This window comes from Nelumbo nucifera, chromosome 1, assembly GCF_055504915.1.
Source record: "Nelumbo nucifera cultivar China Antique chromosome 1, China Antique-T2T, whole genome shotgun sequence".
In the NCBI taxonomy this organism is placed as follows: Eukaryota; Viridiplantae; Streptophyta; class Magnoliopsida; order Proteales; family Nelumbonaceae; genus Nelumbo; species Nelumbo nucifera.
Genome location: NC_142649.1, coordinates 164,256,882 through 164,328,353, shown reverse-complemented (window position 1 = coordinate 164,328,353; position 71,472 = coordinate 164,256,882). Strand labels below are relative to the sequence as shown.

The 71,472-nt window shown below is 38.7% G+C and overlaps 4 protein-coding genes and 1 pseudogene across 18 annotated transcripts; 2 read left to right on the top strand and 3 right to left on the bottom strand.

The window, feature by feature from the left end:
- Positions 1–8,513: 8,513 nt before the first annotated feature.
- Positions 8,514–11,482, top strand: WRKY21 (WRKY DNA-binding protein 21). 2 transcript variants are annotated; one of them, XM_010279826.3, is made up of 4 exons: positions 8,517–8,707; positions 8,861–9,882; positions 9,966–10,091; positions 10,902–11,482. In XM_010279826.3, the coding sequence occupies exons 2-4, from the start codon at positions 9,071–9,073 to the stop codon at positions 11,044–11,046; spliced, it is 1,083 nt and encodes a 360-aa protein (XP_010278128.1). In that variant the 5' UTR covers positions 8,517–8,707; positions 8,861–9,070; the 3' UTR covers positions 11,047–11,482. The 2 variants fall into 2 exon arrangements, with proteins under 2 accessions (XP_010278127.1, XP_010278128.1); XM_010279825.3 differs by having other exon boundaries at positions 8,514–9,882.
- Positions 11,483–19,830: 8,348 nt separating this feature from the next.
- LOC109115838 (uncharacterized) lies at positions 19,831–30,553 on the bottom strand. 5 transcript variants are annotated; one of them, XM_019200272.2, is made up of 4 exons: positions 26,354–30,553; positions 26,125–26,221; positions 24,312–24,600; positions 19,831–24,181 (listed from the first exon to the last, which is right to left on the bottom strand). In XM_019200272.2, exons 3-4 carry the CDS (start codon positions 24,391–24,393, stop codon positions 23,040–23,042), a joined length of 1,224 nt encoding a protein of 407 aa, XP_019055817.2. In that variant the 5' UTR covers positions 24,394–24,600; positions 26,125–26,221; positions 26,354–30,553; the 3' UTR covers positions 19,831–23,039. The 5 variants fall into 5 exon arrangements, 4 of the variants coding, with proteins under 4 accessions (XP_019055817.2, XP_088751202.1, XP_019055818.2 ...); XM_088895076.1 differs by having other exon boundaries at positions 19,831–24,142; XM_019200273.2 differs by having other exon boundaries at positions 24,312–24,596.
- Positions 30,554–30,968: 415 nt separating this feature from the next.
- Positions 30,969–31,852, bottom strand: LOC104612420 (ethylene-responsive transcription factor 9 pseudogene; annotated as a pseudogene).
- Positions 31,853–46,048: 14,196 nt separating this feature from the next.
- On the top strand, positions 46,049–63,020 carry LOC104612461 (uncharacterized). 10 transcript variants are annotated; one of them, XR_002023514.2, is made up of 8 exons: positions 46,053–46,571; positions 51,937–52,138; positions 53,834–53,962; positions 54,089–54,204; positions 54,284–54,381; positions 57,386–57,438; positions 58,675–58,757; positions 62,690–63,020. XR_002023514.2 is itself a non-coding variant. In XM_088895075.1 (8 exons), exons 3-8 carry the CDS (start codon positions 49,531–49,533, stop codon positions 62,754–62,756), a joined length of 753 nt encoding a protein of 250 aa, XP_088751201.1. In that variant the 5' UTR covers positions 46,433–46,571; positions 46,735–46,795; positions 49,390–49,530; the 3' UTR covers positions 62,757–63,020. The 10 variants fall into 10 exon arrangements, 7 of the variants coding, with proteins under 7 accessions (XP_019055833.1, XP_019055834.1, XP_019055830.1 ...); XR_002023516.2 differs by having other exon boundaries at positions 57,386–57,492; XM_088895075.1 differs by lacking the exons at positions 57,386–57,438; positions 58,675–58,757 and adding exons at positions 46,735–46,795; positions 49,390–49,671 and having other exon boundaries at positions 46,433–46,571.
- Positions 63,021–65,019: 1,999 nt separating this feature from the next.
- Positions 65,020–70,235, bottom strand: LOC104612419 (small ribosomal subunit protein uS19-like). Its single transcript, XM_010279823.3, has 4 exons — positions 70,094–70,235; positions 69,844–69,989; positions 69,647–69,704; positions 65,020–65,483 (listed from the first exon to the last, which is right to left on the bottom strand). Exons 1-4 carry the CDS (start codon positions 70,094–70,096, stop codon positions 65,235–65,237), a joined length of 456 nt encoding a protein of 151 aa, XP_010278125.1. The 5' UTR covers positions 70,097–70,235; the 3' UTR covers positions 65,020–65,234.
- Between the last annotated feature and the right edge of the window lie 1,237 nt (positions 70,236–71,472).

Here is a 71,472-nt window from a genome sequence, read left to right as displayed (position 1 = left end):
TTTTTCGGTCTTCATAGAATACAGCATCTTTCAGACCCATCTTTTGAGATGGATTGGTTTGGAATATGTTACCTCACCAGAATCCATAATTCATTAACTTTGTCTTGCCTTGATTTAGAGGGACGATTTTTTTTTTCTTTTTTTATGAGGCGAAAGACCAACAGGGGATTGGAACAAGTGGTGGGACTCATTGGATCCTATCAATTGGACTGATGTTGATGTTGATGTTGAGACCCATGAGCTCAGAACCTTGGATATGGATGTTTGTCACTGCTGTTGCCACTGGTTCTATGTCCGGCTTGTGATGATAGTTTTGGCTGCCAGGTCTTAATACTGCCCAGGCCGCAATTATATTGAAGATTGTAGTTCTTCTTGACGGACCAATCATCAGAGGTGCCCCGGAGTATTTGTCATCTGGCCGTTGTCGTTATCATTTCACCTTTGGACCACCACCACCCACCACCCACCACCACCACCCCACCGCCTATTCTGTTAAACCCTAAGATTCTTGGTATTTCAGAGTCGCCTTGTTATACGGCTCATCTAGCAGATGAGTCCATTTAATCTCCTTTTGACGATATTTGACAGGATTCTTGGACTAGACCCCACTTGTACTAAACTGTTTTATGTAGGCTGGCTCACCTCACTGCAGAATTCCAAGTTTTGCCTAGAATTAAGATGCCCTATTCCTTTTTCCAATGCCCCATGTCACCTACTCACTTCCACTACCTCACTGCACCTCTGCTCCCTTATCCACTAATCTACATTGCCTGAAATCAGTACTGTGGGGGGGTGGAAAATTATCTTTAGTAATCCTTCTGTCTGCCTTAGCAAAACCACTCAAAGAGTGGTTCAACCGAGTTGCAAGAACCCTTTTGTTCTCTCCATTTACTTTGCCACTGGTTTCAGGGACATTCTGAGTAATATGCTCATCCTATGAACTATTTGTTTGGAAGCTTTTGAAAAATCGACATTGATATATTAGGGTCCATTTGGTTTATACTTGGAATCAGAATGGGAACCGCAAACCTTTGGAATTGGATAGAAATGATTTATTTCCATAATTCATTTGATTCAGACAGAAATTAAATGGGGGAATACTATTCCACCAGAATGAGAATGGGATTTCATTCCCAAGGGAGGAAGAGGGAATGGTCATGCTTAAATGGGGGAATACTATTCCATCAGAATGAGAATGGGATTCTAATTCTGTCCAATCAAACAGTTAGAATTGGAATGGTCCATCTAATTTCAATTCCAGACCCCTATTCCGATGAATCAAACGGGCCCTTAGTTACTGGTGAAACAGACTAGAAGAAGAAGAATCATCTTCCGATGAGTCCTGTTCTTGGTAAAGCCCTCAGGTCTGTTTGATGGGTTCAAGGTTCAAAGTATCGATACGTATCAGCCTGTATCAGTCAATACATATCGTGTCGATGGCTTCTCGATACGCCCCTCCAGGGGTTGTATTGGGTTAGACACTGGTTCAGATGGTAGCTGGGGCCTTAAACCAACCCCTCTGAATCGGTTTCGAAAAAAAAATAAATAAAACCTAAAAAAATATCAATCGCCAACTGTTAATCTGTTATGAAAATTAGATATAACTTTTTTTTTTTTCTGTTGGCATTGCTTTAAGTGAGCTCCTAGGGACCTCTCAGGGTATATCCAAATGAGAACTAGGATATTAGAACCCATGGTTCATTCTCATCCACAGCAGTTACAATTTGAACCGGTTCCCCTAACCCGGGACAGGTTTCAGAATTCAAAGTTATGACCTGGATCCAAACACCATGAAAGTAGAAAGTAGAAACCCCATGTCACTATTCGTGGATCTGGGTCTTACACATGAGCCATAGAGACAGTGGGCCGTATTGGGCCCACCATTACCGGCAACCTAGACTTTCAACCATTAAATGTTTCTCTGACCTGGAATGATGACGTGGCGGCCCACTTTCTCTATCCCAGAGAGGAGAGAGAGCTTCTCGTTGAAGGAGGGAAGAGGGAAAAAAAGAGAAAAGGACAGGAAGAAACGGACACCCACTCACTCTGTCTCTGTCCTTCCCTATCTTTCTTTGACTTTTTATTCACGCCCTTGTAGCACAATATTCCTTCCTTCTCCTTCTCTCCACTATTTTATTGCAGTTAAAAATTATTTAAAAATGAAAAAAAAAAAGATCCTGCAAGTGCAACATGAGCTTTTTCCAAATTTTTTAAAGGATTTTTCAATTATTTTAATTATTTTTGGGAACCCCATAAAGCCATCGTTCATTCATGTTGATTTGGCAAAGAGTAAAAGCGTCATCATTTGACGCCAATTAACATTTGCAGATAAGAATGAAATCTTTAATGGCAAAACTGCCCTTAAGTCTTATTCAAATTTACTATCTAGAGGGTCCATACGCCATCTTTCCATAATTCCATCTTCACTTGGAATTCAGTTCAGTGGATTTTGTGCCACGTGGCAAAAAAAAATTCAAAATATGTTTCCTTTTTTATTTTGTAATGCTTAATTACTGAAATGAAAAAAAAAATCATACAGAAAAGAAAAACATTTGGGTCCAAGATAAATAAATGAAATGTGTTCAATCCACTGTTAAGGCAAAGCATGCATTTTTTTTAAAAAACAGAATAACTTTGTAAACTCTTGGTTTACTGTAAATTAATTTTCTAAATGTAAATTGGTTGCAAAATCGTCAGCAAAAGGACCACTTGAGCTCTTAAATATTTGTGGATTTAATCTTTTAAGAATAATCTAAGGAATTGGTGCTGATTTGTTGCACCTGATTGGATTCCTGCCTGTAAAATAATTGTCATGACTCATTTGAGATCACAAGTGACTTAGCTAGTTGTTGAATTCTATCCAAACTCTTTGGAAAGTTCTTAATTTGGAAACTATTTTAATGGTTCAATTAGTGTCATGCATGTTTCTTTGCTACCATCAGCGATCACAATGGGTAGGGGTGCAATTTGAACAGGTTTTGGTTTGAACATTTGGTTGAGTTTGGAAAGAGTATAAATGCAAATATTTGTATTTGTACTCCTTCCAAAGTCCAAACTCAGTCATTATAAAAATTTTAAGCAAGGTAATGTATATTATTGGGTACTTGAATTGCACTCTAATAACATTGGATTGGATTAATTGGGTAATTTACTTCACCCTTCTCGAGTTTGGATAGACTCCACAGAGAGAGCATCCCACATACGTCCCATGCCCAATTCATTCTTCTCGTGGTTATGGTTAATCTATAAGTATTTATATGCTTGGTAGTGAAAAAATCATGTATCAATCAACTCAAAGCATTCATAATACTTATTTTTTATTAATTTTCAGTGAATGCCCATTAGACTGCCATTGTTCTACACCTATTGTCATTGTTTAAGCTTCTAATGGCGGCCCGACATGACTCATATATATTATTTACATATAATATAATATATTTTATAAATTATAATTATATAATAATATATAATATATAATATATTAATAAAATAAATAATTCTTTTTTATTTTATTATACTAATTTATTTAATTATTGTATATATAAGCAATTGTATAAATCAAAATTCATATAAAAATAAAATTTTAGGTTTTTTCAAATTTTTAAATAAATATCTTTAGCCTGGTCCATGGCCCGACCTGGTCCAAGGCTTGGGCTGTGGGCCGTGCCGGGCCGACCTCCCAATATACCAGGAGAGGGCAGCACAGCCCAAGATGGCCCACGGGCTGGCATGGCATGACCCACGCTTTGCACGGGCCACCTGGCATGGTACGGCCTGTTTTACATCTTTAGATTAGGGTTTGTTATAGTAAGGCCATGATAAGAATCCATAATTTTTCTCCTTTTATTTTTTAAGTTTTATTTACTTTGTCTTCTATCCATATCCAACTTTTTCTCATATTCTGCCCTATCTATTCCTATTAAGCTCTTGATGACTTCAGATCTCCTTACTACAAGAACTGTATCTATGCCTATCCACAACACACTACCTCTGTATATTGAGAATATCTATCCATGCATTATATTATGTAGAAAGATGAGATGTTCCTCATGTGTGATTGCGATGTTATATGGGTAGACATGAACATAATTCTTTAGAGAGGATATCCGAGCTCTGGCATGGATATGCCTAAGCATCAACCAAGTCATGAGTTGACTCATCTGAATTTATATAGTTTTGTTTAAACTTGGGGACCCACTTTGATGATATGATTGATGAATTGATTAACGATTAAAGAAACATTTGAAATAGTCTTCTGCAATTTGTAGGCTTGCTTGAAATGGTGGGATTCAAGCAACTGAACCAATTGTTGTTGCGTGAAATTGGCAATTCGAAGTTAGAACCCTTACCCAATGTCTAGAAGATGATCATTTCGCTATCTACAGCCAAAACTGGCCAAGCGTAGGCCTAAACGTCATCTTTTTCATGAAATGGTTCTTGGTTATTTTATCAAGCTATTGGGACCCATTTTGGTGTTGTGGGTTAGGCAAACAAACCCCTTTATTAGGGGAATTGGTTCGATTGTCGCAAAAACTAAACCCACATCTAATCCTATAAATTAGGGTTTAGGAGATATTCAGGAATGATCTAATAACAAGGACTACTGAAGTAAGAACAAATAAGTTGTCCTTTTAGCTTGTTTTATACATAAAGACTGTAATGAATTATTAGAACAATTATAGTATATTATGATAAAATCAATGTCAAGAGAATTTGCTGATTGCTGCCCTCCAAGCTAAGAGGACTGGTGCTGACTAGCCAAATTCTTCTTTGTGAGTGTTATTGTTATAAAATAAACTTATATGCATAATATTATTTAGTGTAAAATATTATATATGTAATATTTAATACATATAAAAGTATAGGCCTGGAATGAGGTCCAGACTAATCTGCCTTGACAAGAAATATTCCTAATTATGGGTGTTAAAATACGACGTGCAATCCACTTGAATTAAGTGTCCGTGTTGCTAGCATTATATATGTGCAATCTTTTAAGGATTGACACCAATGTTGTAAGACTCAAATCGGATTAAAAACTGGAATGCTCCATAGGTTTCAGTTTTAACAATCAATTAGGCAATGAACCCCCTATTCAACCCATAAAAACATGTAAAAACCATCATTTAACCAGGGCTTAGAAAGGCAACCGATTGCCTGTTTTATGGTCCAACTGTCCGGTCTGGATCGAGTCTTACAACATTGATCAGTACATCTTAACCAACCACGTGTGATACGCATGTGGGTCTACCTCATTGATTATAATATAGTTGACAAAACAGAAATTAAAAAAAAAAAAAAAGCTTCATTTATAACTTGGATTAAAAGCAATGCTATCAACATGGGTTGAGTATGAGTAGTATGACGTTTGGTGAGTAGAAAAAAAAGAAAGAAGGAAGGAAGAGGGTTCAACGTCATGTCCTTATATTCCAAACAGCTAGTTAGTCCACTCAAGATTATCAATTGGGATGAATTTTGGTTTGGTGAAGTGGGAGGAGATATGCCAGACGAACGCGTGTATGGTGTCATTCTCTCTCTTTCTCTCTGTTCTTTGTTCTGTTCACACAGCGACAATATGGCTTATCCAAGCCCTTCAGGGCTGATGTGTCAACGCCAGTCTTAGACCGTAGGCTAGCCCAGTCGCTATCAGGACAGCAAATTCATTTGGAATTTCCCAACAATTATTATTGTGGGACAAGTGGCTAAGTTCTTCTTAACTTCCATCTTTGTTTCCTAAGAGACACCATCAGAGAGATATATATATATAGAGAGAGAGAGAGAGAAGTCTAATCTTTTTGACCAATGAGATTCAAATTCAAGTGTTAATGCACTCGATTTAATTCTAGGTATCTCTAATTTGAATCTGATTCGTTTGCAGTCGGACCGGGTTAGGAACAACCCTAGCCCAACTAATGACATGGTTGGGTTGGTCCATTTTTTTTTAGACGTTTTAACTTTCTTAGACTTAGGAACATATATATTTAATGTTACACTAAAAAAACGTTAGCCTAAATTTAATATTGTTGACGTGTACAATCACATACATGTAAGTACCAATATACGTATTGGTTCAGGTTAGGTCGGGTTCCCTTCAATCCTAACCCAACAGATCTTTTTTCGGGTTGGATTTGAGCGAACCCGGCCTAATTTGCATTCTTATATGGGCTTCTTGAAACAAGTTGGTTTTGTTTTAAAAAGAAAATTGATGTTTTTGAAATTATCAAGATGGTTTTTAAAGCAAAATCAAATATGGAAACACAATAATTCAAGAACATGTGCATTTATAACCAAGAACAGAGGTGATCTTCGATATGAATTGTTTTCCTTTTCATTTCCATGAATAAATAAAAAATTATATGGTTTGAAAATAGATTGTTTCTCAAAATAAAAACACAGAAGGTGGAAACATGTTCATCGTTGTATATGTCTTTTGTTTTCATATGTTTCAAGAGTGAAATTTTGGTTTTGTTTTAGAAAACACAACTTTGATGGATTCAAAAACACCAGTTGTTTTTGGAAACAAATCCATCTTGTTTTCACTTCTCAAAACAAAATCAGATTTAGAAGACACGTTTTTATCTGTTTTTTAATGGCATAATAACTTTGAAAACAGATGAAAATAAAAATATTTGCATCATCTCAAAAACCCCATTATTTTTCACATTTTTGTTTTAAGAAACAATTTAATTTCAAACCAGATAGTTTTAATTCGTTTTTAGCAAGGTTTATAAAACCGGATTGGACAGGAAGCCGTTCTGGATCTGGTTCCCAAGTCAAACTATCCGACCGTCTGGTCCGAATGAGACAACCTGTTTTGACAAAAAATAATAAATTAAAAAAAAAAAACAAAAACAAGACCAAAAACCGTTGCTCGAGTCAATAATTCGACCGCTTGGATCTGTGATTTTCTGGCCAAATCAACGGCTTTTGGCTAAAAGAGATTTTGGAGTGAAATGGAACCGATCAAATGACCATTCTCGGTTTTTTCTGATCCAATCATCTGATCCGGTCCAATTTAAAAACACTGGTTTTTATAGCTCACACAAGAAAAAACAATTCACATGGAACAACCCCCCTAATGGCCTAGAATATAACTTGTACTACCAGCTTTGGTTTAGTTGATGGATTGGTGATTTCTTCTCCTTAACAAGGTAACAATATATGGGCTTTATATATATCATTGGGAGATGAGTGAAAGTAGAGTTTGAAAACTTTAACGCTAGAAAAAGAGAAAGAGCTAGGAGTAAAGAGTTCATCATTGCTTTTAGAACTTAAGAATATGACGAATGGTGTAGAGGAATGTTATCACATGAAATTTCAACACTCAATAAAAGTTAAAAGATGAAGATGAACACGCTGGCTGTTGTCATTAGCCTATCTACAGAGTCAGTCTCCATTGAGCATGAATCCTAATAGCCCACATGAGATTGGCAAATTTCCTTGATGCAGATGGCTCAGAGATGGAGCAGTAGTCAAATTATTTATGAGGTTGGAGAAGGAAAGTTTGGCAATGCTTGTTTGAATCCATGGTTTATTTCAAAGGGTAGAAGTCAAATAACAAGGAAAAAAAAAAAAGGAACGAGGACCAAGACCAACTCTGTGATGTGATGGGGATTCAGTGCAGTGGGACCACACATGAGAATGAACTTTTAACCACTGGATGGGTATTATAAGATAGAGGTAGGTCATGATCGGCTGGTAGCAAAAATGTGGGGTATGGATGTTAACTATTAGATTCCAATCTGGTGGCGGAAGAGTGTTAATCAAATAGAAGAGGTAGCGGTCGGGTTGGGGGTTTGGTCCGTTTGGATGTACTCATGTAGAGGTAGGTCATACTCAGGTGTTGCGGAAACTGAACGGATTATGGAAAGAGGGTATTTTGGTAATTTGCTACTATACGAAGTGGAGTAGTGGACTGCAGAAGAGAGAGAGAGAGAGAGAGAGAGGAGAGGGGTCTCTATCAAGTCAACGATTTTGTCAGACTCCAGAGGAAGCGGGGCCCACACACCGTCGGTCACCGCGCGAACAGCGTTTGCTGCCTTGCTGGGCGCGAAATCATCGGGCCACAAAAGCTGCCTAGTCAACAAATCTCGGGTGTGGTTAAAAGAAAAAATCTCGGGACAGGTGTTCAACTGGCTTAACGTGCACGGACGCGTGTCATAACATCACTCGCCCTCATAGGTGCAACGGCTACTTGAGAATTGAGATTACCTGACAGAGTCATTGTGGGCCCCACCATTTGGCGGACATTTTGACGATGACGAGCACTAGAGCAATAAGATAAAAATTAAAAAAAAAAAGAGAGAGAGAAATTGGAGAACAGAAAAGCAGATTTAGAATAATAAAATAATAAAGTTGGGAGAAAAAAAGAATAACGAAGTCTAGTTGGTAGGACCCACCGTCGGATCTGTGCCAGAGGGGGAGAGAGAGAGAGAGACGGCAGTTTCGTTTCTGGGCTTCTCTGGTGTGTTGTGGTGCGTAGGTTATTTAAATGCGCACACTCTCCTCCCTTATTTCTCTCTCTATCTTTTTTTTTTTCCTTCTTTAATTATTGTTTTTAATTAATTGAATATTAGAAGAATGGGAATTTCTTTTCCTTTTCTTGCTCGCTGTGTAAATTCTCTTGGGGGCAAGATCTTCCGTTTCACACCTGCCAATCTCAAAGCCATGGTTGAAGAGTCTAGGGCTTCACAACCTAAAATCCAACCAGGTCTGTTTCTGACTTCTTGTTTCCCTCTGGTTTCTTCGCTGTTGTAGCAAAATATCAAGTTTGGATGTCTAATCTGCATATGGGTTTTCATTTTCTTGCTTAATTTTCCATGTACCCGGTTCCATTTCGCCTCCCTGTGTAACTGTCTTGCAGCCTTCAAATGGAAATTTAATCCTTCCATGAATCGAGATTTTTGAAGGAATTTATGGTTACAACTCACGGCCCACCTGGGTTTTTGTTTTTTCTTAAAATGGGTTTCTGTTTATCTGTCTATCGGAGGTAGGTTATGGAGTTTGTAATGACTTCCCTTCTGGGTTTCTAGGGTTTTAAGCGTTAGGTTTTGGTTTTGGGGGTTGGGGAAGGATGGAGGAGGTTGAGGAAGCCAACAGAACAGCTGTAGAGAGCTGCCATAGGGTCCTGAGTCTTATATCTCAGTCCCAAGATCCGGTTCAGTACAGAAATTTAATGGTGGAAACAGGTGAGGCTGTGTCCAAATTCAAGAGAGTTGTGTCCCTCCTTAGTGCCGGTACTGGTTTGGGTCATGCAAGAGTCAGAAGGCTGAGGAAATGTCAATCCTCTTTCCCCTTGAAGATCTTCTTAGATAACTCAAGTTCTTCAGCAAAGCCTCTGCAACTTCTCCAACCTAGTTTTCTTGAAAGCCCAGTTCAGGAGATGGTTACTGTGGCTTCAGCACCTAAGAATCCCATGCAACTTCCCCCTAGAATATTTATGGAAAATCCAGCACTTGAAACTGGTTCTGCTGCTAAGAATCCTCTCCAGCTTGCCCAACAAACACCACCAACACACTATCAATTCCTCCAACACCAGCAGCAGCAACAACAACAACAGCATCAGCAGCAGCAAAGATTTCAGCTTCAGCAGCAACAGATGAAATTCCAAGCTGATATGATGTATCGTAGGAGCAACAGCGGCATAAATCTTACGTTTGATAACTCTAGTTGTACGCCCACTATGTCCTCAAACAGATCTTTCATCTCATCTCTGAGCATGGATGGCAGTGTAGCCAACTTGGATGGAAAGGCCTTCCATTTGATTGGGGCTCCGCAATCCTCTGATCGCAACTCACAACCGATTACGAAGAGGAGGTGCTCTAGTAGAGATGATGGTAGTGTGAAATGTGGAAGCAGTGGCAGATGCCATTGCTCAAAGAGGAGGTCAGATTTAATCTTGTACCTTGTATTTCCAATTGATTTTTACTTGATCGAGTTTTATTACAAACTGCTGGACATGATTTCAGGAAACATAGGGTGAAGAGATCTATCAAGGTTCCCGCCATTAGTAACAAGCTTGCAGATATCCCTCCTGATGAGTATTCATGGAGGAAGTACGGCCAGAAGCCAATCAAGGGTTCTCCACACCCTAGGTATGTCCGCATTTTCTTTTCCTCCCTGTGAATGACATGGTTAATGATATGAACTCTTGTGTTTGTTGGGATGATTGTGACTTTTCATGTTTGATGAGTTTCCATTTCAAGCTGTAGTTGTCTAGTTGGTTTAGATGGATATGTTGGATCTGGTTTTTAGGTGAAGATGATAGGTATGTCTCATTAAATTTCATGTTCATCATATGTGTGTGTTTTTAGTGTTACCTTTTGATCTTGACAACTCTTTACAGATTTTGATGGAATTACTACCAGAAACAATAGGGAAAAGATGTTCATCTTGAATCTTGATTGAGGGAAAATGCCATGCTATGAAATGAAGAAAATTAGTTCCTATAAGGGCCATTAATAATGTTGGTCCTAGCTATCCAGGGTCTTGGGATGACTGGACTGGATACAAACCTAACCTTCTGTCCACAATCTCATGCTTGTTGGCACAAAGTGGCAAATATTGTCTTTTTGGGAATTGGTTCAGTTGGGTGTTGTTGGATGACAAATTGAATTGCCAGTTCTTACAAACTAGTTTTGCATAAACTAATTCACGGAGGTCCTGATGTAATTCTTAGAGAAGCAGTCAACTATGAGACTGTTCAGTAGTCATGGTGATACTTTTGGAACTGTTTTCTGTTGTCACATAATAATGAAGCCCGATGCATTAACAGTTGCTTTTCTCAAGAAGAAAAGAAAAATGAAACCTGAGGGATTTCAAATCTTGGCGTTGTTGCACATTGTATGTGTTTCAGGTTTGCGGTGGAATCATTCAACTCACATGGGCTGTTTGATCTTATGCAGGGGATATTATAAATGTAGCAGCATGAGAGGTTGCCCGGCAAGGAAGCATGTAGAGAGATGCTTGGAAGATCCTTCAATGCTTATTGTTACTTATGAAGGTGAGCATAACCACTCCAGAGTTCTATCCCAATCTGCTCACACATAGACTTGAAGCAGAGTTTTCTGAAGATCACCATCTCAAGAACCTGCCAATCATATCCATCCAGACCTGGTTTTGTGATTGGTTTTGACTTGCTCCTGTATATAATATGTGTGGTTCAAAATTGAGATTATAGATACTGGAGGCTTTTTGCTGGAATCAAAAGTAAGCTTCCCATGCCTTTTGGACCTCTCTGGGTAAGCAGGTAAAAAATTCTGGACAAAGGGGTTGGAAATTCTGTGAACTTCTTCTGTGACAGCATAAATTCTGTTGAGGGTCTCTAAATCAAATGCAATACCTTTAGAGTGGCGCTCTCAAAAAAAATTTTGAGCATGTATTCATTTTTTTAGCTGTTACAATAGGTCTAGCATGGTAGCTATGTAGTAGTTAAGAATTTTAATCTTTAGATTCTTTACTTTTGAGGAGGGGATCACTCAACCAACACCAATTTGCATCTCATTTAAAGCTTACCATTAGTCAAGAATTAATGCTCGGTCCCATCATCTTTACAAGTTGGTACTGGTGATTCTGAGCTGCTGGCTTGCTGCCACACTTGTGCATTTGGAAGTTGTCTGAGAATCTGAGCAATCAGATAAAAATTATGGGAGCGGTCAATGAATCTCTGTGTATATGTTGGTTGGATCGTGCCGTAGTCTGGCACTCAGTATGCGTACGTTATGGGCGCTGTGCCTGTGTGGCTCATATCATGTCCTTGTTGCCTTTTGATTGAAAGCTTCTGTGTATCTTGGATCATGCACCAACTGCAACTTGTTGACTTAATTGCAGTTCACAGTTGAATGAATCTGTAAGAGACGGGCTGTTTTACTTTGTTCCAAAGTGATGGACCTGAGCCCCTTCGAGTCTTGAGTTCGACTCGTTTAAGCTCTTTTTTCACTGAATGGGCATTTTCAACGTAGTTTCCTTCCAGATCATCCAGGACTTCAAGGTCCAATTATCTAAATCCCAAAAGAGGATGATTATCAGGGTTGCAAATGAATTCATCTTCATCCTATTTGAATTCGAAACCAATCCATTTAATTTGAGCTAGTTTTTGATATCGAGTTAAACCTACACAAATATAAACTCTGATGTATTTACTAATCGGATTGAGTTCAGATTTACCCCAATTTGATCCATTCCATTATGATCTGCTTCAATTGGATTAAATGTATGACGTATTCATTTACCCCGTATCGAAATTTTTTCTTGTGTTTATTACCTAGGCCTAAGTTCAGAAATTTGTGAGTCAAGCTATTGAGTTGGGCTAGGAATGCCATCCCTACTGCTCAAAATCCCTTGAATCAGAATTGGAACTGTCTATTATCTCTCTCATGTTTGTTTCAAATGGGAATTAAATTGGATTCCATAACATATACGTGACTCTCAAGGATATTTTCATTCCAAGTGGGGAGGTTAGAGGGGAATGCCATTCTACCAGAAATGGGAATCATAATCCCACTCTGCCCAACCAAATTTGGAATGGGTCGTCATTTTCGACTTTAATTTGAGACCCCTATTTCCATGAACCAAATGGACCCTTACAGGCAAAAGTGCTCCATATGTATCTTCTACAAGTCGAGGGTTAAAAGAAGAATGTGCATCTATTACTGCGTAAAGAGAACACCCCGTTTCCAAATATGCGTATTGAAAATCTAAGTAAAGTTTGCAATCCACCAATGACCTGCCCACACTTAGACTATTGGTCAAAAGTATATTGACTCTGATGGCCAAACTGGTGAGCTCTTGATGCTGACCCATTGTTATCACGGTTGATGGCTTGATGCCACTATTGCAACTGCAGGATAGTTGCTGTTGCTGTGCCACTACTCTCGGATCCTAGTATGGTCGTTTCAGATGGCATTATGGGTTTAATTGTTGACCCAGATGGTTTAAACATTGACCTGTCAATTGGAGGAAAAATCAACCCCATTTTCACTTCACTTTTTCTTTTTAACATTGACATGAACTAAGTTTCCCATCTTGTTCGTCCATTGTTCAATAAATAACAATAAAACCTCTAGCTGACAAGTATAAGAACGTGTTGAAGTCTGAGAGTGGCCACTTTGTACGTGATAATTTTTTATGATGATAGTAAATGATATGTTTCTAGAATTTTTTATATATTTTTATGTCTATATAAATTATTTTTGTTTTCCACACTTGTTTTTGTTTAATATGATGAAATATATAATATTAGATATGTGCTCAAATATTTTTTTATATTTTTTGTATTTTCTATACCTTTGTGTATTTTCATATTTTTTAATTTTCAAATTTATTATTTAATAAAAAGGTTGAATTGTTGACTTGCCATCAAACAAGAAAACAACTGCATTTTTTGATTGGTTTTAAATTAATATTTTATTTCTGTTATCAATAAAAACAAATATTCTTTGACACACTTATTTTCCTTTGATATGACTAATTAATACATGAGTCTATAAAATAATTGGAGTTAATACTCTAAATAGGAGACTTAATGATAGAGAATTGAATAAGGAGAAATGTAGTAAATTACATTTTGTGACCTCACAATTAGATATGGACCAAATTCATAAATAGAGGCGTTTTAGTCAAAATAGGATTCAATGAATGTTAATGGGAATTAATACCTTAAATATTAAGACTTGATGAAAGGGGTTTGAATGAGGAGAAAAATGGTTGTTCAAATTACATTTAATGTTCTTACCATTAAAGAGGGATCAAATTAAAATATTAGGGTATTTTGCATTCACACTTTACTATAACCATAGCATCACAAAAATTTGTAATAGCTTTGATGTTACTAGAAAATCTATTTATTCTTTTACTTTTCTTTTCATTTTTAATCTTTTTATTTGACATGTAAATACTAAGTGCCCTTCCCATATGTTTTAGGCTTGAAACAAAAGAGGAAAAAAAACAATCAATCTTTTTTCTTTTTTTTTTGTATTCTATAACTCAATTGTCATAAATTTGTAGGTTGTATTTTATCTGATTAATGAATATGCCACAGTGGAAGTATGGAATCAATGGGAACCAGCATTCTTTATGTATATCTTTGGCATCGGTACTGCAGATGCAGCACCACTTTTCTGAGAAAATGGTGTCTTTTTTTTTTGTTTGGAAACGTTGCTGCCAGGTAGGATGTTTCCTGGAGCAACAGCAACGTTTTCTATTTGGTACCAATGCTCCAGGAAACATTTTCAGCATTGGTACCTGTTATCCAGTGCCACATCATTAGACCTGTTCATGGGTCGGGTGGCTCGACGGGCTGGCCCACCCCGGCCCGGCCCCTGGACGGGCTTGAACATGTTTATAGGCCCACGGGTTTAAATTCGAGCCAAGCTCGGGTTTTGTCAAAATAGCCCGGCCCGGCCCGACCTAAAATTAGACTTAAAATGGGTTATGTGATTATGTCCATTTGAATAAATTTTTTTATTTAAGAATGTAAAACTGTGTTTTAAAACGTAAAAGAAATGGAGAAAAACCATCTTGTAGGCCCATTGTTCATTTAAATAGGAAAAAAAACCATTTGAATTTTTAATTCTAATTTGAATAGGAAAAATTGTAATTTTTTTTATTAGGTCGGGCTTCGGGCTCGGGCTCGGGCTTGGGGCTTTTTATCAGGGCCGGGCTCGGGCCCAAGTTATAGGCCCGTTGGTCGGGCCGAGCTTGGGCTCGGGCCTAGCGTATTTTCATTAATGGTGAGTAAAAGCCCGGCCCGGCCCATGAACAGGTCTACACGTCATGTCCCTGTTGACAGCAACAAGCTGCAACTCAAGGAAACGTCAAATTCGGCATTGCTCCAGGCCACGCCTTCCCAATTTCCAAGATGTGGCTTAGAGCACCGTTTTTTATGAAAAAATGGCTCCAAACAAATAGACATTTTCTGGAACACCATTTTTTCCAACGTGGCACTGATGTATTGCCATTTTCTGGACTAACAGCATCTATGTCAAACAGACGCTATAACAGTTGCTAGTTCTAGAACCAACAATACATGGTTCCGAAACCAGGAAAATATAACACGGTCTTTATAGCTTTCTCAACCAAACAACATAGTTTGCTGATGTAAGCATGACATGGCAAATTACTCTGCAACTCTTCAGGAGTTGCCTTAAAAGAATACCACCACCACCGGGTCACCGGGAGCACCGTATAGTAATTTTCTATATATCCATATGTGTGTTATTATTGTTTTTTTTTTTTTTTTTTGGTAAAACATATATCCATATGTGTTAACTCACCCACTATTGTGTTGTTGTGTGACCTATTTGTTACTTTGCAATCTCAGTCCAGATATCAGAAGTCCAAGTTGATAGACCCAACCTAATCTAAAAAAAAGTGTTTATGTATCTATTTAGGGTCCATTTGGGAGGACTGAGTTGAAGATTCAGCTAAATTGGTTCAGCTGCTTTCAAATGTCTCAGACAAATCATTTAAAGAGGCGGAAGCAGATAGCCCATCAAATGACTGATTCACAGCCCGATTAGGGACCTCTGGATTTTTCATCACATACAAACAACCGATAGGCTATCTGTGTAAGACCTGCATTGGAAAGCCAAAAGCTGCTGCAATTCAGCACTCCCAAACGGATACTTAATTTATTTCTGTGGGGTGAAGAGGATATGAGAAGGGGTCAAGGAATTATTCACTTGCTTTGACTTGAACTCAGACCTAATGCATTGGGAATGCGTACTGCAAAGGTGGATTGCCGGGCCGAGTGAGTTCAACAGTTGAAGTTGAACCCCAAGGTCCAAACAATCCTACAGTCTAGCTCTGGCCCTGGATTTTGAGTGGCATCACATAAACTAGTTAAAATATTTTCAAATTTGGACTACCAAAGTGAACAACTGAATGTGAACCGTAGTGGGTGTACCCAACTCGGCCCAATGCATGCATCCATTTGTTAGTCCAGCTAAAGCCCAAGACATTATCTTCAACTCCCATCAGTTCCAATAAGCTTTTGGAGGCGTTCTAAATAGTTTTTATTGTTTTGCGGTCCTAAAACAAATCAAAAGCACTCTTGGTTTATATATGTTTATTCCTCTGAGCCCTTCAAGTCTCCATAGTAAGGCTTACGGTTCAAACAGTTGCCTATGCTGAAGGACTTAGAGGAATACTACTTTTTCAGTTTGATTTTCAGACGGATGTTCTCAGACACTGACACCACATTCATTTCTTTGAGACCAAATCAAAATCACTATGGTTTTGAGAATTATGTCATTATTTGATTGACTTAATCTGCAATTCTGAGTTCCACCCCCATCTCACAATGGCGAGAAAAGTAGAAAAAATATGTTTGGATGACCTCTGCATTCTCCTGGGTTTGTGCAAGCTATTATAAGATCATTTCCTAATACATTTGTGTACATATTTTTCATATCACATGCTGTGTAATCTGTATATCTCCATGAACTGTTTTTTGTAATCACTGATGTTTCCCTACCTTCTCCTACTTGTGAACTAGAAATGCATATCTGTGTCCAAATATGCTTCCTGGGTGGGTGACATGTACATTTGAATTGGAATAATCTTAATTATTCTCATGTAAATTACTAAATGTGAATTAAAAGGGACAATATTAGGCTCTCCCACTTTACAAGCTCAAATCCATTGTGCAGAGTAGAACTTTTGGAACCACTTTTTTTTCGTTTTTTTTCGATGGGTCGTTCCTTTTTCTAGATTTTGAGAGGGGTGGAAACTTAGTCAATGAGATTTTGGTTCCCATTGACCAAGATATCCATTTTATTTTTGTAGGTACATAATGGTTACTAAGACCATTAGAGTACAGAGGGTGTCAAACCAACACTATACGGATGTATGCGATGAATCCATAACCCATCGCACGTTTGCAATGAGTTCATAAGGCATCGCAAATCTGCATTGAACTCATACTCAAAACAGCTCGCGATGAACCTTAGACATGCATAAACTTGTGATAAAGCTTAGACACGTGTGAATCTGCGATGATCCATATGACACACGCGGATTTGCGATGAACTTTGGACGCGTGTAGAGTTGCAATAAACCCGAGATCATTACAGAACCACAGAATCACAAAGTACTAGGAATAAATGTCGGTTACATGTCCATCTTTAAATTACGCGTGTGATAAGACGCCACGTGGGTTTAATAAAAGCACGCCCGCCGAATGATGACATCATACGTGCCACGACAGTATAAAAGGGTCACATACAGAGAGAATTCGAAAGGAAAATGATTCTCTAATAATGCTCCCTTAATAGTCAAACAAAAGGAAATATCTCCTTTCCTAACAAAAGATCTTATTTCCTAATAGGAAAGAACTACTTTCTTTATAGCCTTGACTTTCTCTCTATAAAAGGGAGAGCAATTCTTCCTTAGGGGGGACAACACAATAATAATTTTGGCCTAGGGTTTCTCACAAGGAAGCAACTCCCTTCTCTCCTCTCTTCTCCCACTATCCTCAACAGCCGTCATCCTCTCTCTCTTCTCCCACTATGTACCTACACTTTTTTTTTTACATTTATGTGTGGTCATTGAAAAATTTATTTCCCTTTTAATAATGTATCACTTAGAAAGTTGCTAACACCTGGATGAGACAAAATTGTTCCTTTTAATAATGGATTTTTATGGCCAAAATGATCATTATCTTATTTAACTGGAAAATAAAAGAACATGAATAGATTTACTTACCCAGGTGAAAACACTTACCCAGGTTACTGCATTTACTTGGATAAGTAACTAACTTCCTGAAAAATGAATGAGTCCTAAAGAATTTTGTTGCAACATTTTTTTCCTTCGCAATGAGGTTTTGATTGCCAATGCATCTATCGTGATAAAAAGGAGAGAACCAGAGATGCTGGAAATAAATGCAAAGTGGACTTGGAAAAAACCTATGAGATGGGTGACTGAACCAGAAAGATCATGACATGGAAGAAGGAAACCTGTTGCCCACAGTTACGGGTGGTATCTCTTCATCCCTAAAAATATTTCATTAATCTGTCTTCTTCTTCATTCATCTTTCACTGGGTTTGATATGGGTGCAGGATGAGTGTGGTGAGGAGGAGCATCTCTAGATGAATTTTATCGAGTGTAACTGATGAGGCTGATTTTTTGAATTCTTCAAATACCATTTCTTGGGAATTTCAACTTCTGCAGCAAAATTTGCAACAATCTGATAAAAGTGCATTCCATATTGAACCAAACAGATCTCTTATTCAAGATCATTCTTTATGGTCATCTCTGTGTCTTATTAGCTTCAGGCTGTGTTTTGATAAAAAATGAGAGAAACAGAAAGTTGAGTTAAGAAATTTTTTTTTTTCCTCAACTTTCTGTTTGTCTCTTATTTTCTATCAAACCAAACATAACCTTCAAGTCTTCCAAGGATTAGGGGTTTAAGGTCATCTCTCTAAACATCCGGCTTCTTTTCTTCAGGAATAACCATCCAATTAATCACTTGTTTATGGTTACAATTAATTTAGATAAGTTTCTAGTTTGGATAAGGCTTAGATGACGATGATGATGTTTTCTGTGAGGATGCTAGTTGAATACTTTATTTGAAAAGTTTACACTGCATCAGGCCCAGGCTTTCTAGCCACATCCGTCATTGATACAAGAGAGTAGAATGCTCTCTAATTTGAGCAAACCCAAAAAACACGCACTCAAGACCTACCAAACCTCTAAGGCTGCAGACAATTGAATCAAATCGAATACACCTATATCCAAATTTGATTTGAATCTCATATTCAAGTCTTGTCCACTTGAAATTGATTATAATCAAAGCGGGTTTGAGCATTAGATCTCCAGGCAATGAAGAAAGCATGGTTTTTTAATTGACCTGGATGGTTGGACTGTTCGGCCCGGTAACTGTTTAGGCAATTAGTTTTGTTTTACCCTAATCCCGGTCCCTGTCCAAAAACTATTGAATCAGTCAATGATCTATTGATCCGGGCAGTCGATCCATTGATCCGTTCAACGGTTTTTGGCTGGTTTTTATTTTTAATTATTTTTATTTTTTTATTAGAATGGACCATCCATTTGAACCGGACAGTCGAACCATCAACCCAAAAACTGGTGGCCAAAACGATTCCGTTTTCGAATCATTTTTTAAAACCTTGAAAGAAAGTCATGTTTATTTGCAATTTTTTTCTTGTAATCCTTCATGTTTCAAAAGATTACTTGTTTGGGTGCTTAAAGTGCAAGAATACACTGATCTCTTATCAAAACTATCAAGACTTTACATGTATATCTATTGATTTTCCCAAACAAGAAAAAACATAGAGAAGACCAAAAATTGTAAAAATAATTAATTTTTCGTATATTCCATATGCCATCAATGGCAGGAAAAAACTGCAAATAGGCAGGCTCTCTACATTGTTCTAGTAGGTCTCTTGTGCACCTTTTCACTAACCCCACTTAACTCATTCCTCTAGAAAAAAAAAATGGCAATTTAAGGCTCAGTCTGATAGGAGTATAAATAGAAATATGTAGAGTGTAACACCTTATATTTTGTATTATTTTGTATACGTTTGTATTGTATATATTTGTATTCATGTTCTTACCAAATTAAGTCTTGTGTTTGGAAACGATGCAAATGGAGTGTAAATCCTAGTTCAGGATAAATTTGCACTCTGGTTCACTTTTGCCTGTATTTGGCTGTTACGAGCCGCTGTAACTGAATGTGTGACTAGTCTCTGCAGGAGAGTAGATTGTCCGGAATAGGTTACCAGAGAGTCTACAAGAGAATGCTCTCGGTTCGTCTTCCCTATCTTGGCAAGAAAATAAACAATATTTTCTGGGTTAGTTCGAGGCAACTCAGAAAAGCCTCACAAATTAAGATAAGTTAAATGTTGGATAATGATGATGTTCATTCAAAGAAAATAAGGGTATTTAACAAGTTACACCCCCACAACTGAAAACAGCTCCACAGATAAACACTAGCTCCTACTAACAAGAGATAATGGTGAGAAAGTCGCCTTAGGCATCTACAATTTGAAAGTTAACGTAAAAAAGATAACAATGGGCCTAACAGCTTTGACTGGTCTTCCCTTGGAGCCGTTAGAATGTTCGTGGGCCCATGCAAGGCTTGCATGTTATCCACGTTCATAGTAGGCTCGTAACAACTCTCCCCTCCTAAGGATTATTTCCCTTGTTCTCAAGGGAAAATTTAGGAAATTGCTGCTTCATGTGATCAACTGGTTCCCAAGTAGCCTCAGTCGGTGATAATCCATGCCAATGAATAAGAACTTCTTGATTGCCTCGCCTGACCCTTCGATAATCATTGTTTGAGGGTATGGATGATATTCCTCTTCCAGTGGTAGATTATGGGGTAATTTCGACTAGGGAGAACTATGGGACCCTAGATGCTTCTTGAGTAGGGACACATGAAATATATTATGGATTCTTGACCCTTAAGGCAGTAGTAATTTGTATGCGACTGGGCCCACTCGGCCTATGATTTGAAGAGGCCCATATAATTTTGATGCCAATTTCATATTCCTTCTTGTAGCCACTGATTTTTGTTTGTATGGTTGTAACTTCAAGTACATCCACTCTCCCACTTGAAATTGTATATCTCTATGTTTACTACCATAGACTTTCTTCATCCTGTCATGGGCCTTACGGAGGTGAGTTTTAAGCTCTAGCAACGTCTGATCACGTTGGAGCAGGGCCTCTTCAACTGAAGCATGTGCAATTGTTCCTGGTACATATGGGATCAGTGAGGGAGCTGGCTTACCATATACAACTTCAAATGGTGTGCGCCGAATAGATGAATGATAGCTTTTGTTGTAACAAAACTCAGCCCAAGCTGACCATTTAGCCCATGTGTTAGGTTGAGAGTCTACAAAACACCTTAAGTACATCTCCAAAGTTCTATTGGTTACCTCTGTTTGACCGTCTGACTGGGGATGGTACGCTGAAGTGAAGTTGAAGCTTGTTCCCTGCAATTCAAACAACTCCTTCCAGAATGAACTCATGAATGTGGGATTCCGATCACATACTATGGTTTTGGGCATACCATGAAGTTTGAAAATATGATCAAAATAAAGTTGTGCCACTTTATAGGCTGTGTAAGGATGGCCTAGTGAGACAAAGTGGGCATATTTGGATACGCGGTCCACTACAACCAGGATAGTACTTTTCCCATTGGACCTGGGTAGACCCTCTACAAAGTCCATAGGGACATCGACCCATATATGCTTCGGAATTGGTAGGGGTTGGAGAAGCCCCGCTGGTCTGACTTACTCTTGCTTATTACATTGATAGATAGTACATTCTCTGATGATGAACTTTTTCACGTGGGCCTTCATTACTTTCCAGAAGAAAGTTGTTTTGAGTCTATTAATGGTTTTGAGGTACCCTTCATGAGTAGCATTGTGGAATTGGCCCACTATGAGTGTAATCAGCTCAGAGTCTTCAGCCAAGTAAATTCGGTCTTTGAAATATAATACTCCTCCTCTGTAAGCCTGTGGCCGAACAGCTTCTCTTGCTCACATAGCCGTATGTATTAGGCATTATGTTTGAGCATGCTCAAGCTGGTCAGATTTGACAGCTTAAATCCAATGGGGAATGGGCTGTGTTAGTGCCATTAGAGCAGGCCCATTTAGATTTTTTTGACTGTCGCTTTCATATCTTCTGGATAATGCATCTGCCACCTTGTTCTCAGCTCCTTTTTTATATTCAATACAAAAATCAAACCCCGTAAGCTTATATAACCAACGTTGCTGGGCAGGTGTGGTTATATGTTGGTTCCACAGGTATTTGATACTCTTCTGATCTGTACGGACAGTGAAGCGGTGCCCTAACAAATAATGTCGCCACTTTTGTACAGCTAGTACTAGGGCCAATACCTCCTTTTCATAAGTAGAGAGCAAGAGGTTCTTTTCTTGGAGAGCTTGACTAATCTAAGAGATTGGTCGTCCATGTTGCATCAGAACCGCTCCTATGCCTACTCCTGAGGCGTCACATTCCACCACAAAGGGTTGAGAAAAATCTGGGAGGGCCAATATCGGAGAGTGTGTCATTGCTTCTTTGAGTTTGACAAAATGCATCCTCAGCTGCTATAGTCCATGTAAAGGAGTTCTTTTTAAGCATCTGAGTCAATGGTCTTGCAATTTTCCCATAGCCTTCCACAAACTTACGGTAGTATCCTGTAAGTCTTAGAAGTCCACGAAGGGCTTTTGCAGATTTGAGCTTGGGCCAGTTTAACATAGCATTCACCTTTTCGGGGTCAACCTCCACTCCTTTAGCGCTAATAATGTGCCCCAAATACTTCACCTGCATCTGTCCAAACAAATACTTTTCTTTTTTGACAGATAGCTAGTGAGCTCTTAATATAGAGAATACATGCTTCAGAAGTCTCATATGTTTGCCCCAATCAGAGCTATAAACCAAAATATCATCAAAAAATACAACAAATTTTCGTAAACAATTCTAGAATATTTCATTCATAAGGGACTGAAATGTGGAGGGTGCGTTAGTCAGCCCAAAAGGCATAACTAAAAATTCATAATGCCCCTGATGTGTTCTGAAGGCAATCTTAGCCATATCAGTGGGGTGCATTCTAATTTGATGATATCCAGAGCGAAGGTCTAGCTTAGAAAAATAACATGCACCATGTAACTCATCTAGTAATTCATCAACAGTAGGAATAGGGAACTTATCTTTAATGGTGATCTGACCGAGTGCCCGGTAATCTACACACATCCTCCAAGACCCATCATGCTTCTTGACGAGAAGTAGTACAAGAGATGAATATGGGTTGTTGTTAGGCCGAACCATGCCTGTAGCTAGCAGTTCAGCTACTATTTTTTCAATTTCAAATCTTATACAGTGGGGGTAGTGGTAGGGTCTCACGCGGATTGGCCCCATGCTAGAAAGAAGGCTGATTTTGTGATTGTGGGCTCTAAGTGGGAGCAAGCTTCTAGGCTCTTCAAATAAGTCTTAAAGGTAGCTAGTAGCTCTTGCATCTGAGGAGAGTCGGGCTCAGCTGAAAGGCCTAATGGGCCTTCTAAGGAATGCAGCAAGATGCCTTAATGATTTTTCTTGATAACCCGATTATGTGTGGAATTTCTAACTAGGGGTGGTATCCCTTGTAATAATACTTCACGTCCATTAACCCAGAATTTCATGCAAAAGTGAAAGAAATCCCACATGATGATACCAAGAATAGAGAGCCATTGGGTCCCTAAAATCACCTCATATCCATCGATGGGTAACAAATAAAAGTCAATCTGTAAGGGAACATCTTGTAACATCAAAGAAACAGCAAAACATTTACCCGGGCTGACCAAGGTTTGGCCATTTACTACTGCAACCTTGAACTGACCATCCTTAGTGGGTTTTAGGCCCACTCGTTGTGCTAACTTGGTGCTGAGAAAATTATGGGTGCTCCCCGAGTCCACCAACGCAGTTACTTCTTCACCTCCCACCTTCCCTTTTACCTTCATGATGCGCCCTGGTGTGTGGCCCGTAATAGCATGGAGCGAGACTTCTAGTTCATCATGGGTAGATTCTCTCTCCCCTTCAATTTCCATCTCAATATCACCATCTCCTTGCCAGCAACTCTCTATCACAAAAAACTTCTTGCATCTGTGACCGGGACTGAATTTCTCATTGCAGTTGAAACAAAGTCCCTTGTCATGCCGCTCCTTTAACTCAGTAGGGGTCAATCTTCGAACAGGGAGAGTAGAGGGGGTTGATGCTGAACTTTTGAAGGAATGAGATGACTTGGACTCTGGAATCATGGACCACCTCCATGAGTTATTTCTAGCTTCATAGAGACGAGCCAAACCAATTGCTTCTAACAGGGTAGTGGGCCTAGCTGCAAGAACATCAAATCTAATAGAGTCTTTCAATCCACTAATGAAACAACTTACTTGTTGCTCCGGTGTCACTCTCCCCACACCAGTGAGAAGCCTTTCAAATTGTGCCTGGTAATCTCGTACTGAAACCATTTGTCGCAGCTTGGTGAGGTCTCCGAAGAAATTTGGTTGGACCATATCGTAGATGGAGTTGTTCCATGAACTGGGGCCATCCCATATCAGCATGATCTTGTTGTAGTAACTGAAACCACAACCGGGCATCACCTTCAAGATGGACTGATGCAGTAAGTACCTTCTCCACTTCGGGTACCCTTTGCCATAAGAAGATTTGTTCAGCCCTACAAAGCCAACTAGTTGGGTCTTAACTACCATTGAACCTTGGGAATTCAAGCTTCAAGTTTCAAGCAAGAGGGGCGGGGATAACCCCCACTCCATTATTCCTATCAGTAACAGATCGGCATGGAGAATTGGAAGCCTCACCAACTTCTAGCGCCTTTGAGTTCTCAAGCTTGTCAAATCTTGTGGCGATTGAAGCAAACATTCCCCGTACCTCCTCCATCATCCGTTCTTAGGTAGCCATCAGGGACCCCATCTCACCTTCAATCTGTGAGAGGCGTCGCTCATGATTAGGATCCATCGTCGGCTCTGATACCACCTTGTTACGAGCCGTTGTAACTGAACATGTGATTGGTCTTTGCAGGAGAGAAGACTGTCCGGAATAGGTTACTGGAGAGTCTACAAGAGGATGCTCTTGGTTCATTTTCCCTATCTTGACAAAAAGATAACCAATATTTTCTAGGTTAGTTCGAGGCAACTCAGAAAAGCCTCCCAAATTAAGATAAGTTAAATGCTGGATAATGATGATGTTCATTCAAAGAAAATAAGGGTATTTAACGAGTTACACCCCCACAACTGAAAACAACTCCACAGATAAAAACTAGCTCCTACTAACAAGAGATAATGGCGAGAAAGTCACCTTAGGCATCTACAATTTGAAAGTTAACGTAAAAAAGATAACAATGGGTCTAATAGCTTTGACTGGCCTTCCCTTGGAGCCGTTAGAATGTTCGTGGGCCCATGCAAGGCTTGCATGTTATCCACGTTCATAATAGGCTCGTAACATTGGCAACATTACATGTATGCATTGACAAATGACAAACCAATGCATATTTACATTGATAATAAGCACCAATAAAAAAAGAAGTAAATTTGCATTCAAGTAGGCTTTTGATTAAAAAAAAGAACATATGTTTTATTAAACTTCATGTTTGCTTCCATTACAGCTAAAAGCCTATTTGGTAAGAAGGTAAATTTATCACTGCAAAACTAATCCAATTTTACAATTTATATGAACTGTTTTACACTCTACATATTTGTATTCACACTTATTTGCGTTGTTTCCAAACACAACCTTAGGGAAAAAAATCTAAAGCTGTTTGAAAGATTTATAAAAGCATTTTTGCATCCAATCTTTCTTTTGGTGAAAAGGACAAATAAGTGACTGAACAGAGTAATGTGTGATGGGGATTGGGGAGGAAGCTCCCAGCCCCAGATATCCAAGATTGTTTTTCCCAAACAGCTAAAAAGTTTCCTCCCGGCCTCCGGTCCCTGTGGGGTCTCTCAAGCCGTTCAAGAATATCAAATATACAGCCCAATACATGTAATAATTTGTGAGAAGTTATTACATTAGTATTATCATCGGGACCAACCACAAATGGGACCTTATAAAATACACATTCTTTTGTCCTATAATGCGACTCTAACCCCACAGGCTAGCCCGTTTACAATAACAAGAGACTAAATCAGCGTCATACAAGATTGACCCTACAATTATGGTTTTCAAAATCAGATCGGACCGGATGGTTAGATAAAAAAATCAGGAATCAGTTATCTCCCAAAACTGTTAATTTTGATCTGTTGAACCGACTCGTTAATTGTTCAAATGGTTTTGACCGTTTTTCAATTTTTTTATTTTTTGTCAGAACAGGCCAGTCGTTTGAGTCGAACGGTTAAACCGTTCAAACCAGTAATCAGACAACGTTCCACAGCACATCCATGCCACATATTAGGAACATCTTCCCATAATGATATCATCACGGTAAATTACAAAGACCCCCCTGTACTATGGGGTTTGTGACAAAAACCCCTTGTACTTTTTTTTTGCGACAAAAGCCCCCTTATACTATGATCGTAAGATAAAGAACCCTTTCCGTTAGCCTTCTGTCTAAAAACTCCGTTACAATATTTTTTTATCCCCATATTACTATTATAGATACTGTTCATCTTCCCTCACCTTCCTTTGTTTCTCTTTCTCCCTCTCTGCTTTCTCTCTCTCCCTATCTCTCTTTTCATCCTTCTCTGCCAATCGGTCGGGGTATCAAGCCGTCGAGCTGCAACAAACATCATAATATAACGATCAGTATCGATTAGATATGTAATCTCTTGTAGAGAGTCAAAGAGAACCTTCCCCTCCCCCTTTCAGTTGGGAAGGGAACCATCTACAGTGATTTGAATCACCTTACCATAAAAGAAGGCAGCAAGACTCCCTTTAGACATGAAATCAAAGACGAGAAGCTTTTCTCCTTTAGGTCCCAAATAATATATATGCCCTCAGTGCCAAGAGATTGGGGTGACAAATCTTGCCCAGGGTGTTAACCTCGACCTCGAACTCCCTCTAAGTCTTCTTGGCAATCTTCTCCCTCAACCTCTTTACCGCTACTTGAACGGTGCAAGGAAGTACAGCCCTCGGATTGAAGGTGAATAAAAGTGACACCGTTACAGAGTCTGTGTCTTGTCAATCTTCTACTCCTTAATTCTTATATATTTACAGAGGAAAAAACAAAAAGAAGAAAAATTCCTTCAACGTGTCTTATAATAATGTCTGGGAAATTTCAGATAACCATCTTAAAAAAGGGGATGGGATGAGGGAGGGGGGAAATACGGAGCTTGCGTTGCACCGACTCTCCACTTTATTCTTCCATTCCATGGCCCCCACCTCAACAGTCTCTGTTTTCATTTTTCCTTAGACTACTCTTCTTCCACTATTTCTAACCCTTCATCTCTTCTTTCTCTCTGAGCATTGTTCCGTTGTTCCGACAACAACTTGTTGATGGCCCTTTCAGAGCTCCAGCTCCCTGCGTAGCAATGGCCACTATTTGTTCGTTCCTTCTTTAGCAAATTCGTCGCTCTGGATCTCCTTTTTGTCCATTTGGGTTGCTTCATTTTCACCACCGTAGACGGTCCCTCATCGAAAAAGCGAAAGGGGGGAGATTTTCATCACCAGTCGATACTGATCGTTATATTATGATCTCGAGGGCCTGATACCTCCACAAGGATGAAAAGCGATATCAAGGGAGGGAGAGAGAGAGAGCAGAAAGAAGGAGAGAGAAAGAAATGTGAAAGAAGGTCGGAAAGATGAACAGTATTTATAAGGATAAAATAAGGATTAAAAAATATTGTAAGGGTCTTTTTGAATAGAAGGAGATCCTTGTCTTACGATCATAGTTGAGGGGTATCTTTGTCACAAAACAAAGTATAGGGGGTCTTTGTCAAGTACAAGAGATTATCCTTTCTAGTATTATCATTAGGAGGGGGGTGATTTGAACTCTATTAATAACATGGTGACGCTGTCTTCCTCTTTTTGGACCCGTTAATCATACAAACGTATATAACGGGTTCTATAATGAATTATAAATACACATAACACATCAGTGTTTCGTACATATAAAGGTCCCTTACAGGCCACGACACTTCCAACAGAAGCCAATTGACAACCCAACACTGTCATTGGCCAAAGTACACATTGAATCTAGTTGGTGCCGGGCTCGTCTCAGCCTGGATATTAGATAAGTTAGATGTTTCTACTGTATGGACCTGTACCACCAACAAGAGCTCGAAACGGGAGAAAGCCCAAGGTTTTGATCCGGAGAGTGGTTGAGGAACAGGGACCAACTCGACTATCATACTTTGTTGGGGCAGAGCCGATCCAACTCGATTGAACTCGAACTCTTATGGAGCAAACAACATTTCAATGCCATTTCTGACTTTTGATTTCTGACAAGGAAAATCAAGTCATGTCTAGCTTTTTATTGCCAGAATCAACCAAAAACATTTACTAATATGTTGCACCAATTCCATAAATACACCAGTTTGGTACTATCGACACTCTGCACGATCTGAACCGTTGGATATTTTTCTCTCTCCCTTTGTTGGATCAGATCAAAAGAACGGAGTTGGACTTTCGTTTTCTCTTTCCCTCTCTCAGGAATCAAGCTCTCGCCGATCTTCGCCCCGTACATAACTACATTTGGGTAGTATAGATGTCCATAAGGAGGCGATCATGACATCACATCACATCACATATTCACATCCCCATCCACATACCATCCTGAATCCTCCACCCATTCCGTTTCCATTCCATCCATGCATTTATTCGCTGTGGGGATTACTGACGAGGGTGCGCAATGTGCATACACGAGACGAGACAGTGATCGCACGTGAGTGACTGGTCCCACGGAAAGTGATGGTTGGGCAGTGCAACTGTGCAACTGCTCACAGACGAAAACGAGATGAGATGAGAGATCAAAGAGAATAGTCGGACGGCCGAAAGTAAAGAAAAAGAAATAAAGAAGGCGCTCTCTTACTTATACTTTACACGTGCAGATTCAACGTGGCTTACCATCGCATGATCTCATCTACAGATCTACTACAAAAACTGACCGCATCTGCTATTGTACGCTTGTAGTATATTATTAAAAGATTAGAGAGAGGAGGAGGAGAGTGTTTGTTCCGACTCCCGAGGCCACTCACCACGTCAACTTCAATGGGGCGTGACCGCCAACCAATCAGGATTCCCACATACTCCGTTGTCGGCAATTTTCCGACGAGTAATTTTCTCGCTATGTCCTTGGGTGGAAATTTCTTGTCAAAATATTTTCCCTTTCTTTTTAATTTTTTTAGTTTATAAAAGACTCACTGTACGTACCCTCCCTGCAACTGCAACACACACAATGGAGTCCGGACCCAGCAGGTCCGTGGTCCCTGCAACCGGGCTCATACACGTGCATATCCCCTGATCCACAATCTGTACAATCACACTACCATTCAACGGTTGCTATTATTCTATCAGACTGCGTTGGCTCTTGTGGGACCCAACACTTATTTTTTTACATTTACTGGGCGGCATCTAAACCATTGGATGATCTTTGAGATTTGCGAGTGAAAAGACCGAGGAGGAGGATGACGACGACGACGACGACCTCTGATGTAGAACAGAAGGCGTACCTACCGTCGTCGGAAGGCCGCTAGCTCGCACACAGCTCATAATTTGCCTCAGATAAAAATAACTTGAGTATGCTTGTGCTGTTCAGCAGTTCAGGGTTCCAGCTGTAGAGTATCCTCTTCATTAACCCTCGGACTTCAAACCGACCAAAGGTGAAGGCGCTGCTGGTTTGGTTTGGCTCGGTTTGGGTAGACCGAACACCAACCCAGCGGTGGATAGTTTCTGTGGGACCTTCAACACAATCTATAAGCAAATATAAACAAAGTGGGGTTAGCGTGATGGTTGGGCAATTGGACTGGATTCATGTCTGCAACCCCACCATAGCTTATCTCTCTCTCTCTTGTTGATTCTATCCTGTCGTACCAAAATCAGTCAGAGGATCCTTGTCATATTTGCGGCAGCCGGCAGGAGATCGTTTGGGCCGCTTCGTTTTTCCGTTCTTCGTTTGGACTCACAAAAATGAAAGTAGCTTTCTTTTACCCTGTGGATAGATGCAAAAACCAACAATTCAGCCTGCGTCTTAAGGCCCCCGATCACTTTATCTAGAGGTTAGTCCGGCCCACCTAACCTAAGGGTCTGACCGCACAACAGCCAGCTAGCCATGTGATCTCTGCATTACATTCGGAGCTTTCTAAAAGTTGTAATTGAACTTGTTTTCCACCCTCTAAATGAATGCGGCAAAAATACACTACTCCTTTTCATCATTTCGACTTGATTTTTCTTTCCTCTCCATATTAGGACCCATTTATCAGTGTCTCTGGGCAACCGGATTGTATCTGAAACCGACCCGAGAAGAACTTCCCGCCATGCCACACGCCCACGCCATCCCCTGAGCTCACACACGAGTGCATCGTATCTGGCTTGCGTCTTCGCGTCGTGTAAAAATTGAGAAGGGTAAGTAAGGAGACATCAGCAGAGAGAGAGAGAGAAAGAGGGCGGAGGTGGGGGAGTAAGTAAGACGTTACAGTCAAAGGGTAAACACAAAAAGGAGCGGAGCATGGGCTTTGACCGTGTGGTCTTGGAGGTGGGACCCAAATGCGCCGGTAAAGCGAATGGCCGAAACCTTACGGCTGGTGGGCGCCGCATGTCAGAAACTCACCTCCTCGATTCCTTCTGCCACTTTATGCCGCCACGTTTGGTTCTTTCTCTCACCAACTGTGGGCCCCGCTTTCACCCGGATCTGCTATCACAATGCACGCCTCACATGTCCTGGCCGCACATCGGAATCTTCCGTCCCTGAATTTATTTTTATGGGAGATGTTCCCATTAATATTGGGATGTGGCTGTGCGGTCGATGTGAGGCGCGCTTTGTAAGGAGCAGATCCCAATTCCCCCCTAATCTTTCTGCTGCCCCACCTTTTCTATTTTTCCGTCCGCGTACGGCGCTTTTGCCGCTCGGCTTTTCTTTTTAGACACTGGGTTGCCTGCCTGCCTCCCTCCCTCCCTCCCCCCCCTCCTGCCTCGGATAAGTTTGGCATTTTCTGTCATTCTTGAAAATCTCGGGGCTATTACTGTCATTTGAACCAAACATTCAGATTTAAGAATTAAGACTGCTCTTGAGACAGTTTCTTTCATGAGCAATTAGTACTCTTAAATATTGAACGAAATTTAAATTGATGCTTTGAGACCTTGATAAAGCATGCTAATATTCTAAAGAAAAGAAGCTATTTCGACTCGTCCATGACCGAACCGACGAGGGATCGTTCAGACCAACCATCAGTGAAGGTACTACTACAATTAGACGCCACTGTACATGACTTTCGTGGACAAACGAGTCAGAGAACATCGATCGAGTGTGGTTAGAGACGTTAGAAAGTAACAAGTAGCAGAAATGCACAACTACAAACGCAAAGATCTTCGGTTAAAATTTTTCTTGCTTCCTCTGATCGCATATCAAGATTCCTTCATCTGTACATAAAAAGGAAATTAGATCCAAATCCCGGAGGGCGAAAGATGAAACAACAAAGGTCAAAAGCTGTAAAAAAGACGGTGCCGGAATCTTCGACGACAATGAGACCTTTCCCGGCGGTAACACGTTAAAATCTCTCCACAGACCAAATTAAAGCCGTCAGATCAGAAGAGAGGGGGTGGGAGGTTGAGATCGAAGGACAAAGGCTTCTTCTCCTCTTTTATTGCCTTCTTTTCCTGTTCGCTCCTCATCAACACCTCCACAGCCTCAAACTTATAACCGGGAAATTCCGAAACCGACGGCATCCCCGCCGGACCTCCGGCCTGATGAAACACATTCCGTTCACCGGAGGCGACATAGGCACTCCGCCACTGCTGAAGATGCTTCTGGAACGTAGTGGAAGAAGCAGCAGAGGTGGCGACACCTCCGCAGCCAAAGTTAGTCTTAGCCTTCGGCCCTCGGAGATTCCTGGCGGCCTCGTCATAAGCTCTGGCCGCCTCCTCCGCGGTGTCGAAGGTTCCCAGCCATTTCCTAGTCTTCTTCCACGGATCGCGTATCTCCGCAGCGAACCTTCCCCACGGACGCTTACGCACGCCTCTGAAATGAGTCTCCTTAACCGGCACAACTGCCACGGGCTCCTTCTGAACGCCGGCGATGCCCTCCTTACGCAGGTGCAGAGTATCCACCGCCATTCTCCGCCTAAGAAAACGAGGTTTGCCTGAAAAGGAAAAACTACACCCTCGAAGAAGTTCAGAGATAGCGAGAGGGAAAAGAGTAAAAGAGAAGGGAGAGAGCGGGATGGAGGGTGTGGAAAAGGAGGCAAGTAGGGGATATTTATAGCGGGTTAGATGGTCTTTGTTAAGGCCGACAGGGATTTCTTGTTATTTTGGGTTTTATAAATTTTTTTGAATTTTTATTTTTTAACCGTCGCATGGCAATAAGGGAATGCGTGCATGCATAGGGGCTGCAATAAATCAGGGATGGATTTCGCATGCGGCTTGACGCTTGAGCATCTACATCCCCGTTTTCTCGTGGATTTCTCGGGGCGAACCGGCGATCCCGGTCTTGATTTTTCTTCTCTTTTTTTATTTGTTCAAGGGTAGTGTTTGGATGGAATGACATCATAACCCCTGCGGCTGCGGGCACGAGATATCTGAGACTGAGGGATGGGCTCGTCTCGTGGCGGTCCCCGAGTCCCACATAGGAGACCTCTGGGTCCTTGAGGTGGCCGTGATTACTGGTTTGCTTCCTTCAAGGAATGCTAACCTAGTTCCATCTATGTCCTATCACCTATGTTATTAACTCCTACCAAAAGCTATATTAGGCCCAATTTCCCTAGGGTGACGACAAACGGTTTTCTCCTTAATTTTGTGAGATTGATATAAATTATGTTATGGGTACTTTCATAACCTAGAATTTTTTTTCAATTTAAATGCTTTTTTTACAACGATTTATCACAATATACTTCACTGTTTCAACCATGTTGTTTCTACATACTCTTTCTTTTGGTGTCAATTTTTTTTTCTTTTCAAAACTAATTTAAAATGTGAAATAATCTATTCTCTTTTGGCTGTGTCACAAGTTGATGTGTTTTAGATCATGTTATATCCATTTTACTTGATCCATATTAAAATGGGTGGGTTTGGGTGAGATACAAGTGGGTGAATCGGCTGGGTTTGGGTGGATTATAAGTGGGGTGAGTGGGTTTGAGTGTGTCAAGTGAATTGGGTCAGAAGTTGCCACCCTACATCTAACTATAAAATAGAAAGAGGTAATCATGATACATGAGAATTAAAAATGGTCTTACTTGCTTGAGGAAAGAACAGAAAGGAACCACCACTACAATTATTTTACTAAAGCTGTGTGTTGGTGCAATGTAAATAAATTTGCACTGATGTGAAATTATAGTAGTGCAAATGATTCGAGTATAAATTCTGACCTATTTTTGTCTCGAATGTTAACTTATTTTGTTTGATTGCAATACAAATGAAGAAGAATAAAGCAAAACTCAAAACAAAATTAAATAAGTATTTGCATTTTTTTCATTTACACTCCCATACATTTGCACTAATGTAAATAAAATTGCACTACAACCAAATGCAGCTTAAGACTCAATTTGTCTGCAATGTAAACTTCAATTGCACTCGTGTAAATGCATGGAAGTGTAAATAGATATTCTGATTCACTATTTTTGCTTTAGTTTTGGTTTTGTCATATTTGTTTTTGAGAAGTAAAACAGGAAGTAGAATGGTGTAGTCCCCACCATTTGGAAAAGAATAACAAAAGTAGGAAGCAAAATGATGTAGTCCTCATTTTATACAAGAGAGAATTGGGTTAAAAGGAAAGTGATGCAAGTTTTTCATCAATTTTTGGAATACAAGATTTGTACTACCAATGGATGCAAATGAAACAATAAATACAGATTTTGAATTAGGCAGAGTGCAAATCATGATTTCGAAGATGCAAAACTGAATTAAGTGTAATATTTATATCTGATTCAAACTTGCACTACAAACAAATTAATAGAACCTAAGCCTTTTTTTAAACTGTTGTCATGCAAATCTCATTTATATTGGTGTAAATGCATAGGTCTGCAAAATGGGTTGAACCTAAATTCACGTTTACTTTTGCTTCAAGTTTTACTTTGTTTTATTTGCCTATGATGTGTAAAACGGGAAGTAAAATGATAAATGTCCTCTCCATGTGAAAGAGAATAAAGATAGGAAGAAGGTTGTTCATTTGAGAATATTGAAACCGTAAGTCAGATCTCAGATAATGTGGTCCCCAGACTCCCCACTCTATAAGAGAGAATTAGGGTAAAAGGAAAGTGGTGAAAACTTAATTTGCATTGATTTTCGTGATGAAAAAATTGCTTTATCAATGAATACAAATGAGACAAGAAAAAAAAGTCCAATTTTTCATTAATTAGGAATGCAATTCATAATTACAAATATACAGATGTACATCTGAAATCCTGAATAAGGTATAAAATTTGTAGTCAATTTGGATTCATGCTGCAAACAAACAGAACTAAGAACCAAAGATAGATGAAAACCAATACGTGAACAGAAACGATTTTTTTTTTTTTTTGTTAGATTTAAGGATGTCAGTGGTTAGGTTAAAGTGATAAACCCACACAGCCACACTAACACAATTCTATTGTATTTAGGGTTATATCAGCCTTAATTGGATTTACAGCTGAACCTGGCTATAATATTTTTGGCTTAGTGTAGGTGTTCTGTACATGGGACGGGTTGGGTTGGGTTCGATGCCCCACAGACCTGATGACATCCTTAGTTAGATGGTTAAATGGACTAAATGGTTCAAACGTCCGGTCTGATTTAGTTTCAAAAGATTTCACATATCCGTGAACATGTTTACATGTTTATTGTCAATTCATGCACGCTTATTCAAATTGTCCGAAGGAAGATGGGTGCACCATTTAATTTTCTTTCATAAGTTTGGCATTTCTCATTACGTTATACGATAGTCTAAAGCTCAATAATATCTCTTGCGGTGAAAAGCTATCATCTGTTTCTCATCTCATAAGTCCATACGAAAATGATTTTGAATTCGCCACGTGGTAAGTTGGGCCACACGCCACTAGAGCTGACTGCTCTGGACCACCACTACCTATAATACTCCAAACCGTTCACTAGCAACTTGGTAGGCCATAGGCCCTACAACGTCCCGTTTCATAAACTGTTCCGTTCAACCATGCTGCTGAAGATGGCACCAATTTCGAGGTCGATGGTCCACATTGACTCCCCTATTCGCACTCTAGCTGAATAATGAGGTTGCCGTAGCTTCAATACGTCCCCTAGTGGAAGTGTTGAACAACGTAATCCTAGGGCTATTATTGTAATTTTACGAATCCCCGATACACTCTCTTCTGTTGCACAACCAATACAAAATCTCGCGATAAATAAAAGCCGCGAGATAATCTTGCATCTGGTCGGTGGACCCGGAGGATCACAGTAAAACGAAAAACTTTTTTTACTGCGAGTCTTCGACACGTTTTAGCTCTTTGTACTTTTAATTAATTAATAATAAAATAATATAAATTCCAATTTAGAAAACTGATCTTTACATAATAAATGCCGGCTTGTCCGCCTCTTCAATTGTTTATTATTTTTGTTCAATTAAAATAATATTTTAGTTAATATCGTCAGATCAAGTTTTATTCTTTAATCTGGATTCGACGGCGCCGGCAGATCACCGCATGGTTCCATGTCATCATGCATGATGATGATGATGATGTTATGGTGCAGATAAGATGGGAATCATGGGATCATGGGAGGATATATTTCCCATTCTTTGTTGAGGGAGGGGTGAGTTAGATGATGATGATGATGATGTTATGGTGCAGATAAGATGGGAATCATGGGATCATGGGAGGATATATTTCCCATTCTTTGTTGAGGGAGGGGTGAGTTAGAGTGAGAGACATCAAACATGTATCCAGTAGTACAAGCAGGGGTCATGCATACAATTCGGCGTTGGAAATGGTGGTCCCTAACTGTCTCCGTTACTGACACCTGTCCGGGCCCCCTTCCTCTGGAGCTGCTGCTGCTGCTGCCTGCAGACTCGTCCTCTCAACCCGGAGGCTGACACCAGCCATACTCCTCCTCGTCTGTACTCTAGACACGTTGAGAAGATAAAGCACAGTTTCTCAATTACTGAAACACCCTCACCTCTACCATTTAAAAGTCGCTGATAGAGCAGTAGGGCCACGGGTTGTTTTGGTAACTTGAGTTTGTTCAACGTTCCAACTTCGTCCTGAAGCGAAATAAGTGTAGAAGAGAAGCGGGAATCACGAGAGGAAAGGAGATAGAAGAGTCGGCTGGGTTCTCGTGGACGATGCGCCGTAATGCGTGGCACGTGACAGAAACAGCTGGCGCAGAGTTCAAGGGCGTAAATGAAGGAACCGGCGCAAGCAAACTCGCTGGGGAGGCTGCCCAACCCACTGAGTTGGCACCCGGGCCAACACGTGCACAGAGCTGGCGGGATTCGAGGACGTGAAATCGCGTGCGTCGGCGGGAAGAGAAAATGCTTTTATGGTCTGGATGTGCTGTTTCACTGTTTGCATACCGGTTTCAATCAGGGCAAATTCATGCCCACACCGTCTAACAGCCTTTTTTCAACCTTATATTCGGAATATCTCCCCATGGAATTAAACATTTAAGTATGGAAATATTCTTAAACCAAGGCAGTAAAGACTGTTCCAACAAAATTTGCCTGACTGAAACCGAACTCATATAATGATAAATTTTATTAAATTAAAATTACATATTAATACCTTATACTTCCTCACAATCTTTTATAGCTATGCATTGTTACTATTTCTGTATTATATTTTTTTATTCATATAAATATATTCTCAATGTACATTTGTAAGGGGCTTTGAAGACAATATAAGAATGGTTTCGTGATAATGGAAATTGAGATCGTATATGCTATTCATAGGTTGTTCGTACTAAAGGTGTCAACGGTATTTGAAAATTTGAATTTGAATTCAAAATAAGATTTATATAATTAAATCGAATTTGGATAATTCGAATATCTAATCAATCGAATTCGGATATAACCTGATTCGATTCGATAAATATCCGAATTCAACTAACCGGTTACTTTATTCTTATATATAATATATATAATTTTTAAATATTTTATATATATTAATTAAATTATATAAATAAATCTTTATATAATTTATATAGATAAAATATTTATTTTATATATTTATTAATTACCTAAAATAATTAATTAGTTGAATTCGAATGGAATTGAATATTCGAATATTTAATCGGATTCGAATTCGAATATTGATTTTCAATATCCATCAAATATCGACTCGAATTCGAATATTGATTTTCAATATCCATCAGATATCGACTCGAATTCGAATATCAAAATTTTTTATTTAGATTTGAATTCGGATATTGCCTGATCTGATTTGAATTCGATCCGTTTACACCCCCTAGTTCTTACACTTCTAGAAAAATGATTTATATTTGCACATACTAAGTAGATGATCTAGCATATGGTGGAAAATAGCACTAATAACACTGTTCTGGCTTGGTATCTTTATAGCTACAAGGATTAACAACTCAATGGAAACAAATGGCAGAGAAGAACAAAAATATTTATTTTATATATTTATTAATTACCTAAAATAATTAATTAGTTGAATTCGAATGGAATTGAATATTCGAATATTTAATCGGATTCGAATTCGAATATTGATTTTCAATATCTATCAGATATCGACTCGAATTCGAATATTGATTTTCAATATCCATCAGATATCGAATCGAATTCAAATATCAAAATTTTTTATTTAGATTTGAATTCGGATATTGCCTGATCTGATTCGAATTCGATCCGTTTACACCCCCTAGTTCTTACACTTCTAGAAAAATGATTTATATTTGCACATACTAAGTAGATGATCTAGCATATGGTGGAAAATAGCACTAATAACACTGTTCTGGCTTGGTATCTTTATAGCTACAAGGATTAACAACTCAATGGAAACAAATGGCAGAGAAGAATAGTAATAGCTCAATGGTTTCAAAGATGGTATTACTAAATATCTAAACCGTAGGGAGAGGAGATAGAGACATCGAATTTTCCTCTTGGTATTTTTGGAGAGGAACAAAACAAAAGATTTTGCATAAGCATATGATACTTGAGCTATGGTGCGTTGGGGATAAAGGGTTTGATATTCGTATGTTGTAGTTACAAGGATTTGATTTGGTAATGAAAAAGGGAGCAAGAACTTAACTTAAAAAATCATCATAAGATGACCAAAGAGGTAGAACAAGTGGTATGAATGGCAATGGAAAAGGGATTTGGAGGAGAAAGATGAGGTCATTGTTTTCAAATTGCCATTGACTTGGATGATCAGACTATTTGGCTTTGGAACCATCCAAGCAATCTGTTTGTTTTACCCAAACCTTGTCCTTGGCCAAAAACCTTTGAATTAGTCAGCGATATACTGGTCTCGACAATTGAACTGTCGATCCATTCAACTATTTTTTTGTTGTTTTTTAATTTTTTATTTTTTTAGTTGGAATGGACTGTCCATTCAAATTGTATGGTTGAACTATCAACCTAGTAATTGATGACCAAAACGGTTTCGTTTTCAGATCGATTTTTAAGACCTTGGTTGAGGGTCAATAATTTTTTTTCACGTTTAATAAAAGAATTTATGAAAGAAATAGTCTTAAAGATCTGACATGTTTAAAGTGAGGACTCATGTGATGTACACTTGTCACTCCCTGAATGGGAGGGCACTGAGACAAGCAAAGTGAACAGACAGAGGATCCCATCTCGTATGACAAAATGACAAATATTATTTGGGTAAATTGCATATAACTACCCAATAAGGTTAGGGTAATTGCAATTGGGTTTTGCTATCCACAAGTCTCTACCCACGGGATATTACAGTTGTGCATTGAGAATATCTCCCTTATCATTCATGAGACATATTTCTTAATACATGGTGATGGTGTTGGGTGGATAGAGATGTTGGAACAATTTATGGGTAGTAGATTTGTAATGGTGGCAATTACCCCTTAAACTTTCATATTCTTACAAAGACCCCTTTTCGTTAGCACTCTATCAATTAACCTTGAAAAAGATTTTCATGTAACTGTTTAAACATTTCTAAATCTCCAAACTACTTTTTTTTCAAATATTTCTTATTAAAAAAATATGTTTGTGTCGTAATTAAGGTTTTCATAGGAGTTATCTTTTGTTGTAATTTTCATTTTATAGAATTTTCTTGGGTGGGTATTTTGATAAATTAACTTATTCTGTTACTCAACAAACAAAGATGGGTCTTTGTTACAATAGAAAGTTCATGGGGTTTATTACTGATGGAGCACGATCTGGATACTCCTAACTGGAGGGCAGCTCAGATGTCGGTCTACTTTGCTGGTCGGTCGAACTTCAAAAGAGGAAGACTCAGAGGACCTGGGGTGGCTTACCCAGTGTGGGTGCTCCGATGCTTAAGTTAATACTCTGTTGAGCGAGTTGAATGCTTGTATGCTATTAGGCTAGTGAGCAGTAAATTGCATGTACCTTAAGATGTTGGGGTTGGTGCCCTTATATAGATGAGCTACCGTAGGTCTCACGAAACACCTCCGAGATCTTCGGCCCGCGCTACTAGGAATCCGTTCCGTGCTAGGAGGTGGACTTCGTGCTACCTGATAAGGCTTATCAAGTCCGCCCAATCTGGGCAGGATGAGGATAAGGCTCATAGACGTGCATCATGATCCCAGAGAGGTCGGAAACAGCTGGCTAGCTTCTAGAAGTTGGCTACGTGTCACCACGGTAGGTCAGGCCATCATGAGCTATTCAGACCTCAGTCTTAGCCGAGGTACCCAAACTGACCTAGCTTGTTGAGATGGCGGGAAGTGTCGAGTCATCGTCCAATCAGCAGGTTGCTTCCATGTGTCCGAGTGTTAATAGGTCAGGCCAAATTACCCATCATCAATTGCCCCCCACTCCCCGTGCCAGGAGTCCTGACTTGGTGCGGGAGTCCATGACAAGCCTGGGAAAATTAGGCTCGGTCTTCGTCTTGGTCAAGGTCCGGTCTAGAGATTAGACTGTAATGACCCAACCAACTCAACCGTAAAGCCAGATCACGCATCGGGGATGCACAGACATCACTCGGAATTATAAACTCCGTAGGTGTCAAAATGCACGCTCAACCAATTTCGAACTCGAGAGTCATGTGACCACTCTAATGGGAGCTGTTGGATCAAGTTGTTCTAAGCCATTCGTGATCAACTATAGAGACTATAAATACTTAAATAAGGGCCTTGGGGACCCATTCACTTTGTCTTAATCTGAATTCTCGCTTTTCGGAGGTCGCGTGCCAGCTTCAAGGTCAGTGGTTCATCTTTAGGTGGGAGTGCAACTGAAAAAAAAAACATGCAAATTTTGGTTTAATTTTGTTTTGGATTACTTTATTCTTCTTTAGGTTTTGTTTTACTTCATTTGTACTACAACCAAACAAACTAAGGTAAAATTTGAAACAAAAATAAATCAAAATTTACACCCCAAAACATTTATATTGCCATAGTTTTGCATCATAGCAAAGCAGTTTGCACTACAACCAAACACAACCTTAGGAAAAAGAATTAGTTTGTTAGTATTGAATTGCATGTGAAATATAAACAAAAAATTATTTATGCAACCTTTTAATGAGCCCGGGTTTCTTGAAAGAAAAAAAAAATGTGCAAACACCCTATGAGAATAGGCATTCATCTACACATCGGAAATATTTTCCACCCTTTTTATGTATGTATTTGAAATTGTAGGCGTTTATTCACAACATTTGTACTTGATTTGTTTGCAAAACCAAGAATAATAGACCCGCTTATTAACACTTAGGCACCATTAGCAAAACAATGAAGTTTCCCCCAACGGTAGGTGTGCACATAAATTAAGGCCTGCTTTTGCAATTCTCTATGTGTACGGATCCACATAATAGAAAAATGCTGAAGTGGTGCCTATGTGGCAGCGTTTATTCAATAAACACCCACGGTTCCAAATACCGCCTATATTTAATTTGATGTGGCGTAATCCGACTGCTCCCTGTTGGATATGATCTGGCTGCCAGCAACGATGAGAACTGGGTTCCTAAAAGAAATGAATCAGAGATCCCGGGGTGGCTCACCCGGCGAGGATACTCCGATGGCTAAGTTAGAGCACAGTGATAATAGAGAGCTTGAAGACAATAACAGTGAGAGAGCTAGAGAGTGAAGATTACACACACAACAATAATAATCGAACGTCCCTCGCCCCTGGGGGGGTGGAGTCTTTATATACTGGGGTCCATGCGGGTTGGTGGAATAGTTACCAGATCCCAGCTGTGACGGGACTTGCTTGCGTGTTAGGTGGGTGAAATGCCATCAAATGGTAATACTGTCCCATTCTGTCAAACGGTAATACTGTCCCTTCCTGTCAGAACCGGGGAGTTGGTGAACTAATGTGACCGTTATGAGGTACGGCCTGGTAGGATACAGAGTACTGTGGTGTGTTCCTCGAGGTTGCCATTTCGGAGGTCTGAATGGTAGGCGAGTCGCCTGTAGGATATCGGACTGACTGGTAGCGAGCTCCTCGAGCTTGTGCTCCTTAGGTTTGCCCTGATACGAATGCCGAAGTGCCTTGGACCAAGGTGATCCATCAATCTGGGTACGATCTGTAATGAACTTGGTTTCGTTTTGTCGCGATCTGGTACCGAGACGATCTTAGCTCGAAGTGACTTTAGTTCGGGGTACCACCTTACCCGAGCTCGCTTTGTAGCGAGCTGATTTATGCTGAGTTGTCACTCGTGTTGAGTTACATCCACGTGCCGATCTGATTACGTCGAGTTGTCGCTTATGCGGGGTCACTTCCACGTGTTTCCCTATCATAAGGTTGGGCCAAATTCTCCTTCATCAATTGCCCCCACTCCTCGAGCTAGGGGTCTTGACCTTGTTCGAGGAGTTCACAATACGCCAAGTGGATTTGGCTCGAAGTGTAGGTGCTCTATCAGATGGATCGCGTGCGGTTTACGCGCGGACATCAAGCGACCTATAGGCTCTTGCGCATGGCCTGCACGTGGTCCATGATGCTCTCTTTCACGATCGGAAGATAACCCTCTGGTGCAATATCCGCTCCCACGGGCGCAGACGAACTTTCTAGCTCTTGGGGGCGAGGTCCCTTGTGATGAACCTTGTCCATGACCGCCTCGGGGGCAGCAGATCGAGCCTCTTCCTAGGGAGGCGTAGTGGAGACTGGCTCCACGATTACAACTTTAGGAGAGAGATCGGCCTCCTAGCGTGATCTCTTCGCGGTCCTCTTCCTTCCCTTTTGGGAGCTCCTCAAAAGGCTTTCTGCGTTGACCGGCATGGTAGCTGCAAAAATGAAAAGTAAGATTAGCCACGAACTCATCAGAACGTTAAAAAAGCAAAAAACCCAAGGCGACCTACTAGGATTCAAGCCAGCCTGCATAAGCTTGTCTTCAGACGGCGCCAATTGATGTGGCGTAATCCGGCTGCTCCCTGCTGGATATGATCTGACTGCCAACAACGATGAGAACTGGGTTCTTGAAAGAAATGAGTCAGAGATCCCGGGGTGGCTCACCCGGTGAGGATACTCCGATGGCTAAGTTAGAGCATAGTGATAATAGAGAGCTTGAAGACGATAACAGTGAGAGAGCTAGAGAGTGAAGATTACACACACAACAATAATAATCGAACGTACCTCGCCCCTGGGGGGGTGGAGTCTTTATATACTGGGGTCCATGCGGGTTGGTGGAATAGTTACCAGATCCCAGCTGTGACGGGACTTGCTTGTGTGTTAGGTGGGTGAAACGCCGTCAAACGGTAATACTGTCCCATTCTGTCAAACAGTAATACTGTCACACGCCGTCAAACGGTAATACTGTCCCTTACTGTCAGAACCGAGGAGTTGGTGAACTAATGTGACCGTTACGAGGTACGGCCTGGTAGGATACATAGTACTCTGGTGTGCTCCTCGAGGTTGCAATTTCGAAGGTCTGAACGGTAGGCGATTCGCCTATAGGATATCGGGCTGTTTGATGGCGAGCTGACTGGTAGCGAGCTCCTCGAGCTTGTGCTCCTTAGGTCTGCCCTGACACGAATGCTGAAGTGCCCTTGGACCGAGGTGATCAATCGGTCCGGGTACGATCTGTAACGAACTTGGTTTCGTTTTGTCGCGATCTGGTACCGAGACGATCTTAGCTCGAAGTAACTTTAGTTCGGGGTACCAACTTATCCGAGCTCGCTTTGTAGCGAGCTGATTTATGCTGAGCTGTCATTCGTGTTGAGTCACGTCCACGTGCCGATCTGATCACGTCGAGTTGTTGCTTATGCGGAGTCACTTCCACGTGTCTCCCTGTCATGAAGTCGGGCCAAATTCTCCTTCATCATAATTCATGTGATGTTTGCATTTTCACACCGCCTATATATATATATACCACTGGCGCTTATTGAAAAAACCCCGCCACATCAGTGCCACATAGGCGTTGGCGTTTATAACAGATGAAGCAAAATGAAACAATTATTTGGTTTTATCGTTTATTAAATAAATGGTAGAAAACTGAAATGCTTTGATTTTTGTGCATAGGGCATTTGGGGAAACGTCAAATTTTTGTTTTCCCAACGTCCCATCGTTTCTTGAAACCAATTACTGATATGACACACTTTAATGAGTATTAATATGAGATGAAGAATAAAAACGTTTAAAATAAAATTCAACCAAACAACAAGAACAAAAACGTTAAAAGTGAAAAAGTATAAATAAATGTTTTAAAGTAAAAACATACAAATAAACACCCTATCCACAAACGCCCACGGAACCTTATTTATTTGAGTAAAAGATTTAAACCGCCTATCAAGTTTCCCTTAAATACTGAAATATCCCTTTTCTTTTTAAATTGGACTAACACCCCCTATAATGCGATGTCATCAAACAAAAACCTCCTCTCCATCAGAACCTTATGAAAATGAGGATATGTATTGGTTAAAATTTTTTGAAACCCAATTTTTCCCTTTACTATTTTACTACTTCTTCACCTGCTATAAAAACCAACCTCCTGGAGCTATTTTTGGTAGAAGCAAATAATTTGCCCCTCTCGTTTAAATTTTTATTTTTATTTTTTAATTAAGACACATGGAAGTATATGTTAGAGGTTTCCATATATATTATTTAATGGAGATTCCCCTCAATGGCTCAACCCAAGGTTTTTAAAACCGACCCAAAGAACGAATTGGTCAAGGGTCCAATTCTCGGGTTGAATGGTCCAATCATTCAAATTGAACGATTGGCCCATTATGACAAAAAAATAAAAAATGGTCAAACCGTTCGAATGGTTAAAACAGTTAATTACTCGAATCAGCGGTTTACTGACCAAAATTAATGATTTTTGGAAAAAAATCCGTTTTTGGGGAAAAACAAAACTGATCGCCTGACTGGTTCCCGATTTTTCCAGTCCAACCGTCCAGTACAATCCAGTTTTGAAAACCATGACTCAACCTAAGATCTTCCATACCCACAAGGGGCATACCAATCAAAAACAGGGAGAGTCTTGACTAGCCTCCGCCCCATACACCCTTATACCATTTCCCATAAAGATAATGACAGAAGATTACTCATGACAACAATACCAAACACGAGGCATGCTATAGGATTTTCTTAGTGATACCAAAGTACCAAATACATACTACGCCATTACAACCTCTCCTCATTGTTTACTAAGACGACAACTTCGAGAGAGTTGGTTGCCATTAAAGGTTTAGGCTCAATTTAGAAAGAGTACAAATATAGATATATATAGTATAAATACATGCAAAATAATACAAAATACAAGATTTTACGTTCTACATATTTATATTTATACTCCTTCCAAATCGAAATAGAGCCTTAATATCACAACCATTGGTGGCATACTTGAATTCATCGTAGAAAGACGTGGTAACAATGGGAACAAACATGTCAACAAGCTCTTTAGTTTCAGTTTCAGACAGTCGAGTCTCAAAGGAGTCAACAATCATGATATTGGATTCCACTGTTTTGAAAATTTAAAGAATTAACCAGGGTAAAATAGACCTTTTGAGGATTTTGTTAGATATAAATATATAATTTTAAAAGAATAGGTTTTAGTCCAATTTGAAAAGTGAGGGGAGGTCTCAATATCGGTTTCAGCTGCCCGAAAAAAAAGCTGGGAAGAGGCTGAGAACCATGTGGCTGTACAAATGTGCAAGAAGACAAAAATGTCCCTAATAGGTGATAATTAAAACATTGTCACCTATTGCCTTTTTGGGCATTATTGCCTTTTTGGGTATCACTAACACGAGAATAATGTCCACTTATATGTTAGGGGACTTGCTCCCCCCTCTGACCCTCTCTCTCTTTAAGGCCTCAATTGAAGTCCAACCTAAGTTTAGATTAAGCCTAAATTTGCTGATCCAGGCCCATCCGGTGCAGGTTGGGTGGGCTCAAATTGGATTTACCCAAGTTGCAAGTCTCTCTCTTTTTTGATAGATAATTGCATCTCTATTTGTGCTTGTCACTTGTCACCTCACAATAAATATGCCTAAACCAACACTTCTATTCAATATGAAGTCCCAAGGCTCAGTTTGGGAAGAGTGCAAATGCAAATATGTTTGCCAAGCTGAGCAAGAAGAATTTCAACCATTTGGGGAGCGTCTCCCTAATACGGTAATACCTTTTTGGCTTTTGCCCTCTACGCAAGAAGAGATCTCATTTACACTCTTACCCCTCTTACTCTAGAAAATTTTAAAAGCTTTCACAACAATGGAGAGAAGATTTATTAATTATTAATTTATCATAAAGTTTGGGTTTGTTTGGCCAACTTGGTTATTTGACACTTTCTTAGATTAGGCCCATAATACAAGCCCACAACTACCAAAATGACACAATTCAATGATCCTTCTATTAGGGGTGATCATGGGCTGGGCCGGGCTTTACGCTTATAATAAGGGCTATAGCTTAGGCCCAGGCCCGGCCTGACCCAGGGTTCCGGGCCTGAAATATAAGCCTTAGCTCAGGTCTATATGGACTTGGGTTGGATCGGGCCTGATTTTGAGCCAATGTCTTTCATATATATAAAACATTACATATCTATAATATTTTATATTAAATGACATAATATGCATATAAACTTATTTTATACATTATATATTATAAAATATTACATATAATATAAATTATCCATATCATACTATAATATTTATATATAAAATATATAATATAATGTAAAATAACTTATATATATATACATTATACACAAAATGTGTAAATTTAAATATATGCAGACTGGGCTGGGCCCGGGCCGGACTTGAAATATTAAACCCAAGCCCGGCCCTAAAATTGCGGGCCTGATATGAGCCCGGGCCTGAACACAAAACCAAGGCCCAAGCCCGGAATTTCTGGCCTGGGCCGGGCTGAAATGGTCACCCCTACCTACTACCCAGAAAAAGAAGGAAAGCGAGTTTTCTCGTTTTCCCTTCCATCGTGTCGTCCTCGAACGGCCGGTCCAGGGCGCTTCTTTCCATCTTCAACCTTCGTCTTCTCAGACAAGCGTTAGCAGAGGACAACTCCAAAGTTTCCTTCATGGTTTCCATGGCTTCCAAGAAGAAGGCGTCCGAAGGTATCGCTCTATTGTCCATGTACAATGACGAAGATGAGGACATGGAGGATCTCGACGAAGAAGAAGAAGGAGAGGATGTAGAAAACAAAGAAGACGCGGTTGTTTCTGCATCTGCCCCTGAAGCCGCTGCTACTCCTCAGTATGAAGCTTCCCTTCCCAACGATAATTCGACCCCAAAGCGATAGGGCTGCAGCATGGACGCCGCAGCAGCCCCAAACGTCACTTCCACCCTCACCGTTGCAGCAGGTTCTACCTCCACAGCATGCCAATCTTTCGGATGGTCAGGGAATGAAAAAAGGGTCTTTGGCAATCGTCGATTACATGCAAGACGAAACCACTATGTCTCCCGAAGCTGAGGTATTTGGTTCCTCAATATTTATAACCACAGATCGTTGAGAAATTTAATTTGTAGAGTAGCGCTGGTGAACAGTGAACTTAGTCCCCGAGATTTTGCCTTGTCTCTCTTTAATGTTCATATGATGGAAAGATTTGTCATTGCATCTTTGTTTTCAAATTGCAGGAAGGAGAAATAGTGAGTTCTGGTCGTGTCACGTTAGCGCTAGAGCTTCAAACTGTAAATAGTATGTAACAAAATAGTTGTCAAGGCGACGCCTAGGTGACAAGGCGCCCTTGGAGTCTTGCCTCGCCCAGTCGCCAAGTTTTGTGCACTATGTTATAAAATGCTTTTATATTTTTAAGAAAATATAGGGGTTCAGCCCCCATATTTTTTGAATTTTCTTTCCTTTGTTCCTTTTCTTCTCATAAAATGTTGATTTTCTAAACTCAAAACATGAAATTTATACTTCTCTTATGAAAATTATGGATAATTATTAAGAAAAGATGGTTATAGAACTTAGGGAACTATATATGGTTTTACTTAAAAAAAATCCATCGCCTAGGCGACTAGGGGACAAGGCGCACCCTGTCGCCTAGCCTTGCCTTGGCACCTTAAAAACTATTTGGACACATAGCTTGTTTCCTATGACAACTTGTTCTGTTATATTCCCAAATTCCAATATCCTTTCAATTTAAGTGTTGTGTTACCCCACCCTTTTCTTTGGATTAGTAACAGAAGTTTTATTAAATTATGAGCTAGGAGTAGGTTTTCTTTTCCTTTGTAGCTTAGTTTTCTTTTTCTTTTTGCTAGAAGGAGAAATTTATAATTACTAAATAGGAGAAGCAGAAGATACTGACATAACCCTTTTTTCACTGGTAAGATACTGAGATAACCCTGTCTCTACCACTCCCTATTACATCCTCCAAGCACAATAACTGAACTTCTAAAGGGACACGGTGCCACTCCATATCCTGTTTACATTAGTCCTTGAGGCCAATTTAGGGGGTTTTGGTACCAATAAAAGCAAGGGTGTTTTGGAAAGTTGGTTTGTTTCATTTGACAAAGTCTTTAATTTTTACACACCATGCTTTGAAAAATGGGAGGAAACTACAAATCTTTATAGAAATATGGGGAAATGTTAGAGCAATTCCTACTAGTGCTTACAGGAGTGATTTAATGTTCATCAATTACTTTCTAATTGTTGCTGCAAACACCTCAACAGTGATTATAAAAATATATGAAGATAAGGAAAATAGGATTGTCATTAAACAGAATGGACCGGCAAAATAGGATTCATGTAGCCGACCCCATATAGTTGGGATAAGGCTTGATTGATGGTGATAATGAAGATAAGGAAAGTCTGTGTCTCAACACCCCCAATACATGCATGCACAAAGAGCCTAAAAGTGGGAAGAGAGTATCCATCAAACAAAACTTGATAGGTTGAAGTTGTAATCATCCATAACTAGGTTAACCCATTGAACCACCCCCGTCATTTTTGATAAAACTGTGCCTTACTTTGGCATAGGCCCTATGCCCTAGGAAGGTCAACCTTCAAAGCCATCCATCTCAGTTATCCTTTCTTTTTTCTTAAAAGAGTGAATAGCCTCATTAGAACCACCCCCAAAACATTATTCATTCCTTAAATAAAAGCCGATTTTTCCTCTGAAGTATTTTTTCTCTAGAAGAGTTTCAACCTATTAACCAAAGTTCTACTATAATTGTATACAATTATACAGTTCTACTATAATTATATACATGAGTTCAATAAACATGATTTACTTGTCTAGGAAGATGAATGGAAGAGAGCACCTGTGAACCCATCAGAACCAGGGACCTTGTCAGAGCAAGCCCCAAAATAGTAGATTTGATTTCTTCCTTAGAGAAACTCTGTATTAAAGTCTTAAAGGCAAGTTATCTTCATCTGTTAAAAGCAGACTGGATGCAGCTCATCATTCAGAAACAAATAAAAGAGAGATTCTCAGTTTCTCACAAATATGAACTGAGTTAAATGATGAAGTTATGGTTAATTTAGTTAGTTTCCAATATTTCTGTGCTTTTATGATGTGAAGCTTAATATTCTCTCAGAAATGGGTACATGGCTGTGTTTTGATTGCCCTGATGTATCATAGTTCATAGACTGCATTGTTGCTGCAGCAAGACCGAACTCAAGAAGCAAACTTTACACCACCAAGTTCCAGAATAAGGATATCTACATATTGATGTAGTCAAGATTGTTCTACAAATGGCCATAAGAGGGTTTAATCTCGTACTTGCACCAAGCCACTCTTCATTTGGTGCTTTCGTTGGTGTTTGTGCACATGGATAAACCATCTCAGTTGACTCTCCCTCATCTAGTCACTAATTGGAGCTACTCCTAAATCCTCTGGTGCATTTGTTTCTGATTTTGTCTTTTCTAGTCTTGCCACCCACTCATCCATCTTAACATCCTCATCTCAGCCACACTCAATTTTTGAAGACATTGTTTCTTCACTACATTGCACTATGTCTGAAATAGCAATGCCGGTCTTATAAGTGTCTTATAAAACTTCCTTTTGGTCTGAATCACCTCTGGGCAACATCCTCTTTATTTTCTCCCTCATCATGGATGATTGATCCAAGGTACTAGAAATGATTAGTTTGGGGTCAATAGTTTTTGAAGTTTAACACTATTACCCCCATATTTTCGATGATGAATCTTTGGTTCATCTTCTTGGAAGTGACTTCAACGTTTATGAAACCTTTGATGTCTAGACGAATCTTTTGAATGAACTTATTTAGAGATCTCTTGTTTTTTCCCCATTTTCTTTCGTTTTCAATTTTTATTTGCATTTACAGGTAACTTCCAGGAAAAATCACCTTCTAGAGCAATTCAAATCAAATCACCTCCAGGAGCAGTTCAAATTTTAACACATTCAAACAGCTCTCCCCCAAACATCAGAACAGCCAGAAACATTACAGTCAGATGATAGTGGCACAATGAATCCTACTATAATGGAGATTGAAGCTGCATCAGTTGAGGAAGCTGTTAGGGTTTCTGTAGAAGTACAGAAAGAAGTTGATCCGTTGGACAAGTTTCTTCCACCACCTCCAAAATCCAAATGCTCTGAGGAGCTGCAAGTCAGTCTTTGTTATCAATGAATATGTTTCATAGTAGCATTTGCTTTGGTAACTGGATGCATCAACCACACTATTTTCTTTTTTTTTTGAGAGGAGCTTAATTTTTCACAGGGTTGGAGATTTGAGTGTGTGTTTTAGATAAACAGGGGGTACCCCTTTTTTGATGAATAATAATAAATTTATTGATTCAGAAGCAAATTTAGAGTGAATTCATACATCACCCCAGCGAGAGGCGCGAGCTTCAGCCCCTCCTTGAATCTTACAAGTAAACTAGGAAAGAAAAACAATAATCACAACTAAGCCCAAAATAATTCTTCCCTATTTACCCCTTGCTTAGCTAACATATCTGACAAAGTATTTGCTACCCACTGTACAGTGACCAACATATTCCTTGTCAACCAACTGAATTTCTTCATTTCATTTTTGTATCGCCACATAGCCTCTTCAGAATTTTTCAACCAACCCACCACCACTTTGGAGTCCCCCTCGATTATTAGTTGTTGTACCCTCAGCTGGTTTGCAAATTGCACCCCTTGTACAACAGCTAAAAGTTCTGCCCTGATGGAATTCCCAAAACCCAAGGGACTTGAGTAAAGCAACAAAATCTCTCCCTTCGCATTTCTCAAAGCACCCCCCATTTCGGATAAACTTGGATTACCCATGCTACTTCCATCAAAGTTCAACTTTAGTGAGCCTTCGGATGGAGGAGACCAGCTTGTAATTGATTTGTCCTTTAGAGATGAACACCTCGCTACTGCTGACCAATTTCTCCAAAGGTCATTAAAGGAGAATTGATGAAAGATTTCCAAGGTCTTCAGCCAATGTATTACCCTATTCAACACACAGTCTTTCAAATCCTGGCTGCTCCTTTCCTTTTCTTGAAAGATTCTAAGATTTCTTTCTTCCCAAAGAGTCCAAATCAAAGCAGCACGAGCACATCTCCACATAATTCTCCCTATTTTTGTAGGCCAATAAAAGGTAGAATGGTTGAAGAGCATGTGAACTTCTGCTGGTAGACTCCAACTACCCCCAAACAACGAAAGTAGCCAAGCCCAAAGGTCTGCAGAAAAGGGACAAGATATTAATAGATGGTAACAATCCTCACCGTGAGCTCTACAGAAGATACACCAATTAGGAGAAATACAGAGGAAAGGTCTTCTCTTTTGTAGGTTATCTAAAATGTTTACTTTCCCATGGAATACTTCCCAACAAAATGCCATAATTTTTGAGGGAACTGGCCTACACCAAATTTCTTTTGACGGAAAGGGTTGGTGAGTAGAAAGTTGAGAGATGGACTTGAAGAAAGAAGCACAAGTGAAGGTTTCATTGGGTCTAGGAGTCCAAACCCTCTTATCTGGCTTGGAGGGATCCAAACAAACCTGATTAAGACAACCAAGCAAAGCAGAAAGAGAATCAATTTCATCATCCCTAAGACCTCTACAAAACCCAAAATCCCAAGTAGGATCTAAGGGTGTTCCCAAAGGTGAGACAAATTTTGAGACCACCTCTTTTTTGTACAAAGAAATAGAAAATAGCGAAGGGAACAAATCCTTTAACGGTGTGTCTCCTACCCAAATATCCTCCCAAAAATGGACAGAGTTGCTAGAACAAACTTCATACCTGATAAAATTGAGGAATTGAGGAAGGGTGTTGTGAATAGGGGGTACCCTTTATTCATAATGAAGGCTCTTTCAGAAAATAAAAGGCCTAAGGTAATGCATTTTTGTTGTTGTTTTGGGGAGGCTCCACTTTTAAGTATGTTCTTCTAAAAAGGCATGCCTAAATGACTGCTCTTTTCACAAAATAACCATTTTTATTTCAAACCATTCTTGAATTTATGCTGCCATATTAGATTATTGTGATTACCTGATGTGAATCTGTTAATGTCAAAGTCTACAAAAACATATAGGAACACAAAATTAAGGTCGTTTTTATGAGTAAACAAAGCTATTCATTAATGGTTAAAATATAGTGAAGGTTTATTAGTTGCTATATGAATATAACACGTCACTTATTGGTTTTGAAGCTAATACCCAACTCCCTTGGCATGCCAATTTTAATATCTAGGTTTTAGCAATTCCCAGGATGTAATTAGAAAAGAAACCTTGTTGAAACTGTGGCTGAGAGTGGCCATGTTGGATCTTTTGTTAGGGCAAATATCTTACTTTTCTTCTTCTTCTCAAAGTGGTAGTCAAGATGCAAGGGGTAATTTTTCTAGCTTTTTGATCTTTTAAAACTCCCTGTCTTTCTTCTTACTGGCTGCAGGAAAAAATAAACCGATTCCTTGCATATAAGAGAGCTGGGAAAAGCTTCAATGCAGAAGTTCGCAATAGGAAGGATTATCGTAATCCTGACTTCTTGCTGCATGCAGTGAGGTATCAAGATATAGATCAGATAGGATCTTGCTTCAGTAAAGATGTGTTTGACCCTCATGGATATGACAAAAGCGACTACTATGATGAAATAGGTCATTAACAATTTCTCCTACACTTTTCTTTTCATGTTTATTTTTTCAGACATATCCTACATCTTTTATGCATTTCTTTAGTATTTCTCAGGTGGGCTTTTGACTTAAGTTAACATGTTATTGTCACCAAATAGTGCAAGCTCTCAAACTAAATTCATTAAGGCAAGTGATTTCATCTTAAATAGGTTGTCAATATATCCATGAAATCAAAAAGTGGTATATGTGAGGATCTGGGGGTAGAAGCACTAAGTAGGTGCTTTACAATTATCCCCTGCAGTTGAAATTTCTTAAGAAACCTTACAGTTTTGGATACATCTAAGAAAACCCAATAAATAGTATAGAATAGAATGGGTATATCATGGATTTAAAGCGTGACTTTCTGGGATTATTTTAGAGTCTTTGGGAGTAGTTTTATTGATATTAGGGATTCTCTTCTAAGTGTACAAATAGGCCTGTCATATTTAGAAAAGAATAGAGTGGATACAGTGATTTAAAAAGCATGCCTAGGTGCATAGGCAAGGTGCATTTTAGGGTATGTGCCTCACCTAGGTCGCAGGCGCAGCACTTTCAAAAGGTATGCGCCTTGCACTTCAGCCTAGGCACGCGCCTTTTGAAAATTTGCGTGTTTTTCTATTTTTTTATGCCTATCAGCTGGGACTGGAGCGGAGAGAACCCCATCTTTGCTAATATTGTTCATTCATTCATCCTAATAAAAGATATTTTTAAAAGACAATTAAAATTATAAAATTATTTTTATAGGTATAAGAATGTAAGACCCTAATATGGACTTGTTTGGGTTTGCCTAAGGGGCTTGGTACAAATGTGGCTTGTAAAATCAGGAATGCATAATGTTTAACATCATATTAGTTATTTGAAGTATTGCAATTGGAGGGAAAATAAAGAGATTGAGAGTTCTACATGCTTGAATATGTTTTATATGTTGTGCTTGATTTTTTTGAATTTTCATTTTAAATATGTTTTACATGTTATGCTTATGTATTTCAATTTGAGATAATAGGTTTTTAAAACATTTATTTTTTTATGAATGTTTTTAAAACATTTATTTTAAATTTTAAGTATATTTTTAATTAATGTTATGTTTAATATTTTATTTTTTCATTTTTGCGCCTTGCTTTTAAAAGGCACATGCCTCTTGCCTCAGGCACAGAATGCCCCTTGTGCTTAGTGGATATCTTCTCATAGTAAAGTCAATTGAATTATAAAAGAAAAGCAAAAGTATCAAGAAGTATGGAGGCTCTGTAACCCAGCAAAGCAATAGAAAGTAAGGAAGGGGGAAATCAACAAAGGGGAAATAATGACGGAAAACTGTCCACCCTTTGGCAGTTGTTTCTGCACATTCTAGCCCCTTCTTGCTAATACAGTCCCAGTGTAACTGTGTATCCTAACCCTGTATAATTCATCTTTTATCAGCTAGAGATTAGAGCACCATATTGACCTGGTATTCGGGTGTTTCTCGATCACATTCCATCTTTGCAATCAGGTTCCAACAGAAGTCCAAAAAATGGAAGGACAATTAGAGAGCTTGGTTTGGTGCCTTTAACCTCATGCTCTGAAACCATTCGAAGTGGCATTTCACATGATTTAGCATCAACTTATGCATAGAGCTTATTCTTATTGATGAAACATCTCACAAAATGAGTTCCACCTGACTTTATATTTGTCTTTCATAAACAGAAGCTGATATGAAATGTGGAATGGAGAGGAAGGAGCAAGAAAGGAAGAAGAGTCAAAAAGTCGAATTTGTTGCTGGAGGTACACAACCTGGAACAGTTGCTGCAGCACCAAAAGTTAATATGATTCCAGGTCCTCTCTCCCTCCCCATCCCCCTTTGTTAGTGTCCTTTTTTCCTCTTTTTGATGTTTGTCAATTGTAATTTCTTGAAACCATGGAGCCACAAGTCACTCCTTAGCAAATTGTCATCATTTGCAGGTGTTTCAACTATTGCCTCTAGTGGATTGCATTCACTTCCACCTGCTTCAGATGCCATGACAAAGGACAGCAGGCCTAATAAAAAATCAAAATGGGACAAGGTCTTATATGAAAAAGTACCTAGTTTTTTCCCTAATAAAACCAAAATGGAAATCAATATATCCACACATTCTAATTGGTTTACTTGTGTTTTAGGTTGATGGTGATAGAAGACCAGATCCTGTATCTACAGCTGGGACTCATGCAGCACTGTTATCTGCTGCTAATGTGGGTGCTGGATATACTGCTTTTGCGTGAGTTTCTCCTCTTACTATGTCATTCCTGAACCTTCTTTATTTGCTATTCAGAATATATGCATGTATAAAATACTCAAGTCTACGTGATAAATGGTTCAAAGTTTAGGTCATTTCAAACTGAACAAGTTGGTGGTATCTTCACCCCAAACCATGTTAGGGATATAGTTGCTATGTGAGGTGTCTCTGATTTCTGCTTTTAACATGTCTCCTTATCCCTCTTATGGGATTGATCTAAACTCTAGTTTTTGAAGAGAGAATTACAAGTTTTCTCGAGATTGAATCAATTTTGTAGTCAGGTCTCTTTAGTTTGCTAGAATTGCAGTGTCACCACCAACCTGCATAATTGAGCATTACTAGTATTACTTTTAAGGTCTGTCGGTTGCTGAAAATGGACAAGAGAAAGGGGGAATTTCTACAAATGCCATTTTCCAGTGTTTGTTTTGCAGCAGGAGAGGGGAAATGCTATGATTTCAAATCCCAAAATGAGAGATGCGGGCCCTCACTAAATTAGTCTGAACTCAATGAGAATTAAAAACAAGCAGTTAAGTGAGAGAAAGTATTTTTCTCATTCACATGACCAATGTTTTCAACCCTTTTTCGCTCTGCCAGTCAGACTGGTGACCTGATGATCCAGTTACAACTCTGCATCTGGTTAACATATAACCTGCAAGATTGCAAAAAACTGTTGACTTGGTTAATGACCCATTTACCCAGATGGTTGAACTACTGACTGACCTGTTGGACCTGTTTACTAGGTCATTGGTAGGTATTACCATCAGAGTGGCCAAGCTTTTGGGCCTATGACTTTAAGTATAAAATATTAAATTATATAATATTTTATAGTATATGACATAATAAAAAGACCATTGCCCAACGTTTGGTGCCAGCAATATAGGGTCATGGGAGGGGTATACTGGATACAGACCTAACCTTTAGCTTTTTTTTTTTTTGCACAAAGTGGCCAATTTCAGACTTGGACCCACATTCTCATGCTTGCTAGCTCAAGATTATACCATTACTCCCAGTAGTGGCCCCTATATCATGTCACATATAATATATCTATAAAATTAATGCTATTCTTTATAATAATATAAAATATCATATACAGTATGTACTACATGTTTCATATTATAATGTTCATATATAAATAATATGGTGTAGTGGCGGAGCCAGGAAAATTTTCTTTTCTAGTGGTCATACTTAAAAATGACACTAGAGAGGGAAAACATGATTTGGGGTTTTTTATTCTTTCTTTGTCTTCTTTTAGTTATCATTTAATGACCAAAATACCTCTACTCCTTTCATTTATTTGGCATTTCAAAATGTAGAAAAGTTTCTTTTTTTATTATTATTTTTACATTTTCAACTGCCCAAATCATAGCTTAATTAGTCTAATAGTGCAAGGGTCCATTTGGTTCTCGGGAATAGGGGTCTGGAATCGAAATCAGAATGGTCCATTCCGATTGCAGTTGTTTTGGTTTCGGAATCGGGATCTCATTCCCATTCCTGGTGGAATAGTATTCCCCCATTTGAGGGAATGGCCATTCCTTCCCCCTCTGGGAATGAGAATCCATTCCAGCCGATTCTGATTCTGATTCCAATTCCAGCCTGAACCAAACAAGCGGCAGGAATAGACCATTCCTATTCCGATTCCGATTCCAAAGGACTTCAATTCCAATTCCGTTTCCGATTCTGACTGTGAACCAAACAGCCCTAAATAAAATGTCCAAATTGACACCCCCACCCTCTTATATTTTCTAACCTTACCGGGGTCAATATGGGAAAATGGGCTGAAATCATACATATAATTCATGCCTTTTGAACTTCAATGGGGTCTGTTGACCCCACTGAAATACACGTAGCTCTGCCCCTGACACAGTATATATGTATATAATATAAATATATTGCAGGTTGGATCAGGCGAGGCCTCTGGGCTAGGTTATAAATGATCACCCCTAGTCACCAGGTTTTATATTAATTTTATAAGTACCCTGTACTTTGGGGGTAGTGACACTTAAGGGCCTGAACTTTTAAGTGTAACACTTTAGTATCCTGAACTTTCTGCAATATACACTCAAGTCCAGCACAGTTAAGAAATGTTTATGTGAGTGCTAAAATTACCAAAATGCTCACTATCTTTCAATTTATTTAAGATCAGTGCCACAGTTTTGGGAAAAAAATATAAACAGATTGGTGAAACAATTTAGGAGGGTGTAATGATTGTACTGAGATTGGAAACACAACTCTAAAGACAATAAAACAGGCTGGCTAATATCAGTTTTCAATAATCTGATTGGATTTGGATGTAACTGGAATTTGGATCAGATCTGAACTGACTCAATTATAGCCCTAGGCATCATGGACTAACCTATTAACTCTAAAGACTGAACCAGTGACCTGTCTACCTAAAGAGAAAACCGGTTTAACCTCTGGGTTAGTTTTTGAAACATCACACATGACCAAGGCAAATACCCATGTGGCAAATTTGACATGACAGATGGCACATGGCTCCTCAATTCTGCCACAGCAGCTGTTTGAAGGGTGCAACTGCCATCTATATGTTATTCAACATACCAATTGATGAGCAAAATGTGGGCCAAGTTATATTCCCGATGTAATTTTTTAAGCAACCAAATACTGGAAAATGAAACTTTTCATATATTTATTCTCAGAAACCAAACACAAGAAGGAAAAATAAAAAAAATAATAATAATAAATAAATAAATAAATTTCTCATCCGTTCCTTTCCTGGACCAACCAACTAACCATATTACTTAAGTCAAAAGCAATAGGTATTTCCAATCATTATCAAAGCCTCATCCCATCTATATGGAGTCGGCTACATTAACCCTGTTTTTCCAGTCTGTTCTGTTTAATGCCATGTCCATTGTTAAATAATTGGTGCTTAAAACATTTGTTACTACTTCCACTCATGTCCTTTTTGGTCTACCCCTTGCCCTTTGAGGCCCTTCATCTCATAACAAATTATTTCTTCTTACAGGTACTGTTGATGATCTTCTATCTACATGACCGGGGGCGGAGCCAAATATATTGGTACTGCTTAAAACCATGATTACTTAGTGGAGGCTGGGTTAAAAACATGATCAAGTGGGTTCTTCCCCCCTCCAAAATTTGAACTAAAATTGTAGAGGATCACTTGCTAAGGCTCCTCAAACTCTCAAAATTGAAATAAATATTATTTATTTTTTCTTTAAAAAAATCTGTAATAAACCCAAGCCTTCTTAAGCCATTTTTCCCCAAACCTACTTCTTCTCCTCCCTATCTCATTTTCTTGTTTAACTCCCCCCCCCCCCCCCAAAAGAAAATTCCTGGCTCCGCCACTGTACATGACCAAACCATTTTAGTCTACTTTCTTTCATTTTATCACCTATTGGAGCTACTCCTAAGCTCCTATGAATGAGCTTATTTCTAATCATATCCCTTCTAGTTTTTCCACTCATTCATCTCAGCATACGCATTCCTGCTAGTCATTTTTTGGACATGTTGTTTCTTGATTGCCCAGCATGGCTGGCCTTACAACTGCTTTATAGAATTTTACTTTTAATCTAAGTGGTATTTGCCTATAGATAAAACTCCATATGCACCTTTGCATTTTGCTCATCCTGCTCTAATTCTACTGGTGACATCCTCCTCAATCTTACTCTTGTTATGAATTATTGAACCATGATACTGAAAGATGTCACATTATGGTATTTCTGATCTTATATAACATTGTTGCCACTGCAGAACAGTTTGTCGACCATCCCTATATACCAAACAAAAAAGTTTTTTGCATTGATACTAACCTTTAGAGTGTTCACTTGGTTGAACTAAGCTGTTGGTTTGAATCTGCAACATTTAATACTTTGAAGATCTTGCTAATGGTTTATCTGCAAAACAGTTGAAAATAGAACTTCAGTTATCCGTTAAAAAAAATCCAAAATGCATGTCTATTCAAAACTTCCGGATAGTCAAGAGATGAAATTTGATGTTGCTAATGCGAGAGTAACTGAAGGAGTAAAGAAAATGTAATATAAATTATATAGGAGATTAATAGTAACAGTTGCTCTCCATGGCTCTCCTTTATGTAGCTCCCATCCTGTTATTTCTACCAAGGTAACTAGTTCTGCAATTGTAATATTTTTATTAAACTGAGTATGTACAATTACAGAAATGCTCTTCATATAAAAGATAATTAATTTACACTAATTCTCTGGAACTCCACCTCAAAACTATTGGTGTAACATCTTTCAGTTTGGGAACAATAACTGGTGCTTTTGCATTGTGAAGGTTTCTGCCATTTGATCACCTGTCTAAAGGAAAATTGAGGGGGAGAAATAAAGCACATGAACATCACTAAGCAATGTTCTTAGGTATAGTGATAATCTCAATTTGCTCCATCAAGTATCAAGCATGAAACATATGATGAGAGTTATATAAGTGGCACAAATGTCATTAGGGGAGTTCTGGAGATAGTGGAAGGAGTGTCAGGCCTGAAGGTTAATTTGGCAGAATGTAGCTTGGTAGGGTTACAAATAGGAGAAAGAGAGCTGGACTGCTGGAGGAGTGTGCTATAGTGTTGGGCTGTGCAATTAGGTGGCCTTTGAAGTACCTTGGTCTCCCCATAGGAGGCAATCCTTGTGATGATTTTTTTTGGGAAGTAATAATTGAGAGATTCTTAAGAAAATTAGATAATTGAAAAAAGAATTACCTCTCAATAGGTGGGAAATTGACCTTGATAAAATCTACTTTACCCAACTTACCTATTTACATCTTGTCAGTCTTTAAACCCCCCATGAAAGTTGTGCAGAAAATTGAAGAATTTATTAGGGATTTTCTTTGGGACCTGGGAAATGAGTAGAGAGATCACCTCTTAAATTGGGAACAAGTTTGCAAAATTAAAGAGAAGGGAGGCCTAGGTATAGGGAAGTTGAAGGAAAAACTGTAGCAGGAGCAAACTCAAAGCCTTAATTCCAACTATTTGGGCAGAAGCAGTGGCATTCGGCATTTGATACCTTATACTTAGTAAGATTTTTTTTTCCATTGTCCAAAAATTGAAATAGGGGTCCAAGTAGATAGACCTGCTGATAGATCACTGATTATCCAGGCAGTAACGTTCATAGTGGAACTGCTAGTACAGGAAAGCCAAGGACCAAGAATACTTGTTACTCAGTCCACTTTCTGATTACTAGTTTAAGTACCCAGTAGTTGCCCTAGACATAGTGGATTGATGGAATCATGTAGCCAACCTCCTATGGTGGGGATGAAATGAAATTGTGTTGAATTGCAATAATGTGAATAGATTGATGTTGCTAATTCACTGTATTAGCTATATGTAGTTTAGTAATATCAAGGAATTGAAGTGTCCCAAGCTATAGATAAAATAGTTGGATCAAGACACTACTCACCTTGACAAGTGGTTATGGAATCTAGAGTATTAGGAGTGAAGTTTGACAGCTTCAAAAGAGTACTTCATTTATGTAATTGAAGAGAATTGGTGTCCTAAACGATGGCAATATACAAACTTGAAATACCCACCGTGGGATTAAATTCATTAGCCGTAGGACAAAACTTTGGGAGTGATTGAGTAAAGGTTACGATATGAAACAAGTATATCAAAAAACCAATTCTGTTCACCTGAGAAGTCAATAATGGAATTTTTTTATTGAGACAATTGATAGAAAAAGTTTGGGGGAAGAGAAAAAAGATCTTCACATGGTATTCATTGATTTAAGAAAGCATATAATATGGTGATTTTGGGAAAAAGAAGGTATTACCAAATAGGTATGTGGACATTAACATTCCTAAGAGCTAGATTTCTTTAGCAGCTATCCCATTCACAAAAGGAGTGGTAATCCGAGTACAATTAGGATTGGGAGGCCCAACTCAAAGTTTTACTTTGGGTCTATTTTTTCTTGGAGGGGAGGAATTTGCAAGGAAACCATTTAGGGAGTTGGAAGAAAAATTCTGTGGGATGACACAGAGTAGGGAAGAAGTTAGAGCAAAGCCAGAACAGGGGAGCTCCACAAGAAAGTTGATGGAAAAACAAGAAGGATTGAGGAGTTCCGTCGATGAAGTAGGTGCCTCTGAAGAAGTTGGAGAGCAGGAGGGAGCTCAAATTTTCAAGAAAAATGTGGTTTTCAAATTAGAAAAATTAAATGATTTCTCCAAGGATGCAGGGATAAATGAGCCAGATGCCTATTGCAGTGAGAAGGTTTAAAAACAAGAAACAACTTTGGGCTGTCCAAGTTTCAAGAGTTTTCAGCAGATTAAGGATGGAACTTCTGGGGGTTATTCCTTCCAAGAAAATAAAGAAATCTGGGAAACAAAGGCTGCATTATCACAATCAAGAAGGGGGCTTTTGAGTGGGTTCTTGTAGGGGTTTGGGTTGAGTATTGGAGTGTTTTTGTTGGTTGGATCTTAAAGGGTTAGGGGTTGTTTTTTTGTTTCATGGGCGTGCTCTGTCGGGGTCTTTTGTTTTGAATGGGATAGTTGTTTTTTCTGCTGAAGGGGATTGTAATAGTTTTGAGTGGGTTTTGGATTTTTGGGTACTGATTTTGGGTGTGATTGGAATGGCTAATGGTTGGCAGAATGTTGGGGTCTGCTTTCTTTCTTTTTGTTGGGTAATATCTTGTCACCATCTTTAGGGGTGTCAACGGTATTCAAAAATCCGATTTCGAATTCAATATTCGACATAGTCGAATCGAATTTGGATAATTCGAATATATAATCGGTCGAATTCAGATATCCTATTCTTACCGAATAGTTAATCGGATTCGAATTCGAGTATGACCTGATTCGATTCGATAAATATCCGAATTCGACCGATTATTTAATTCTTATATACAATATATAAAATATTTTATATAATTTATATATTTATATACTTTATATCAATAAAATATTTATTTTTATATTTATTAATTATCTAAATTAATTAATTAATTGAATTCGAATCGAATCGAATCGAATTGAATATTTAATCGAATTCGGATATAGGATTTTCTAATCAGATTCGAATTCAGATATTGCCTGATCCGATTCGAATTCGATCCATTTACACCCCTAACCATCTTTGCTCTCTCTCTTTTTCTCTTAATATAATTTCTTTTTTATTTATTTTCAAAAAAAAATGGAGGGGATGCATATAGAATCCAATTTAGGGGTGCAACTTAGGCAGCCCTAATACGAGCTTGAACCAACCTAACCCAAAATTTTACATGGCCTAAACCTGGACTTTTTATCCTTGGGCTGGGCCTAGGCCCAAATCCCAAGTCTTTTTTCATATTTTTAGGCTGGCCCAGGAGTAGCCCTTGGGTAGCCCAGCCCAAACTGGACCCAGCATTCAAAGAGGTTTAGGTTCACTTTTAATGCGTTGGGCCCACTAGGCCTAACTTATCAACCTGAACCCAACCCAAGTGTGTAAAATTCTAGTTTCATCTTGGCCCTGGATTGAATATAGGGCTCAGTCTAGGTATGAGCGTTAGGCCCATGTTTCAAGGTTGGGCCTCGATTGACCTTAAAACCAACCTACCACCCAAGTTGCACTTAAGTCGTATGTGATAGGAGGATACCCCTTGGGATAAAAGGAAAATTTAATAAAATGGTTGTAAGGACAGCAAAAATGCAATTATAGATATGGATGAGTGGGAAAGATAGTAATGGTAGGATCAGAAATAAACATGTATATAATATGTAGGAATAGCCTCAACAGCCAATGGGTGTACGAGTACTAAGATGGTTTGGTCATTTACAAAGAGGTCATCTATGGCACCTGTGCACCTGTGTGAAGAAGTGATCTATAAGTTGAAGGTCTAAAAATGCACAGGCCAAAAAGGACATGAATTGAAGTAGTGAGAAATGATTTGAAGGCCTATAATTTGACGATTGATACGTCACTGAACACCATGGAAGGGCGGAACAGGTTTTATGTAGCTTAGTTGAGTTGAGTTGAGGGCCAATGTTTTTTTTTTCCTTTTCTCTTTTTTTTTATTTTTGATCAGCGAGTTGAGGACCAATGTTATCCAACTAGATACCCACCAGCTGCATAAACTTCTGCTAGGATCTCTGTAGTCTTTGCTGTGAGATATAGAATCATAACTTCTTGAATTTTTTTATTGTACTTTTTTTTTTTTTGATAGAAGTATAGAACTAAACCAGTTGGACTGGCTAGTGATTTATCCACCAAAAAAGACTGGCCAGGGATTAGGAATTGGTCGTTCTCTGACATGGGCTATTATTAATTTATTACTATTATTATGGTTAAATTCATGTACATTTAAACTGGTCTGTATTTAATTTGCAGGCAACAAAAGCGAAGAGAGGCGGAGGAGAAAAGATCCAGTGAACGGAAATTGGAAAAGAGGTCATGAATAGCTCTGTAACTATAGGAAGTTCAGAAGTTTGTGTGCCCTCTTGGTCATTGAGAGGTACATTCACACATCACTAACTTTTATTTGTACAAGTAATCGGAAAATTGGCCATGTGAGTGAACACCATCGGAAGCAATATATGAAGTTTGGTGTTTCAATGTTAAAGAAAATTGGCCACGTGATGGATCCAGAGAAACTTTTTTTCCTTGTACTGATACTGGATGAAGCATTGTATGCAGCACAAGAAAATTCATTTCCTCTTCACTTTGACGGTGAGGATTGACCACCTGATTTAAATATCAGAGACCTTAAATGATTAAAATGCAATTCCGTTTTCTTGCGCTTTTTCAGCCTCAAATCTACCTTATTGAGTACGTAAGTTCTACCAGCTACGCTGATAAAAGATATATAAAAACAAGTGTTCTACTCTACCGGTCACTGTTGTACCATTGATGGAGATGAAGTCATGCATCGAGTCTGGTACTTTTTCATGCCCATATATTTGGTTCAGCAACCCCAGCCTAGTTTCCTTTTTGGGTCCCATCCTGAGCAATCTTGTATTTGTTCTGCAATAGCAGGCAGATTTATCTTAGGTTCATTCTCGCACTGGCTTGTGGGAACAGTTCGATTCATGTTCTTTCGGGGGTTGGATAACATGGGTTATCATCATCTTTCAAGCCTTTCCCCAATTATACTGGATGACATGGGTGATAATATTAATATATACCAATTGTTAATTTGTTACCCGTTAACGTTTCGTGATAAAAGAGGTTCAGTCTGGCTGCACCTGTAGAGGTAATCGCTTTATAAACATACGAATGATACAATTTCTCAATTACAGACAACCCGTATGTTGTAAATGTATTTCATGACAAGTGTAACGCAGGAGAGATTCGGATTATCTTCAAAAGATGTTTAGAGAAACTGAACATCTTGAATGAAAAGAATCAACTGATGTCGAAACAAACTATGTTTCATGACAAGTCTAACGCAGGAGAGATTCAGATTATCTTCAAAAGAATGAAAAGAATCAACCGATGTTAAGAGAAACTGAACATCTTGAATATTTATTACGGAAATATGATATCAAAGATTGATCCCGAGTAATTTTTCTCCGGGAACCTGGAACAAATTTATTCACTTGCAACTTACCACTTGAAGCTTCTACAGCATTTTTCACCTTCATTAGTTATTTAATTCGTTCTTTAGAAGTATTATGAGACTTAAAAAACGCATCGTTGGATAATAAGTGTAGATCATAGACTGAGCTTTATTCAAAAAAAAGTCTAAAACCATCCTTTATCTAAGCAAGAATACCAAGCCGAAAGAGTAAAAGAAGAAAGGTTAGAATTTGCGCTCCAAATCAGAATCGAAATCCATCGAAATAATCGCGCAATCAAAAGGTCCATTCATCCGAGAACCAGCGGACCCTAAATCGCTGGAGGTGGCAAAAGACAACCAAAACTTCGCCGGGTAACCAATAGACTTCTTACAACGTGATTTCTTCTTCATGACAATTAAGCCAGAAAACCAAAATGAAACCACCTTTTGAGCAATTTTAATACTAAACACCACGTTCTTCGAGTTGAGGGTTACTGAAAGCTCTGTAATTAGCACCCCAGCACCCACCAAAAAATCCTCGGTCACCACAAAAGAGATGCAATAACCAAGGTTCAAAGTATTGACACGTATCAGCCGATACGTATCATTCCGGGACCCCTATAGCGGGTGTATCAGGAGTCTGACCGATTCAGGGTGTGGAGACCTAAGCCGGCCCCCCTAACCTGTTTCAAAAATAAATAAATAAATAAAACATTAAAAAAAGGGTATCCATTCACCCAATACCGACCAAACACCCAATCCTCAATCACCACAAAAGAGATGCAATAACCAAGGTTCAAAATATCGACACGTATCGACCAATACGTAATATTCCGGGACTCCTATAGTGAGTGTATCAGGGGTCTGACCAGTTCAGGGTGTGGAAGAAACCTAAACCGGCCCCCCTGAACCTATTTCAAAATTAAATAAATAAATAATACATAAAAAAGGGTATCAATTCACCCGATACGCCATCGATATTTTGAACCTTGCCAATAACATTCTTGGGTTAACGACAGCAAATATATTCCGATACTTAGACTTCATTTTAGGCTGTGTTTGGTTTTAAGGAAAAAGTATGGAAAGGTGGGGAAGCCTTTCGTTTTTCCCTTCCTTAACCTACCTTATGGAAAGAATGCAGGAGATGCCGAGATACTCGATATAATAGTGCACAACAGCAAAATGTATATTAGCAATTCACTTCTGATTCATTTCTTTAAGTAATCCAAAATCTAACAGAATGAAGTTGAACTAACATAACAAAAAAAAAACTAATATTAATCCAAATAAAGTCCACTCAAAATTCAATCGACAAACAGCAGTCACTGCACCAGTAAGCCCAGAACCACTCTTGCCAGTGCAACTACAAGGAGGATCTCACTTAAGAGGAATGAACCTTGAGGAATGTGTGGCACCAATACCTGGCCTACCATGCTTAACAGGCTTGTAAGAAATGGAGAACTCGGCAAGATAATGGCCAATCATTTCAGGCTTGATTTCAACCTGGTTGAACGTCTTGCCGTTGTATACTCCAATAATGCTTCCAATCATTTCAGGTACTATGATCATGTTACGAAGGTGAGTCCTAACTGGCTCTGGCTTCTCACCAGGTGGAGCTTCCCTTTTCTGTTTAAAAGTTAGAAACATAAAACAAATAATCAGGGGATCACATGTTTTTCTTTCTTTATAATTAATAATAATAAACAATAGTTTACATAATACATAACCCAAGACAAACTCAGAAGGTGGAGAAAACGCTTCTTCCAAAGCTCAACCAACCATGAGTTTCACAGATTTTGAACAGTCTTATGATAATATAAGAAAGAAACGATCCATTATAGTTTTTTAAATCATTTCAGATTAGAAACTCATCTGTTCCGGTTAAAGAAAAGATCTAGAATAGAATACAATCAGTTTGTGTAATCACTAGCACATCAACAGAGGCATTTTTAAGCATTTTATTAAACATAATCTCTAGACAGTTTTCCTGGTGAAATCAAGAAAGAAGACTTTTCGAGTATTAGAGTGTAGACGTACAACAGAGAGAACATGCCCACTAGTTCAATTGGTAAGGCATCTGGCTGGTTGTAGGCATGTATGTAGCGAAGACTTGGTTGGGATCAAATCCCAACTTCACTAAGGTTGGGGAATCAAGGGTTTGCGAGATGGACTACCCCCCCCCCGGTTCTATAGCCCCATAAATAAAAATAGTATAATGGGGGACAAAATATCAAGAAATTTCCTGGTGAAATCAAGAGAGAAGACTATTTTCAAGTATTATAATGTAGACGTACAATGGAGAGAATGTGCCCACTGGTTCAGTTGGTAAGGCATCTGGCTGGTTGTAGGCATGCATGTAGCAAAGACAATAAGATCAAATCCCAACTTCACCAAGGTTGGGGAATCAAGGGTTTACAAGATGGACTACCACCCACCCCCCACCCCCGTTCTGTATCAATAGGGGAGAATATATCAAGAAAGTAACTTTCTAAATACAGGGCCTTTCTACCAAAAACTATAATGATCTTTCAACAGGACTATTTGATTTAGCCACTGGGGATCGTTACTTTGCAGAATGACTTTGCAGATCTCATTGTTGACACCACCCTAATAGATACAGAGAATTGGATTTATCTTGATATTTCATCCTCTTTATAATCGCATCTTTCCTTATTAATATGATTTGCTCAAAGAATGACTTCGTTGGTATTAAAATTTTTTCTAAATGCAGTCAGAGATTTTTAATTAAATTTTTAGGAATAAATGCAACCAAGTTTATCACCATATTTCATCTGTCAGACCTCATATTCTCAAACAGCCAACCCTTCTCTCTTGTCTTCCCCATTTTTCATTGACAGCCAATACCCTCTCTCTCACATTGTTTGAGTTATATTTAAAACTCCCTTCTATTCCCCTTCTCTACTGATTTTGGCAGTTCTTCATTTCTTTCTGATTCAAAAAATAAATATCCAGAGTCTGTAGCAGAGAATCAAGAATGCTATAGCCAATCAAAGAATCCTTTAATTAAATAATCTCTCTCTTTTACAAATAAATTTTTGTAAAAAACCTTTCTAGTTGTTTAGCTTCTTTACCAAATTGTTCTACCATCTTTTCTAAAGGATCAGGAGGCAGGGTTCCAGTTTAGTTTTTCTAAGAGTTTTACAATAGAAGCTACTCCTGTTGATTGATTTCATTTGGGCTAGATCTGTCTTGACTGTATTCCATTTTACATTTTATATTCATATGAGGCTGACACACCATGTGATTTTGTTTTATAAGACTTGCCAGTTATGGCGAAATTTTTGTGCTGTGATAATTTACAGAACTTTGACACCTTACTCCATTATTATTGGTATTCACAATGACCCTTTTGATGTTATACAGAAGTTGTTTCAATTAAGATGATGAGGTATAACTAGACTATGAAAACAATATGTAGAAGGATGTGGTTCCATTTATCTTCGACATGATGAGCTTTGTCCAATATATATAATAGGGGCAGCTATAAGATTACAGAAACGAAGAGGATCCATAGGTGTCATCGCTGAAAGATATTGTTGCACATGACTATTTCAAGGTCGGGTCGGGGGTCAAATACATCAGGCACTATACATGTCATTTATACAGAATTTATATGTGTGTGTTAAATGTTATTTAATTTTATACTATATTGTATATAATGCCTATATCTGATTTCATACACATTGCATGCCATATAACATATAAAACATTGTATACATTTAGCATTTATACATAAAAGATATAGGACAATAATCAGGCCAGGCCCAGCCTGGGCCACTGTATACCCAGGCTAAGTGTCTGGCTTGAAAGCTGGGCCGGTCTGGTCCAGGGCCTAGGATCATTATCACCCTTTGGGAGACTGCCCAGCTGACTAACACAATTATTACATTTCAATAATCACTTACTATTACTTTATTATTTATAATCACTTTAATATTTTTAATCAACTTCTGTAATGTATTTTCATTTTTGAGTAACTTGAAATATTTTTATTACTTTCAAAATTACCAAAACTTTCTATGCCTTTCATTGATTTTTTAACTTTTAAGTATATTATTTACTTTTTTGTAACTTACAATTATTTAACATTTTTAGTAAAATAGATAAACAAATATTAAAATTATTTACTAGTTCATTACCCAAATGATTTATTTGTTATTAATTCTTACATATTCCGATATTTTTAATGAATTTAGTTAAAAGTGCATTAATAAGTATGTGATAAAACAAAATATATAATTTTCAGTGGTATCAACATTCAGAAATACTGAATAAACATATTTGGTGGGGTAAAACTATAAAGAATAAAAATGGACCTAACACTCAGATTACTGAACAGCTTGACTTCATTCAGATATCTAAAAAAAGTAACGCAAACTTTCAATTATCAAAACTCAAAGCTTTTGTACTCCTCAGATATAAAAGTTCAGATCCACTGAAGACCAACTTAGGCTTTTACTGAAGAACAAAAGAAAATAATCCTAGGAGCCTACAAATTACAAATAGAATCACTCATCAGTGCCAAAATTAAGAACCTATTTGTTTCGGTGCAGTAAACTTTCTAAATGAGGCTTCCAACTTAATAATATTTATGTAATCCAACATAAGTTGAACTTTTACATCAAGAAACAAAGTAACAAACACCATATAGAACTCAATTATATGAAGTTACAAACCAATAAAAAACTAGACAAACATGAACCCCTACCTCTTTTATGTTTGAACAAGATTTTGTCCAAAATCATTGAGAACTGAACCTAACCAAAATTAGTTAAACTTCATGACACGAGCATAACAAAGAACTGCGTATTTCACACCCTCCCCCCATAGCTCTCAGCGTAAAACCCCTTAATCATTAACCAACCCTGAGATTTTGCATCCAGAGAATCCTCTCCCATCAATTTTTCATGGAATTTCAATTCTAATGAACTAACTTTAAATAAAATAGGAAGATATAACAATGAAAACTTCTCCAATGTCTTAATGATGTTTCTTTCACGTATGTTCTTAATTATAATTAGAATTACGAAGATACAATTGAATCATTGATATTTCTTCATTGTCTCAATACTGTACATATTTCTTCACCCAACTTCGTAGTGGATTTTCTTTATTGTCTTGATATTTATTCACTGATTGATCTCTCTTTAACTGGTCACAGCAAGTGACCAGTGGCATCTTTCTATGGTCCGTTAACAATTAACCAACCAAACCAGGGGACCATTAACTTCCACCAAGAGGTAAAACCTTGTTCCACACTATTTACACTAAGAATGAGTATCAAAAAGCGAATACAAAATTCTAAATAAAATAAGAAGCTATCATTTATCACTTGGACCCCATAAGAATTTCAGTTACAAAATAAAAGCAATGGATAACCAATTATCGTAATCCAACTAGGATTCTGGAAAGTATTAACAAACTAGATAGCACAATTGCTCCCTGCGGTATTGGCAAAAAACTATCAAGTGAACTACAACATTTAAAAAAAATAACATTCTAGACTAAATGCCAAGCGACTAAGCCAAGTAATGCTCTTTAATGATAACAAGGTAAATAAAACCAATGGAAAAGGATATAAGATACATTTCGCTGCCAAATAAAGTATATCACCAAAATACTTCGGCATAACCAAACAGATCCTCGCGATTATGTTTAGGGAAAGGTGCAAACGTGTATATTTTATCGATCAGTGATCTAAATTATGCAACACGATAGAGAGAACCAGATGCAGTGAGCCATTGACAAAAGAAAAAAAAATGTTTTACCGCCTTGCGCAGCTTCTTAATCAAAGCCATGGGCTTCCTCTTCAGACCTCGTTGGAACCTACGAAGTGAAGCAACAAAGATGTGTGAGGGAGAGGGAGAGAGAGAGAGAGAGAGAGAGAGAGAGAGAGAACCAATGAAAGCTAATTCAGACAAATAGACACCGAACATGTTACAGATCTATAACCCCGGTGCCTTACCTTCTGCGAGCCCTAGCATGGAAGAGCTTCACAAGTTCATCAGTGGACATGTCGAGGAGAGCATCCAAATCAACTCCTCTGAAACTGAACTTCTTAAAGGTCCTCTTCTTCGGCTGCCCTGGAGCGACATCTGTTTCGATATCCGCCTGAGAAAACGAATTAAGCGATGTTAATGAACAAATCAAGGTGTTTGTACATGTATGAATGGCTCTGAATAGCAAAGAAGATGAAGAATGAGCTTCGAACTCACCATGACTACAAACGACGAGAAGGAAGCTGTAAGCGGCAAATGTGTATCACAGCTAGGGTTGCAGAGAACTTAGTCCGTAAGCGTGTGTGTGTATATATATGGTATCGCACCGGATTAGGGCAGTGGGTGATCATGGGCCGGGCCAGGCTTTAAACATATGATAGATCTATTCACGGGCCGGACCGGGTTTTGGCCGAGTTTTGCCGCTTTATTAAAAGAAAATGCTCCAGTCAAGCCCGAGACTGGTCCTTATGTGAAAATCGAAGCGCAGGCCCGCGCGCAAAGCTCCGTTTGGACATAAAAACCCATACCTATGTTGTAATTTAATAAATTTAGCACGGGCGATGATCTAACATCAACAATCCTGATCAGTGAATAAAACCACAGCAGGAGGAAATGCTTATCTTTTAAAATAAATGATCTAACATCAACAAAAGCATGATACAATACATTAGAGAGAAGAGAAAGGAGGGTAATGATCATTTGAAATTAGTAGGAAATAATGATGAGTAAAAATAAACATGTAAAAAATAATAAAAAACAGTTACAAAACCATCACCAAATACTAAAATACTAAAAATCATCACCAAATCATAAAATCAGTAACCAATCATAAAATGGTTGGAAAATAGGTAGGACTAGACCCTTAACAGCATCCTGTACATTAACAAACAACCAAGCACAAAATGCTAAATCTGTGAAGATGTCGATTATTATAAATCATAATATGTAATTAAGTAAAACTAAATGACAAATTTCAGTCAGCAGATTTTCCAATTGCTAATATTCCCATTATAGTAAGAAAAAAAAAAGCACCATCAACAACAACACAACAGTCTCAAGTTATACATTGCTGGACTTCTTTCAAAAGGAAACATATGTCGATATGATAGTGAAGCAAACCCGTGACATTAGTAAGTTATGAGTTATGACTTGTTAAAGTACGTCTCTTATTTAGAATCAATTCTTATATATTAGCCCATCATTAACTGCCTTTGAACTGGCCAACTCCAACAATATTATTTATCAAGAGAAGTGAATGGATTCTGTTAGCATTTTTTTCTCAGTTGGCATGCATATTTTTTCACAATGTGACAGGTGAAAAAAACAAACTTGACAATCCTAATCAGTTAATAAAACCACAGCAAGAGGAAATGCTTATCATTTTATAATAGATGATCTAACATCAACAAAAGCATGATAAAACACATTAGAGAGAAGAGAGAGAGAAAGGTAAAGATCATTTGAAATTAGTAGGAAATAATGATGAGCAAAAATAAAAAAGACCCCGAACATAACAACACACTGAGGTAGTTATTGTTTGTAGGTTGGAGTCTGAGAAAGGCTACTTGGTGCTAAAATGCCTGAAGCTATGATGT

What these genes read in the sequence shown, in the direction of transcription:
- LOC109115838 (XM_019200272.2), bottom strand. Translation starts at nt 24,393, where the DNA reads ATGATGGAGGAGGTACGGGGAATGTTTGCTTCAATCGCCACAAGATTT. An exon ending in CTCAAAGGCGCTAGAAGTTG is followed by an intron (nt 24,182 to 24,311) that starts GTGAGGCTTCCA and finishes AGACCCAACTAG; the next exon opens with TTGGCTTTGTAGGGCTGAAC.
- LOC104612461 (XM_019200285.2), top strand. Translation starts at nt 46,356, where the DNA reads ATGAAGCTTCCCTTCCCAACGATAATTCGACCCCAAAGCGATAGGGCT. An exon ending in CGACTACTATGATGAAATAG is followed by an intron (nt 52,139 to 53,833) that starts GTCATTAACAAT and finishes TTTCATAAACAG; the next exon opens with AAGCTGATATGAAATGTGGA. An exon ending in AAAAGTTAATATGATTCCAG is followed by an intron (nt 53,963 to 54,088) that starts GTCCTCTCTCCC and finishes CATCATTTGCAG; the next exon opens with GTGTTTCAACTATTGCCTCT.
- WRKY21 (XM_010279825.3), top strand. Translation starts at nt 9,071, where the DNA reads ATGGAGGAGGTTGAGGAAGCCAACAGAACAGCTGTAGAGAGCTGCCAT. An exon ending in TGCCATTGCTCAAAGAGGAG is followed by an intron (nt 9,883 to 9,965) that starts GTCAGATTTAAT and finishes ACATGATTTCAG; the next exon opens with GAAACATAGGGTGAAGAGAT. An exon ending in AAGGGTTCTCCACACCCTAG is followed by an intron (nt 10,092 to 10,901) that starts GTATGTCCGCAT and finishes GATCTTATGCAG; the next exon opens with GGGATATTATAAATGTAGCA.
- LOC104612419 (XM_010279823.3), bottom strand. An exon ending in CATGCTAGGGCTCGCAGAAG is followed by an intron (nt 69,705 to 69,843) that starts GTAAGGCACCGG and finishes TTCACTTCGTAG; the next exon opens with GTTCCAACGAGGTCTGAAGA. An exon ending in TTAAGAAGCTGCGCAAGGCG is followed by an intron (nt 65,484 to 69,646) that starts GTAAAACATTTT and finishes ACTTTTAAACAG; the next exon opens with AAAAGGGAAGCTCCACCTGG.